This window comes from Lolium rigidum, chromosome 1 (genome assembly GCF_022539505.1).
Source record: "Lolium rigidum isolate FL_2022 chromosome 1, APGP_CSIRO_Lrig_0.1, whole genome shotgun sequence".
NCBI classification, from domain to species: Eukaryota; Viridiplantae; Streptophyta; class Magnoliopsida; order Poales; family Poaceae; genus Lolium; species Lolium rigidum.
The window spans coordinates 87,974,778-88,044,682 of NC_061508.1; the positions used below are offsets into that span (position 1 = coordinate 87,974,778).

General features: G+C 43.7%; 7 protein-coding genes across 9 annotated transcripts; 4 read left to right on the top strand and 3 right to left on the bottom strand.

Moving 5' to 3' along the window:
- Positions 1-6,951: 6,951 nt before the first annotated feature.
- On the bottom strand, positions 6,952-7,980 carry LOC124648686. The gene has a single exon (XM_047188405.1). The coding sequence runs from the start codon at positions 7,978-7,980 to the stop codon at positions 6,952-6,954; it is 1,029 nt and encodes a 342-aa protein (XP_047044361.1).
- An 11,639-nt stretch (positions 7,981-19,619) lies between these two features.
- Positions 19,620-22,625, top strand: LOC124677237. Its single transcript, XM_047213237.1, has one exon. It carries the CDS (start codon positions 19,620-19,622, stop codon positions 22,623-22,625), a length of 3,006 nt encoding a protein of 1,001 aa, XP_047069193.1.
- A 1,279-nt stretch (positions 22,626-23,904) lies between these two features.
- Positions 23,905-25,398, top strand: LOC124648696 (probable jasmonic acid carboxyl methyltransferase 1). Its single transcript, XM_047188416.1, has 4 exons — positions 23,905-24,018; positions 24,226-24,618; positions 24,693-24,959; positions 25,054-25,398. The coding sequence occupies exons 1-4, from the start codon at positions 23,944-23,946 to the stop codon at positions 25,396-25,398; spliced, it is 1,080 nt and encodes a 359-aa protein (XP_047044372.1). The 5' UTR covers positions 23,905-23,943.
- Positions 25,399-28,413: 3,015 nt separating this feature from the next.
- On the bottom strand, positions 28,414-29,495 carry LOC124648707 (protein N-lysine methyltransferase METTL21A-like). The gene is made up of 2 exons (XM_047188426.1): positions 28,844-29,495; positions 28,414-28,761 (listed from the first exon to the last, which is right to left on the bottom strand). Exons 1-2 carry the CDS (start codon positions 29,493-29,495, stop codon positions 28,595-28,597), a joined length of 819 nt encoding a protein of 272 aa, XP_047044382.1. The 3' UTR covers positions 28,414-28,594.
- A 1,800-nt stretch (positions 29,496-31,295) lies between these two features.
- LOC124648718 (kinesin-like protein KIN-10B) lies at positions 31,296-35,956 on the top strand. The gene is made up of 20 exons (XM_047188435.1): positions 31,296-31,499; positions 31,815-32,004; positions 32,090-32,289; positions 32,633-32,892; positions 32,968-33,066; positions 33,157-33,246; positions 33,329-33,362; positions 33,484-33,525; positions 33,608-33,655; positions 33,737-33,814; positions 33,891-33,932; positions 34,011-34,061; positions 34,152-34,232; positions 34,314-34,389; positions 34,468-34,748; positions 34,837-34,883; positions 34,961-34,982; positions 35,052-35,120; positions 35,223-35,264; positions 35,640-35,956. Exons 1-20 carry the CDS (start codon positions 31,326-31,328, stop codon positions 35,673-35,675), a joined length of 1,962 nt encoding a protein of 653 aa, XP_047044391.1. The 5' UTR covers positions 31,296-31,325; the 3' UTR covers positions 35,676-35,956.
- Positions 35,957-39,369: 3,413 nt separating this feature from the next.
- On the top strand, positions 39,370-44,701 carry LOC124690978 (chloride channel protein CLC-f-like). Of its 3 annotated transcripts, XM_047224308.1 has the most exons (9): positions 39,370-39,708; positions 40,913-41,315; positions 41,588-41,782; positions 42,713-43,167; positions 43,250-43,354; positions 43,450-43,677; positions 43,772-43,990; positions 44,091-44,323; positions 44,400-44,701. In XM_047224308.1, the coding sequence occupies exons 1-9, from the start codon at positions 39,385-39,387 to the stop codon at positions 44,458-44,460; spliced, it is 2,223 nt and encodes a 740-aa protein (XP_047080264.1). In that variant the 5' UTR covers positions 39,370-39,384; the 3' UTR covers positions 44,461-44,701. The 3 variants fall into 3 exon arrangements, with proteins under 3 accessions (XP_047080264.1, XP_047080385.1, XP_047080321.1); XM_047224429.1 differs by lacking the exons at positions 39,370-39,708; positions 40,913-41,315 and having other exon boundaries at positions 41,646-41,759; XM_047224365.1 differs by lacking the exons at positions 39,370-39,708; positions 40,913-41,315 and having other exon boundaries at positions 41,706-41,819.
- A 452-nt stretch (positions 44,702-45,153) lies between these two features.
- LOC124648729 (probable WRKY transcription factor 2) lies at positions 45,154-47,641 on the bottom strand. The gene is made up of 5 exons (XM_047188445.1): positions 47,248-47,641; positions 46,784-46,954; positions 46,082-46,629; positions 45,799-45,981; positions 45,154-45,676 (listed from the first exon to the last, which is right to left on the bottom strand). The coding sequence occupies exons 1-5, from the start codon at positions 47,623-47,625 to the stop codon at positions 45,154-45,156; spliced, it is 1,803 nt and encodes a 600-aa protein (XP_047044401.1). The 5' UTR covers positions 47,626-47,641.
- Positions 47,642-69,905: the final 22,264 nt, after the last annotated feature.

Sequence of the window (69,905 nt, forward strand, 5' to 3'; positions counted from 1 at the left end):
TATATTTGTGCTAGAGCTTTGATTTTGAAAACATGAAACAATTTTTTCAACGGTAGTAATAAAGCATATGCATCATGTAAATTATATCTTATAAGTTGCATGTCTCATGCATAGTGTACCAATAGTGCCCGCACCTTGTCCTAATTAGCTTGGGTTAACACTGATCATCATTGCATAACATATGTTTCAACCAAGTGTCACAAAGGGGTACCTCTATGCCGCCTGTACAAGGGTCTAAGGAGAAAGTTCGCATTGGATTTCTCGCTTTTGATCATTCTTCAACTTAGACACCCATACCGGGACAACATAGACAACAGATAATGGACTCCTCTTTTAATGCTTAAGCATTCAACAACAGGTTAATATTCTCATAAGAGATTGAGGTTTTATGTCCAAACTGAAACTTCCACCATGATTCATGGCTTTAGTTAGCGGCCCAATGTTCTTCTCTAACAATATGCATACTCAAACCATTTGATTGTGAAAACCGCCCTTACTTCAGACAAGACAAACATGCATAGCAACTCACATGATATTCAACAAAGAGTTGATGGCGTTCCCCAGTAAACATGGTTATCGCACAACAAGCAACTTAATAAGAGATAAAGTGCATAATTACATATTCAATACCACAATAGTTTTTAAGCTATTTGTCCCATGAGCTATATATTGCAAAGGTGAATGATGGAATTTTAAAGGTAGCACTCAAGCAATTTACTTTGGAATGGCGGGAAAATACCATGTAGTATAGGTAGGTATGGTGGACACAAATGGCATAGTGGTTGGCTCAAGTATTTTGGATGCATGAGAAGTATTCCCTCTCGATACAAGGTTTAGGCTAGCAAGGTTATTTGAAACAAACACAAGGATGAACGGTGCAGCAAAACTCACATAAAAGACATATTGAAAACATTATAAGACTCTACACCGTCTTCCTTGTTGTTCAAACTCAATACTAGAAATTATCTAGACTTTAGAGAGACCAATTATGCAAACCAAATTTTAGCATGCTCTATGTATTCTTCACTAATAGGTGCAAAGTATATGATGCAAGAGCTTAAACATGAGCACAACAATTGCCAAGTATCACATTACCCAAGACATTTATAGCAATTACTACATGTATCATTTTCCAATTCCAACCATATAACAATTTAACGAAGAGGAAACTTCGCCATGAATATTATGAGCTAAGAACACATGTGTTCATATGAACCAGCGGAGCGTGTCTCTCTCCCACACAAGCATGATGTAATCCAATTTATTCAAACAAAAACAAAAACAAAAGCACACAGACGCTCCAAGTAAAGCACATAAGATGTGATGGAATAAAAATATAGTTTCAGGGGAGGAACCTGATAATGTTGTCGATGAAGAAGGGGATGCCTTGGGCATCCCCAAGCTTAGATGCTTGAGTCTTCTTGATATATGCAGGGATGAACCACCGGGTGCATCCCCAAGCTTAGAGCTTTCACTATCCTTGATCGTAGTATATCATCCTCCTCTCTTGACCCTTGAAAACTTCCTCCACACCAAACTCGAAACAACTCATTAGAGGGTTAGTGGACAATAAAAATTAACATGTTCAGAGGTGACACAATCATTCTTAACACTTCTGGACATTGCATAAAGCTACTGGACATTAATGGATCAAAGAAATTCATCCAACATAGCAAAAGAGGCAATGCGAAATAAAAGGCAGAATCTGTCAAAACAGAACAGTCCGTAAAGATGGATTTTATTAGGCCACCAGACTTGCTCAAACGAAAATGCTCAAATTGAATGAAAGTTGCGTACATATCTGAGGATCACTCACGTAAATTTGCATAATTTTCTGAGTTACCTACAGAGAATTAGACCCAGATTCGTGACAGCAAAGAAATCTGTTTCTGCGCAGTAATCCAAATCTAGTACTTACTTTACTATCAAAGACTTAACTTGGCACAACAAAACACAAAACTAAGATAAGGAGAGGTTGCTACAGTAGTAAACAACTTCCAAGACACAAATGTAAAACAAAGTACTGTAGCAAAATAACACATGGGTTATCTCCCAAGAAGTTCTTTCTTTATAGCCATTAAGATGGGCTCAGCAGTTTCAATGATGCACTCGCAAGAAATAGTATTTGAAGCAAAAGAGAGCATCAAGAGGCAAATTCAAAACACATTTAAGTCTAACATGCTTCCTATGCATAGGAATCTTGTAAATAAACAAGTTCATGAAGAGCAAAGTAACAAGCATAGGAAGATAAAACAAGTGTAGCTTCAAAAATTTCAGCACATAGAGAGGCATTTTAGTAACATGAAAATTTCTACAACCATATTTTCCTCTCTCATAATAACTTTCAGTAGCAACATGAGCAAACTTAACAATATAACTATCACATAAAGCATTCTCATCATGAGTCTCATACATAAAATTATTACTCTCCACATAAGCATAATCAATTTTATTAGTTGTAGTGGGAGCAAATTCAACAAAGTAGCTATCATTATTATTCTCATCAAGTGTAGGAGGCATAGTATAATCACAACAAAATTCACTCTCCATAGTAGGTTGTACCAAAAGACCACTATTATAATCATCACAAATAGGAGGCAAAGTATCATCAAAGAAAATTTTCTCCTCAATGCTTGGGGGACTAAAAATATCATGAAAACCAGCTTCCCCAAGCTTAGAACTTTCTATATCATTATCAACATTGGTGTTCAAAGCGTTCATACTAATATTACTACCAGCATGCAAATAAGATTTCATAGGTTTTTTAATTTTCGCATCAAACAATCCATGTTTTAAATCAGGAAATAGAACAAGAAGCTCATTGTTGTCCATTATGCCAAACTAGTGTAAACAAGAAACAAAAAGATGCAATTGCAGGATCTAAAGGAAATAGCTTCGAGCACACACACGACGGCGCCGTGAAAAATACTTTACCCGGGACCGTAGTATGAGTGCCTTTTACCTTTCCTCCCCGGCAACGGCGCCGTAAAAGTGCTTGATGTCTACGGGAGCTTCTATTCTTGTAGACAGTGTTGGGCCTCCAAGAGCAGAGGTTTGTAGAACAGCAAGCAAGTTTCCCTTAAGTGGATACCCAAGGTTCATCGAACTCGGGGAGGAAGAGGTCAAAGATATCCCTCTCATGCAACCCCGCAACCACAAAGCAAGAAGTCTCTTGTGTCCCCAACACACCTAATAGGTGCACTAGTTCGGCGAAGAGATAGTGAAATACAGGTGGTATGAATAAGTATGAGCAAGTAGCAACGGTGCCGGAAAAGTGCTTGCCGGCGTGTAGTTGATGGTGGTAGTATTGCAGACAGTAGTAACACGATAGAAACAAGTAAACAAGCAGTAGTAACTCAGCAGTATTTAGGAACAAGGCCTAGGGATTAGACTTTCACTAGTGGACACTCTCAACATTGATCACATAACAGAATAGATAAATGCATACTCTACACTTTTGTTGGATGATGAACACATTGCGTAGGATTACACGAACCCTCAATGCCGGAGTTAACAAGCTCCACAATAATGCTCATGTTTTAGTAACCTTTAGTGTAAGATAGATCAACAGACTAAACCAAGTACTAGCATAGCATGCACACTCGTCACCTTCATGCATATGTAGGAGGAATAGATCACATCAATATTATCATAGCAATAGTTAACTTCATAATCTACAAGAGATCATAATCATAGCATAAACCAAGTACTAACACGGTGCACGCACTGTCACCTTTGCACACATGCAGGAGGAATAAAACTACTTTAATAACACATCACTAGAGTAGCACATAGATAAATTGTGATACAAACACATTGCAATCATAAAGAGATATAAATAAGCACCTCACTATGCCATTCAATAGTGAATAAGTATTCTGTGAAATCTATCCTAAGAGACCCACACGGTGCACACACTGTCACCTTTACACACGTGGGACGAGGAGTCTCCGGAGATCACATAAGTAAAACTCACTTGACTAGCATAATGACATCTAGATTACAAGCATCATCATATGAATCTCAATCATGTAATGCAGCTCATGAGATTATTGTATTGTAGCACATAGGAGAGAGATGAACCACATAGCTACCGGTACAGCCCCGAGCCTCGATGGAGAACTACTCCTCCTCATGGGAGCAGCAGCGGTGATGAAGATGGCGGTGGAGATGGCAGCGGTGTCGATGGAGAAGCCTTCCGGGGGCACTTCCCCGCTCCGGCAGGGTGCCGGAACAGAGATCCTGTCCCCCAGATCTTGGCTTCGCGATGGCGGCGGCTCTGGAAGGTTTTCGTGGGTTTCGTCAATTGTGCTAGGGTTTTCTGATCCAAGGGCTTCTTATAGGCGGAGAGGCGGCGCAGGAAGGTCGAAGGGGGGCCCACACCCTAGGGGGGCGCCCCCCCCCCTTGGCCGCGCCGGGGTATGGTTTGGTGGCCCTGCTCCCCTTCTCTGGCGGTTCTCGTGTGTTCTGGATGCTTCCGGGTAAAATAGGAACCTGGGCGTTGATTTCGTCCGATTCCGAGAATATTTCGTTACTAGGATTTCTGAAACCAAAAACAGCAGAAAACGAGAACCGGCACTTCGGCATCTTGTTAATAGGTTAGTTCCAGAAAATGCACGAATATGACATAAAGTGTGCATATAACATGTAGATAACATCAATAATGTGGCATGGAACACAAGAAATTATCGATACGTCGGAGACATATCAAACTCGCACTTCATTTCTTAATTCTTCATCATGTTGATGTCTTGAAGTAACTTGAGGGCTCACTTCATCTTCATCTTCAAGACATACTTGACACTTGATATCCTTCATCAATTTCTTCTTATTGCAACCTTGAAGCCAACAAATGGTTCAAGCATTGCCTATGGACAACACCTACAAATATAACTCAATGCAAACATTAGTCCATAGGGATTGTCATTAATTACCAAAACCATGCACTTTCAAAGTCGACGATGCGAATTTAAAAAACGGAAACTTGACAATCTACGGCTAAAAACGGGTGAATATAGACTAAATTTAATGATATTTATTATATTACGGGCGGAGTTCATACATAGAGGCCGAATTCGACTATATTTCGAATTCAGCCAGGGGAATTCAAACGCTAATTTTAAAACACGGCGCTCTACATGCCGAAATGGCGGTAGAACACCGTGTAGTCGCCGCCGTCGTCGTCGGAGCCGTCGTCGTTGGCCTTCGGCTGCGCGGCTCGGGCTGCTGCTGCCCGGCCGGCGTCTCCCGGCCCGGGGATGGCTTGTACCGGTCGTCGTCGGAGGACTCGAGGTCTACGACGGGGACAGCGACGCCGGATGGAGGTGTCGCGAGGACGGCGGTACCGCGCGACATCGTCGTTTGCGGTTGGAGCGGCGCGGGCGGCGAGTTGGCGTGCGGCGGCCGGGTCTAGCGGCCGCCGCCGCTGCTCCGCCTCTCGGCGCTCCCGGTCGCGCTCGGCCCAGTCAAGTGCGGCGTCGTCCGCGCGCTTCTCCTCCTCCATGTCATGCAGCGACCTGGCGATCGCCTCCGCCATCGCGGCGTCCTCCGCGCGCTTCGCCTCCTCCTCGGCGAGCTGACTTGCGGCGGCCTCTTTCTTCATCTTCTTCCGGCCGCTGCGCGGCGCGGAAGGCTGTTCGCGGATGACGAGGGCGCCGGCTGCTGCGCCCTCCGGTCGTCGGCGGAGACGCCGGCTCCTTCTTGACGCGCACCGGCGTCGAAGGCGACGTCGCCTCCTCCCTCTTCACCGGCGCCAAGGATGACCTCGACGCCGATCCGGAAGACGACGAGCGCGGCAGCCATGCGCCGTGGCTGCCAGACGTTTCCCCGACGGCGGCTCGCCGATGCCCTCGATGCCGATGGAGGGGGCATCGTGAGCACCGGGAAGTTGCCGCCCTCGATGTGCGCGAGGACGTTCGCCAGCGTCCTTTCCGGCGCGCTCCACCACCGTCGGCGGCCCGCGGCGTTGTTGCGCGGAGGCGGAGGCGGCGGGCCGTCGTAGGCCGCCAGCTCCCGCTCCCACCGCCGGAGGAAGTAGGAGTTCCACCGCGTGTTGTTGTCGGGGTGGTGGCGCGGGTCGGCGCGCTCCTCGTTGGTCATGGTCATCCTCGCCTCCTCGATGGCGACGTCGAGGGCGTGGCCCCGCGGCGGCGGCGGGATTGGTACGCCGCCAGCATTTAGCCGCCAGCCGCCTCCGGGAGGCCTCGTGTCCGGCGGGCAGGGGTACCCCGCCTGGTGGAGGAGGTGCCCCTCCCACGCGTGGAGCGACCGGCGGGGGAAGCCGTTGTTGGCTGCGTCGTCGTCGTCGTAGAAAGCCATCGGGAGAGTAGAGGGAGAGTGGAGGGAGAGTGGAGCACGGGGTACGCCTCGCGGCGAGCGGACCGGCGTATATAGGCGTGGCTGGCGCGGGGGATTAAATGCCGCGTGGAATGCGACGCGTCCGCGGCGAGCTGACCGGCGGCAGCCTTTAGTGCGCGCGGAAGACGATGCGTGCGCGGAAGACGACGACATTAACTCGCCGCGTGGCCGGCGAATGCGGACCGGCGGCGAGGCTTTTACAGCGCGCGGAAGACGATGCGATGATGACGACGATCGGTTTCTCTCGCCGACAAGTTGGGGCCACCAGACGCGCGGGAAGTTTGCTCGGTATTTCCCGCGCTTTCGTTTCGTCCGGAGTCCCCGAGCGCTCCCCGGAGGGCCATGGATGGCGTGGGATCGCTGGATGAATTTAGGCCCAAATCCGGACGAAAACGAGGAACCGGGAGCGCGACTGGGCCGAATTACGCCATCCGGATGGAAAAAAGACTCGCCGGGGGCCTCGTCGGGGACGAGTGGAGATGCTCTTAGCAATAGGAAAAACAATATAAACCGCTGCTATACAAGGTTCAGAAATCACAACACAAAGCACTCTGAAACGGCAAAGCCTACCAAAATCATCCTAAAACTGATTGCCTAATCCTGCACAGCCACCACCGGCGGCGCAACCCGATCACCTAGCTTCTCCAATCTCTCTGTTTCTCCCGCTTCGATGGATTCCAGCACCTCCCTCAGCACGCGCTCCTCGTCCACCGACAGCTCCTCCATGGCCTCCTCCAGCTGCGCCACCAGCTCCGGATCAAACACCGCGCGTCGCTCTCCATGTTCCTCGGACGCAGACGGCACCGCCGCTACTTTTCCGAACTTGGGCGTGGCGTAGGAGCCCGGCGAGAAGATCTGCCCGCCGCCGAGCAGCCAGTCCCTCAGGCTGCCAGACTTGCTGAAGTCGAAGCCCGCCGGCGCCGGCGCGCTCAGCTCCCCGAGCTGCCTCGCCCTCGCCCGCCTCTTCGCGCCGCGGGCCTCTCCTTGTCCGGGCGTCGCGCTGGTCGCCGTGGCCACTGCGTCTTGCTCCGAGGAGCTGCTCTCCGGGAGCGGCGGCGGCGGAACCGACACATCTGGTTCGAGAGCTAGTGCTGCTGAAGGCTCCGATTGCTCCGGCGAGCTTCTCTGCTGTGGCGTCGGCGGCCCCGATGCGTCTGGCTCGGGCACTAGTACTGTCCTTTGCTCCGGTTGCTCCGGCGAGCTGCACCGCGTCACCATGGCGTCGAACTCTTCCAAGGTGCGGAAGCTCCTCGCGCTCCCGGCGGCGCCATCCGACAAGCACCGAGGCGAAATTTTCGCGCCTTCCTTCCGGTTATCCCGCCGTTCGCGTTCTTCATCTTCTTCTTCGGCGGTGTTGTATTCTTCCTCCTCCAGCCCGGCTAGAAGATCAGACACGTTGATCGTCTCGATCTTGGCGGCGGTTGTGCTCTGGTCGGCGGCGTCGGCCTTGCTCCTCCTGGCGGCGGCGCTGGAGGTGCGGAGGAGGGCGAGGAACTGGTCGCCGCTGCTCTTGGAGTTGGACAGGATGATGTCCTCGACCAGGCCGCTCCTCTGGAACCCCTGGTTGGCCTTCTCCTGGAGGCTCCCCGACCTCGTCAGGATCTTGGAGGAGATGCACCCCATCGATCGATACCTTCCGCTCCAACCAGCCTGAACCACAACGAAACACATTATATATCCTTAATCCAAATGATCTGAAAGCTTATTCTTCTCTCAATTCCGACAACGTAACGATCTGATCGAGCCAGAAAGGGGAGTATAAACAAGAATTCAGAAGCTTCATTACCTGATGGAACGGCTCGTCAGAAAGAAGCTTCGCGGTGTCAGGAACAGATTAAGCACTACTCGCTCCTAATTAAGTAGCAGTAGTACCAGAGCAACACATGCAGAGCGGCGTGGCAAGATCCAATCACGGCCGACTGATTGTTACAGAATTAGAAATACTACAACCGAGATCGACGGAGGATTCCAAATCCAAATAGAAGCTGCCGGCTAGCTCTAGTGGGTTTTCGAGTCAACAAATGCTTGTTTAACTTAACGGATCAAGGATTGTGGTGGCTATGGAATGGACCTATCGGCGCCACGCCACCAACCCCTGTTTGAAACTTTGAACACCGGGCCGGATGTTGGTACTGCCGTGGCGACTCGCTGGCCTTGGGTTTGACGATTATTTGCAGAATTGACATGCAGGAGCCTTGTCTGAAGGTTCCTCCATGGTGGCATTGTTGGGGTTTCTGCTTCAATCGTGGGTGGTGTTCGACAGGCCAGTGCACACATGCATGGGGATGCCGCCAAGTCAGCAGTGGGCTGCGCGAGGAGGAGAAAAGTTGGGCGTGCCGCGAGAGAACGGGGAAAGGTCTCCCGCGTGGCGGGAGCGCCAACTGTGACCTGACATAAGCCGTTCGTTTGTCATTGGACGGTCCAGGATCCGATAGAGTTGTTGGTGGTTAAGCTGCGGGCCCAATAAAACACGGCGAGGCGGCCGGCCATATCCCATATGTAGACGTCGCGGCCGTCACTCAATAGTGACCCCAAGTTTGGTGGTCTTTCCTCTAAAAAAAAGTTTGGTGAGGAATTTGCTTTTTTTTTACGATCAACGCCCATATATTTATATTAAATAGTATATGGTAGAGATACGCGAGCTGATTTCAACTGTTACAAAATAAAGTCTAAAATAACGAGCAAATTTTGAAGGTCATCAAACTCTTGCATCTTCACTGATAAAATCTTGTACTTTTCTGAAAGCAACCGATGATAAACACCAAACCATAGACCTGTAAATACCAACGAAGGTTCTCCCGAAATTTTAATTTAAGACGCAATGCCAAGGCTACATGCACGTGTGTAGTCGTTAAAGTAATCAAGCAACATCGACAAGAGTACCAACATCAATATGCTAGGGAAAAATAACCGAACATCTTGATCGACGTCGTTGGAGAGTCGAGAATACGAATCATCATTGCCGAGGATGTAACAGCCGGGACAAATATTGCAAGGACAATTTTCCTCGCGGCAACCTTGATGAAAGAACGAAAATTGATCCAGCGAAGTAAGATCTGAATGCCTATACCTAGAGAATTGTAATCTTCCAACACAATCATTGACGCCGGGAAGAAAATCTCGTCATCGAACGAATAGATGAAGATCACTTATTGTAAACAATGTCATTTCCATGGAGGCGGAGATTAAGAAGAAGATTGGCTATCAAACTCTAATCTAATCGACGAAAACACTACTTTTATTGAACTTTAATTATCTTCTTTGGAACATTTGTGCTATTGTACTTAACTTTAATTATCTTCTTAGCTTCAGCTCATTACTCAATTAGATTACACAATCTATAAACCAGTGTATGATGATTTGGTTTGTTTTCTTGTGATATTTGCAACCACGTTTTATGTCCGTTGTGAATTTGTGATAGTTATGACTTGTCATAGGTTAGCCATACTATATCACGTGTTTCTGAATTTCCGTAATTATGATGAATTTTTTTGAAGATGGGCGTAAATACTCAACACCTTTATGACTTGACAACTAAACAACTTTCTTGGAGTGAGATGATTATATCCTCTGCCTACTGTATATCAAACGCTAGGTTCGTGAACAATATTTACTTGTTAGGAACGTAAATGTCGGTAGCAAGATATGTGCTGTGTTTTCGTCAATCCCGCTATCAAGCCAAGACGTAAGTGTGGGAGTTTGTTGGTGCACATGTGTGACGGCGTCTACTTGTACTTGATACTTTTAAATAAAAAACAGAAAGAGTGTCATTAATTGATTACTGATGGAAATGTAATGTGACGCCCAGAACTTGCATTTTATGCCTCCATTAAACTACATAAGGACTAGGTTTGCTTTCATATTCTGCAACTACTTCTCACTGAAGTGTCATGTTTTGGAAGGCTCCGCCGGCAAATTTCATTGGGCGATTCATGCCTAGAGATTGCTAGATCGGGTGAGATTTGGTCGAGCGCACCCGTCTTTTACTCAGGCCATTTGGTGTCATAGGGAGCGCTGCGAAATTCTGCTGGCTATTACTATCATGGGGCACTCTTTCTCGCTGCATCATGAAGTCATTTGGCGGAGAAGGTCAATGAAGATAGGATCTGAGGACTAGCAATGACGGTTCCAGTTTTTGTGCCAACGAGAAATTTGCAAAATTTTTTGTGACTTGGAGCAGCAGCATCGTAAGTGAGGGCGTTATCATAGGATAAGTTCAAAGCCTTACCTTTTAGGATGAAAATCCAAGGTCTGGTCTAAATTGGTTATGTCACAATGATATTGTTGAAGGATTGTTTTGCGAACGAGAACTTCCTCTAGGATGAAAACCTGAGATCTTGATCAGACGTCAACAGCGTTTGTGCATTGTTTTCTTCTTGGAGGCGTCGCTTTGGAGAAGTTGGACTTCTGGTGCGGTCTTGGTGGTGGTAGTACTGCTGCTACAACATAGATCAGGGTAGCAGGACTTTTTTATTGTAATTATTTTATTATTATGTGCATCTGTAATGCCGGTAGAGCATCGCATTGGTGCAGAAAATGGGTATATTTTGTATGTCGACGATATTAGTATACTTTCTTTATCAAAACAAATATGCATGTTTGGCAGGGATCAGGCGACCATCCTCTACTTTCCCTAGGTTTCTCTCGCCCACTTGTAGCAAAATTCTATTTTGTGTAATGCCAATTTTCTATTATTTGCTGTGAAATCAAACTACTTTTTTTGAAAAAAAAAATATGATGTAGATTGCACAACAACTCACACGGCGCCATACAACTCACATGGTTTGTCTGGATCCTGCCGTGCCACCATTCGCTACGTTCCACATGATTTGCTCGTCGATGAATGTACTACTTCAAAGAATAAGACGCATACGTATTTGAAGACGAATTTTGACCATAAAAATTAAGCAATAAAATCGAGATTATATTATATGTTATTAGTATAATTAGATTCGTATTAAAAATCACTTTCTAATGATGCTTGTTTTGTACAAACAACTTTTATATATTTAAAGTGAATCTTAGTCAAATAAAAAACACGAAAAACGATAGCGCCTTATTCTTTAAAACAGAGGGAGTATCTGGTAAAATCCTCCAGCTCGACGAAATGCCCTGGTTTAGGCCAAATTAACTCAAAACTTTCCAAATGAGAGATGACAGTTGAGCACGCGATTATTGGAGCGCGTAAACATTATCCAAACATCTATTGCATAAAGTAGTAGTGAGCAACGAACCGCTAGTTAGCTAACCACGTACATGTGGACACCTAAAGGTATCATATCCGAGAAAACAATCTCCTCAAACGGAGCGGTCTTTTTTGGCACATTCCGAGAAAGATTGAGTTGTTCTAGATCGATGTTGTCTCCTTTGTAGTTTGCCGCGCTCACCATATCGATCTTGCCTCTCAGCCTGCAGGTGAGACAGCTCGCGCCTCGCACGAAGCCTGCTTACACCTTTATCTGTATAATAACCACCGATTTTCGGTTCGAAAGGTAAAAAAAGGAACCGTTTAGATTCCACACCGGACCCCATTTTCAAAAAAAAAAAAAATCAGGCCGCTCCGATTCGCCGCGCAATCCCAAAGTTTCCGGGTCGGAGGGGCTCTGCAAGCACGGCCTCCATCCATTTCCCCCCTTGGCGTGAAGGAACTTTCAGCGCGTCCCTTTCCTCTTCCTCCCGCCAACCGCCACTGCAGCCATCGTGTGCCGCCGCAGATCCCGGCCTCCCCCGGCCTTCCCCTCCGATTCCTACCGGCAGGAGCACGCACGCGGGCCCGCCGCATTCGCTCCGACCGCCGGTGCGCGTGAATCGGCCACCAATCGGCCGAAATCGACGCTACCGCGCACGCCTCACCGCCGGCCGGTAAGTCTTCTTCCCAAGCTCCTCGCAGCCGCGGATCTGCCGCCGTAGCTCTAATGATTCGTCGTTGTTGTTGCGCCTTGCAGATGGACCCGTGCACGCAGTTTTTGTTGGAGGATTCGTCCTCCTCCGACGACTCCGACTTGGAGGAGCTGCTCGACAACGAGTTGGAGCAGACGACGGTGATACTCGCGGCGGCGGCGGTCACGGACGTGCGCCCGAAGAAGCGGAAGGGCTCGACCATGGGGCAGCTGTGCATCCCACGGAACCGCGCCCTCGGCTACACCTTGTTCATGCGCTATTATTTCGCCGAGGTACCGATATATCCGCCCCATCTTTTTCGCCGCAGGTACCGAATGCGGCGATCTTTGTTCAACAAGATCATCGCAATGTGTGAGGACAACACGCGCTACTTCAAGTGCAAAAGAAATGCCGCCGGGCTCATGGGATTTAGCGCGCACCGAAAAATATCCGTCGTCATGCGCATCTTTGCATACGGCATTCCGGCGTACTATGCCGATGAGTATCTTCGCATAGTCGAGGATACGTCGTTGGAGTCTGTCCGACGTTTTTGCAAGGCTATGGTGCGTGTGTACGGGCCGATATATCTTTCGAGCTCCCAATGACGAAGATACCGCAAGATTAATGGCGGAGAACAAAAAACGGGGGTGGTCGGGCATGCTAGGGAGCATAGATTGTATGCATTGGACATGGAAAAATTGTCCAAAAGCTTGTCAAGGCTTGTATTGTGGCCGGAGCGGCGACCCAACAATTGTTCTTGAGGCCGTTGCATCGTAGGATCTTTGGATTTGGCACAATTTTTTGGTTTGCTCAGTTCACTCAATGATATCAATGTCTTGCATCGGTCCCATCTTCTTGCCCGGCTTGCTAAAGGTGATGCCCCGGCTTGCAACTACACCGTCAATGGGAGGGAGTACATAATGGGGTACTACCTTGCTGACGGTATATACCCGGATTGGACCACATTTGTGAAAACCATCCGGGAGCTAGGGAACAGAGCTGAAGCTAAGAATGCAAAAGCACAAGAGGCAACTCGAAAAGATATAGAACGAGCTTTGGGTGTTTTGCAAGCTATATTTGCAATAGTCTGAGGACCAGCCCAATTTTGGGATATGGACATACTCAAGGACATCATGACCACCTGTGTCATTCTGCAAAATATGATCATCGAGGATGAGAAGGGTTTGAACTTATCATTTTTCTTTGATAATGTTGGCACCCGGGTCAAACCTGCAAGAAATCCAGATACTGTGCAAGCTTTTCTTGAAACAAACCGTTTGATTGAGAATGACAAAGATGCAACACAGCTCTAGGAAGATATCGTTCGCCACCATTGGCAAAGGCACGACAACTAGGATTTATTTGTGTTTCAACCATTTGTTATTTGTTCCATTTGTTGTTGTACCATCTGATTCATGTTATTCCAAAACATTTGCTCCAATTTGTATTATTTGTAATGTATGATAGTAAAAATTTGTGTAATAACTTGGATTATTGTTGTATTTGTCGTATCAATTTGTGTAATAATTTGGATTGTGCTTGTTGTGGGTATACTTCATGGGTGTACCATCGACAGTGCCTAGATCCGGCAAGGCCGGGTGGCCCATAGATGGCAATGGTGGCATATGGCCCATCGGACGGCCCAGTTGCTGTAGATCAAGATGGAAGAAGTCCAGCCCAGAAACAAGGAGCCGGATCCACCGACCAACTCTAGAAGTTGGATCCGGCCTGGCCCATCAGGGATAGCCGGATCCGGTACGACGTATAGGGGAAGGTGGACTTGACGTACACGGCAAGATAGCATACCGTAGTTAGGCAACTTGTATTCCGGCTAGGACTCATCGTGATCCTGGCGCCTTTATAAGCTGGATCCCGGGAGCCCTAGAGGCACAACTACAACTCATTGTAACAACGCGAAAGCGCCAAGATAATACCAGAAAAGCAGCAGTAGGCCCTGTCCTCGAGCAGGTGTTCCGAAGCTGGGTAAATCGCGTACCACCGTCCCGAGGACTCTCCGCCCAATGGCCCGCACATCTTCTTCCCTCCATGAGGATCCCTCTTCTGGAGTACCGTCGAATAGGCAACGACAGTACTATTTTGCAAAACCCTTCTATCAGGTTTTGGTTGCGGGCCGAAAAACAGCCGCGCAGTAAGACGCGCCAAATGCAGCCCACATAATAGCATATTCCCGAACAAATTTCAAAGTCGAGCAAATTTTAAAGTTAAGCAAATTTCAAATTCGAACAAATTTCAAAGTAAGCAAATTTTTAATCTGAGCAAATTTCAAATCTGAGCAATTTTAAATCTGGGCAATTTTTAAATCTAAGCAAATTTCGAATGTGGGCAAATTTGAAATCTAAGCAATTTTCGAACATGAGAAAATTTCAATTCTAAGCAAATTTCAAATCTAAAGAAATTTCGAATTTGGAAAATTTTGAAACAACCGAACTAATGGGCCAGGCCCGTTAACGGTTTCCCCTTAGCGATGGTTATAAACCATCACTAACAGGTGATGGTTAGCTGCTTCCCCTGCATCGCCAATCCTATTTCCCGCCCATTAGCAGGGCGGATTACCCCCGCACGTATGCGGTCGAAAATGGGCCGCGGCCCATTTTGTCTTATTTTTTCTTTTCCTTCTGTTCTTTTTCTGATTTCGGTACGGTTTTTCTTTTTAATTGGTTTTTCTGGTTCTGTTTGGTTTTCACTTTTTCTGTTTTTTTTATTTTTATGTTTTGAGTATTTTTCAAATTCGAGCAAATTGTAAATTTGAGCATTTTTTAAATTCGAGCATTTTTAAAATGCGAACAAATTTTAAATTCGAGCAAATTTCAAATACGAAAAAAATTTAATTTTGTGCAAATTTTCAAATTTGTATATTTTTGTAATTCGAACTTTTTTGGACGTGATTTTTTTCAAAATATTGTTTAAATTTAAAATTTGTTTAACTTAAATTTGCTCAAAATTAAAATTCATTCATAGCCGAAAACTGGATGAAAAATAGTAGATGCCGGAGTTCGAACTCGGGTCTCCTTACACTTAGACCAAGCTCAGAGCCAGCGAGCTAGTTCTCAATTAGTGTGAAAGAATATTCTTGTTGTTATGAACACGCGGACAAATTAATGGGCCGGCTCATGCAGGTTTTCCTTCAGGCGATGCCTGGTAGCTCCCGCTAATGAGTGGGGTATAGGGAAACCCCCTCCATCTTTAGTTGCCTGCCTGCCTCCACTTGAGTAGCTCCTTTGTGAACTCTTGGCCCATTCAAGACTTTCTCATCAGTTTGTTGTAAGATCAAGGCCCATAATAAGCTAACGGTCTGACCCATTACTTGCCCTGACGGCCCGATCGTACGCAAGTGAAGAACGCAACCAACCCTGCTCGCCGGACGCCGCTCGGTCTTGGATTTGGCCGACAGATGGGAAATGGATCACATCCGCGTCTGCAGCTGTGATCATTCCAACGCTGCTGCAAGAGTCAAGAGGTTCAGATACTCCATCGAGATGAGATCATCCGCCTGGCATATATGATCCCCCACACTATGCTTTTTCACATGGGATTTGCCTTGGTTTGATGAGAATACACGGTATGATTTGGCAAGGTTTTAACTGGTACGCCAAAAACTTGTATTCTTCTTTTTTTTCCCAATTATCTTGGTTAAAAAATGTTTTTCACTACTAACATGTTTCAGGGATGACCGTCAATGGTAACCTGCTACTGTTTTGCATCATCTTGGACTGCATCTCAGTTGGCTCCAGAAAGTGTCCATAGCCAAGGACATGCTTAATTGTGGTGTGTTTGGTTTTCTGGTTACTATTTGATCTCTCGGAGCCGCATAAAGAAAGTGACGGTTAAATGGAGTTGGAACCAAATCAACTGTCTACACTTCTGAAGCGTATATTGGCCTACCTCAACTACTCCCTCCATTTTATTATTCTTATTGTGGTTTTAGTTCAATTTCAAACTAAAACCACGACAAAGGGAGAATTAATTATGTGTGCCATGTCTCCTTGGAAGGTAAGGTGACCTTCTTGCTATTAGCTCGAATTGCTTTGCTTTATAAGACAGTGTCTAGGTATGTTGGTACTAAATTGCATTTGGTGGCCTAGCTAGTTCTCACTAGATAGCAGACAGGTAGTCAGTCACCTGTGATGGATTGATGGATTGAACCTTTTAGGGATGCAACAAAGGAGTTGCTCTTAATCGTGATGGGACACACCCACGGAATTTTTCTGAAATATCCCATTATTTATTTGGAAGGTAAGCATATGTTAGAAGTACTTTGAACTGTGGAACAATATGTGATCGTGGGCATTGCGCTGCGAATTTTTGGAACATAGGTATCGTAAATCTGATTAAACCTACTCTTGTAGTAACTTAAATAATTATCCGACCACTAAGTTATAAACATTTTAGGAGGGACGACTTTACTTTAGATTGTTCATTTGAAACTTGTGATTTTTTCCTAAGCTACATACTTTTGAATTTGGGTACTGTATGAAAATTGGCACAAACGTACATATATGCATCCTCTACCTAGAAATATTTTGTTCAATTCTTTTGGAGATAGGAAATGCCGATTGTTGGGCTGACCCTTTATCAGGTTCCGTTGAACCTAGGTTCCAGTGCATATGTTCGGGCATTGCGCCAATTACACAAGTCCTTTATCGTGTATAATATTTGTGTATATATACTCCCTCCATTCTAAATTAAGTGACTCGATTTTTTCTATATACGAAGGTACTACCTTCATACCGGTTTATTATGGTCTTACTTTTTTAAAAAAAGGAATCATTAATTTAATCAACAAAATATGAGGTATATGCCATAAAATTATACCAATGGATTCATATTTAAAAAAAGTTTGCAATGGTATTTTTTGTGCTTTATATTATATTTTTTTGATCAAATTAGTAGTTAAAGTTTTTTCTTGAAATACATAATACCCTAATAAACCTGTATGGATGGAGTATCTATAACTAAAATACATCTGCATATAGATAAGTTGAGTCACTTACTTATAGATGGAGTAGTTAATGGGATCACCTGACTACTGATTGCAGTGATGTGCATCGCATATGTCTCATACAGTCATGCTCAATTATACACAAGATGCATGTTGTATTCTCTTGGACTGAACTAATAATTGATCCCCGTCCATATATACTTTCTTCGTGCATAACGGACACATGGTCTGCACCCATACCGTTGCCTTATGCAGAAGTAGAAAATGTACATGCCGTGTAGCATCAGCCCATAATCAGACCAAATCGCTTTAAGATTGGAGCTCATGGTCACCGGTAATGCTCACTGTGTTTTACAGGAACAAAAACTATATAAAGTACTTCCTCCAATTCTTGTACTAAATCAGGGACACTTATTGTAAATTCTGCTAAAAGTGAAAATTAATCATCAAAAGGTCAAATTCTCGCAATCTTGTCCCGACCATAAAACTTAGGAGGTGGGAGAGTTATTCTGGTTCAAGAACTGGAAAACAAACTTATATGTTTTCAAACTGAGATATGTAAGATGTGGCGCTCCATTTTTTACAGTTCTTTGGATTGGAACACACGCTTGATGATATGTGCCGTTCATCATTTACTAGAGCTCAGAGAGTACTCTTAATTTTAAACTTACGAGATCTGGTAGCTCATTTATACTGCTGCGAGTACAGAAACGCTTTTCTTAATTGCATCTAGTTTAGAGTGGGAGCTTCTTGCTGGCAGCAATATCACCTGTACCGATCACTGAATTTTGTTTGGGAAGGACGGAGAAGTGATTCATATGATAAATTAACAACCCTTCCGTTCTTTGTCTGAAATCTTGAGTACAGTAAAAATGTAGTTAGATGAAGAACAATCTGTCAGCTGTAAAAATCCCAAGCCGAAGGAGGCCCTAGAAAACAGAAGCCCAAGATGCCATCATCACGTCGGTCAACATGTGAGTTATCTCCACCTTGAAAAGGAGCCGGGGAGAATCAAATCATCAATGGCTCCACCACCACCACCACCAGCACGGCCTGCCACATCTGCTATCCAACATGTGTTGGAGAGAGAGAAACAGTATTGTTCACTTGTGTGCGTGGAGAGAAAAGATTTCTGCTTTATATTTGTTTGCTGGTGAGTGAGAGGGCAGCATATGCATTTGATTTGAATGCAGCTGCAGTTGGACTGGTCTTGCTCTATTTCTTGGGGTCCAGTTTTCTATGCCACAACAAGCTGAGAGGCCATGCCATGCCTGCTCCCCCAGCTGCACTATTTCATGTCGTCTTGTGCTCTATCCACTGCAAGATCTCCCCAACCAAGTACTCTAGGGTTTCTACCATAGGCATTGCACTTGATTGGATTAGTGTAGCAGTTTAGCACCATAGTTAACTTGTAGGTAAGCTTGGGGCACTGTAAAATAGCCTATGAGGGGGCACCACCCAGAGCACATAAAACAAGGGATTAGCGGTCAGATGCCACTGTTCAAATTGCCCAACCAAACCAAACCAAACTATAATCTATGCACCAGCCCTCTTTCTAAGCACAGTTCCAGATGAGAATCACACATGCTTTGCTGCTGTACATGGTCAAAACTCTTTGCCAGTACCATCACCCGATGGAGACCAGATGGCAGTGATCCTGAAATTGGACGGACAGGATGATATGATGCTCTGGGCATTGCTGCATTTGGGCTATACTGTTGGTGTGTGGCTGATTTTATTTTACCATTGGAAATGGTGCTGGTCTTGTGTGGCACTAGCTTCACTGGCAGTGTACTAGTAGTAGGCAGTAGTAGTAGCTACACATTTACCTGCACCTTTTGATGCCACATCTGGTTCCCAATATTTTTAGGGGTTGGTGGTCATCTCAAGAGAGGACCTTGAACTGAACCTGTACTTTCTTGGCATCAATGGGCCTCCTCCCTTTTATTTCCTTCCATACCTAGGACAAAGATCACACATCCATTCAATGGTGTTTGAGCCGGAAAGCTAGGACATTTTTCAAATCCGGCTCCAGCTCCTCCACCCATTTCTGGTTCTTGAAGCTTCAGCAGCTGGTTCTGAACTCTCAAGAAAGGGGCATTGTCATTGGATTCTTGAAGGATACCTTATTATATCAGTAAGTTTTTTTTTTGCTTGACCTGCTTGTTCAAACTTCCATTTCCTTTACACGTTTTTGGGCTGAATCAAGTGCAGAATCTTGCAGATTGCTGCAGGTTGTTGGAACAGTTCCTTGTGTATTGCTTTTCTATTTTCTGAATGAGATGTGACTACATGCTTTCTCCTTTTGATTCTAGTAATATGAATGCGTTCTTATTATCCCCCTTTTGCTGAATCTTTGGTAGGGACATGAGGAGCACCAGATCATGCCAGCAAACTTGCCGAGCTTTGTGATTTGGTAGCCATGGAGGAGGAACAGAAAGAAGCTCCGAGCTTTCTTGATGTGCCCAAGGATATCCCCATTGCCACCACGTCCCTCACCATCAGGACCAATAATGCCGGATTCGGCAGCAGCTCCGACCGGTCCAACCCCATTGACTCGCCGGCCATCTCCTTCACGCCGCACCTCTACTCGCCGTCGCCGCCCTCATCCGCGTTCGTGTCGGCGCTGCAGTCCCCGTACATCTCGCCTCGAGTCCTCGACCCGCCGCCGCCGCCACAGCGGCAGCCGTATCAAGAAAGCAAGGCCTCGAGCGTCACCACCACGACGGCGCAGTCGCCGGCGTCTTGCTCCAACGCCGGGTCCCAGTCGGAGGACACGGACGCGCCGAGCGCGTCCCGCACGCCGCCGTCGGAGCGGTACGATTCTAGCGGCATCGACCCGGCCAAGATTTCGGACGGCGGCGGCGGCTGTGGCGGCGCGCCGCCGCGCGTGTCCTTCTCGTTCCCCGTGCCGCGGGTGTCCTTCACCCGGGGCTCCGTGGCCTCGCCGTCGTCCAACGCCAAGCTCCGGAGCTGCGACGTGTACATTGGCTACCACAACAACGGCAACCTCGGCAGGTTCTGCAAATGGCTCAAGGCGGAGCTCGAGCTGCAGGGCATTGCTTCGTTCGTCGCCGACCGGGCGAAGTACTCCGACACACAGATTCATGAGATTGCCGACCGGATTATTTGCTCCGTGGCGTTCGGCGTCGTGGTGGTCACCATGTCAAGCTTCCTCAACCCGTACAGCCTCGAGGAGATCAGGTTCTTTGCTCAGAAGAAGAACCTGATCCCTATACTCTTCGACACCGAGCCAGCGGAGATTGCCGGGCTGTTTGATGGTAAGTTGGAGGATAAGGAAGGGAAGGAAGCATTTGAAGGGCTAATGCGGTGCCACGAGTTCAAGCTCGAGGCGAATGAGAGCAACTGGAGAAGCTGTGTGTCCAGGACAGTCACTTTGCTGCAGTCTAAGCTTGGCCGGAAGAACATTGCTGAGAAGGAGAGTGAGGGGTCTGGAGGCATACCTTTCCCACGCAACCGGCATTTTGTTGGAAGGGAGAAAGAGCTGAGTGAAATCGAGGGGCTTTTCTTTGGATCCACCGTAGATATCCAAGAAGTGGATTGCGCAAGGGGTTCCACTGTAAATGAAAGATCCAGTGGCGTGTCTGATGGCGGCTTTGCCGACGAGGAGAGTGACACAGTGAGGACATCTAACGCCAAGTACATCAGTTTGGAAATGCGCAAATGCAAGGAGCCGACACTGGAGGCCTGGATTGATCCAGTGATTGAGCTGTCATCGGTGAAAGGTCGAAATCTTCAGAAGCAGAGATCAAAGCACAGGAGAACAAGGTTCCGGTGCAACAGCAAGGGCTACGGCGGTACTAGCGTGGTCTGCATAAATGGCTCTTCAGGTATCGGCAAAACTGAACTGGCATTGGAGTTTGCTTACCGGTATTCACAGAGGTACAAGATGGTGCTGTGGATTGGAGGGGAAGCTCGGTATTTGAGGCAGAACATACTCAATTTATCCATGAATCTGGGATTGGATATTAGTGCTGAGGCAGAGAAGGAGAGGGGTAGGATCAGGAGCTTTGAGGAGCAGGAGTTTGATGCATTCCAGAGGGTAAAGCGGGAGCTGTTCCGGGATGTGCCCTACTTGCTTGTCATTGACAACCTCGAGAACGAGAGGGACTGGTGGGAAGGTAAGGACCTTCATGACTTCATCCCTCGGAACACTGGTGCGACGAATGTCATTGTCACCACGCGATTACCACGTGTGATGAATCTTGAGCCGATGCAGCTGCCACAGCTCTCATACATTGATGCGATGATCTTGATGAAGGGTAATCTTAAGAATGACTATCCACCTGACGAAACTGAAGTCCTCAGGAAGTTGGACGAGAGGCTGGGTAGGCTGAGCTTTGGTCTGTGGGTCGTTGGTTCACTGCTTTCTGAGCTCATGATTGCTCCTTCCACTCTGTTTGAGGCTGTTGAAAGAATATCGTTGAACGAAAATTTGTTTCCACATGATGCCAACGACGACGGCTTCTGCCGTAACAATTCCTTCCTAATTAAGGTCCTGGTATTTTCTTTCGCCTTGATGGACCGTGCGAAAGGAGGACACCTGACCTCGAAGATGATCATTGCTGGTTCTTGGTTAGCTCCTGCTCCTGTGTCGTCTACACTATTGGCTGCGACTGCGAGCAAGCTACCAGTGAAAGGCAGCATTCACCTGTTTGGCGAATCCCTCAAAACTGCATTTCTATGTGGTACACATTGCTTTCTAGCTCCTAATGGCCGAAAAGCCGAGGTGGAGTCGGCACTCTTACTTGTTAAGCTCGGGTTGGCAAGAAAGGCAAATCGTCATCCTGGTTGCTGGATCCAGTTCCACCCGATCACACAGCTCTTTGGGAAGATCAGGGGAGGCTTGGCGCCGACCACTGCGGCTGTGAATGGGGTAATGAGGGCTGGGAACCCCTCGGTGTATTCAGACCACTTGTGGGCTAGTGCATTCCTTGTGTTTGGCTTCAAGTCTGAGCCACCTGTTGTTCAACTTAAGGCGGTTGACATGGTCCTCTTCATACGGAAGACTGCCCTGCCCCTGGCAATTGAGTCCTTCATGACGTTCTCACGGTGTAGCTCAGCTTTAGAGCTGCTCAAGGTTTGCACCAACATCCTTGAGGAGGTGGAGAAGTCCTATACGTCACGGATGCAGGACTGGAACCGCGGTTCGTTATCCTGGAGGAAGAAGCTACAACCGAACCACCGTGTGGACGAGTTCATCTGGCAGGAGGTGACCCTGCTCAAGGCAACATTGCTTGAGACAAGAGCGAAGCTTCTGCTCCGAGGCGGGCTGTTTGACACTGGAGAAGAGCTGTGCAGGACATGCATTAGCATCAGGACGGTGATGCTTGGACATGGCGACGCTCAGACAGTGGCTGCTCAGGAGACATTGGCAAAGCTGGTTAGATACAGGAGTAAGATATGAGATGATATACAAATTCCTTATGAGCTTTTGGTCAGATCCAGGGTTTCCTGAAGTTCTTAATGCCTCAATATTTCTGAACCTGTGATGCCAGGCACAGTTTTGTTAGTGATCAGTACCATAGCCAAAGCTTCTTGATGCCACGTGTAACCGAGTTGTTATGTACAGTACAGTTCAGTTGCTATTTCATAAAGCTTTTATTATGTTCTCACTGTTGAGCTTCCTAGTTTATGAAGCTTGATGGCTTGAAGCTGTTGGAAAGTCCTTTTTATGCTTTCCAAGACTAACCGCATTCACGAGCCAATCTATGTATTCCTGTTAGATGTTCTGTACATAGTTATGTGTGATCTTTACTTTGCAAGAACACTGTCTAGTTTAGCTGAGCTATGAACAACCTTGTTGCTTTATGCAACAATGTGGTCTTGCTGCCCAGCTTTTTTTAGACAAGATCTGTCAGGGAAAGAAGGCAATGTCTGATAAGCAGTTTCAAGATCTTTTTTCAAGTGTGGCACTCTACCCAACAATTCTTTTGATGTACAGAAAGTTGTACTCCCTCCGATCCAAATTAATTGTCTCAGATTTAGGCAAAATGTTGCCTAAATCTGTTTCGGTTCATTGAACCTGCGACAACTAATTTGGATCAGATGTAGTAGCATTTGCTGCTGTTTTCTTTGCTTAAATGTTCTTTTAAGCAAAGAGGAGCATTACAGAAGCCCTGCGGCTATGCTGGTCGTATCCCTCGAAGTGTTACAGTGATCAGGTACCTCAAGGTACACAGTACACCGCATTTACTGAGATTGAACTATTGCTTTCCTTGGGCGAAAATGTGTGCCCACTTCATTTTGTACACTACATACATTTTGTTGTGTTCTGTTCTGTGAAGTATCAGTCATATCGATTTGCAAAATGCTGTTGCCTACAAATTTGCTCACCTAGCTAAGCCTAAAAAAGGTAATACCACTAAAAAAAACTTGTGTTCCATCCTGCTCTAAAATGTCTTGCTTGGTTGCTATTTTATTTCCAGAGGATCCATATTGAATAATCTAACCAGATAAATGTAATAGGTCTGCTAGTCCAAAATTTTAAAAATTTCCCTAGTAGTGACATCTTGTTAGAGTATTATACTTTGACCTTTCAGCCATCCTATTTCAGCCATCCTATTGGCTGTCCCCATTGACCTTATAGCCCCTGTCAGCCAGAAGACCAAGACATCCCAGGCTCCCAGCTGAGCATACAAAAATGGTTTCAACCATCCAGTACGTTATCAGCATTGTTCCTGCAGATCCAAGATCTTGAGTTTAGCCCTGCTCCAAGCAAAGCCATGGCCTCCAAACAGATGGTGCATATGAATCAAGGACAAGGGAACACAAGCTATGCTCGCAACTCCAGTTATCAGGTTTCTTCTCAACTCTTGGTTAATTCGCTTAAGTTGTTCATGTGACCTTCTTTGTCAATTGGAACCTAAAACTATTTCATCGAGAACTTATTCACAATATAGCTTACATTACGGAGAATTAAAAGAACTGACAGAGTTCATTAAGAAGCACACCATTTCGCCAAACTATTAGACTAGATTTTTTGAAGAAGTCCGACTTGATTTCAGAATGCTGAGCAGAACAAGATGAAGCCGATGATAGAAGCGGCCATCAATGACATATGTAGCAGGAATAACACCTCATTGCCCGGAAAGATCCTGATCGCAGATTTGGGCTGCTCCTCTGGCCCAAACGCCCTAGCACTGGTATCAGCTGCCGTCGAGGCCATTCACAACCACTGCCTTCAGTTCCAGCAGATACCACCGGAAGTATGTGTGCTCCTCAACGACCTACCTAACAACGACTTCAACACAGTTGTGAAGAGCCTGGTCATGCTCCGTCATAGCAACAAGCCTGTTGTCGTGACAGGTGTCGCACCAGGGTCGTTTTATGAACGTCTCTTCACTAGCGACTCCATACATCTTGTTTGCTCGTCCAACAGCTTGCATTGGCTCTCAAAGGTGCGAGTTTGGTACTGCTCAACGTCGATCCATTATATTTCTCGTCGACTCTACGCAAAACTTGACCTTTACAGGCCCCTGAAGATCTAACCAGGAACCAGATTCCGGCGTATGACATCGATGAGCATGCTAGGCGTGATAGGCTCCCTGTGGTCCTTGAGGCTTATGCAAAACAGTTCAGAAAAGATTTCACACTTTTCCTAGAGCTGAGAGCCAAAGAATTGGTCCAAGGAGGCCGAATGGTTGTCTCTCTGATAGGCAGGCGTTCTGATGTAATCGCCACCAGATTCTCTTACCTTTCTGAAATTGTAGCTCAGATTCTAAGTGTCATGGTTTCAGAGGTACTTTTCATTACTTTCTTCTAGCATAGCGTTTTATCTTTTGCAATCAAACATGCGAGCATGTGACCTCCGGAACTTATGGTTTGATTGACAGGGTGATATCGACAAAGCAAAATTCGATTCTTTCTATGTGCCTGTATATTCACCTTCCAGCGAAGAGTTGAGGGATATCATTCAAGGAGAGGGCTCCTTTTCTATCACAGAGATGCGGGTGCACGACCCTACAACCGATATGAATAGTGCTCTCAGCACCCCAAGCAGGTTTGTGAATCTTCTGAGAGCTTTATTTGAGCCAATAGTAGTCCAACATTTTGGAGATGTCATGGATGAATTCGTGAGGACTGCGGAGCGCCGCTGGAGCCTTGAGGGCAGCTTGCAGGAGGAGCTTTCCAGAAGCCCTGCGGCTATGTTGGTTGTATCCCTCGCAGTGTTACGGTGATCAGGTACCTGAAGGTACACTACATTTGGTGAGATTGAACTGTTGCTTTCTTAGGCAAAAAAATGTGTACCCACTTCATTTTGTATAGTAAATTCTGTTGTGTTCTGTTGTGAAGTATCATTCATATTGACTCGCAAAATACTGTTACCTACGAACTTCCTCAGCTAGCTAAGCCTACGGACGTCATTGAGATGTATGCCATACACAAATTCAGCCAGAGCTATGTGGTATGTATCTGTTTTGGTAATATCTGCAATGAGACTGAAACAGCGAATTGGCAATACTAGTACTGCTCATCGCGTCTTAAAAAATGTACTGCTCACCATACTATTCATAACAGTTATGTGAAACTCCGCAACTTATTGTACTCCGTATTTACTTAGTTGAGTTCTGATCACATGGAAAGATAGAGAAATTCACAGAATCTGGACTTAGCCCAGGTCCGGTTTGCAAGTTCTAATATACTACACTTCCATACCTGATATGGAACAGTTTTGTAAGTGTTCAGTGCATTAGCCAAGGGAGGTTTGTCAGCAATGGTAACGTCTTATCAGCAGTTTCGAGATCTTTTTAAGTGTGACATTCTACCCAACAATTCTTTTTCTGTAAAGCAGTGTTTTGACCAAAGGAAGTGGTAGCATCTGCTGCTGTTTTCTTCGTATAAAGGGGTCCTTCATGCTTGCACTGTAGTTTTTCTGTGATTCCTAGTCTGTGAGCTTGGTTGCTTCTTTGCTGAAAGTCCAGCGCATTTTGTGTGCTCCTATCCTCTGAAATATTTAATGCTAAGGGCAACTACAGCGGGGCGATCCGAGAACATATCTAGTGCTACAATGTACCGATTCCCAGGAGATCTGGATTTTTCATTCTCATTTAATGGCCAGGATCGAACATAGCTGGAGATGAAGTCCCTGACCCTGTGCGTCTCCATCTGTTACAAGAACTACTTCTTGAAGGTGTCTGTGTGTCCACTCGAATTACCCCAAAATGGAAAGCCAGCTCCCCTGAGGCAAGTTTGAACATGCCCATGGGCGGGAGCGGATAGGCGTTGCACCCTAATGGGAGGGTAATCGAGCTCCGTGCTAGGCAGCGAGGCGTTGCGTGGCCGTTGCCGTTGCATCACGCTCTCAGACCTGTGAGCAGTGAGAGGGAGAGAGACTTCTGATTTTCTGAACGATGGATCTTGTGCCACAATTGAATGAACAGGTCTGACCTGCATATGTGCAATGGCAAGACTTCTCTTGTTATTTTCCATCTTGTCCGTTAAATGGAATAAACGGTCCAGATCTCCTGGGAATCGGTACCACCAAAGTGCATTGTAGCACTAGATATATTCTTGGGGCGACCCATTTTGTCGAGTAACACTACACATACGGATAACTTCTACGGAAGTTGCTTACGGATTCAGGTCGTGGCACTGCATGTAAGGTGTAAGGTAGAAAACGAGAATGTGGTCCGATTTTTCAGGGAGGAACAAAATCTCAGCTAACCAATTCAGGGCACATCAGTCCATAAATCTAGTGCCCCCCCCCCCCCCCCCAAACGTTCCGTTTGTGTGCTCTCGGAGAGAAGGCAAGCCCAACGTGGCGACCTAAACGAACAGGTGTTTGTTTGGTGTCTTTCTTTGGGCTGGATTTGTGTCCAAACGGACACGCCGTGGACGGTTGCATCGTCCTCCCCTGGCCCACCCATCAATGGCTCCCAGGCCAGCACACCTGCCTTCACCCTAACTTCGACATCTCCCTCCTCTGCCCTTCCTCACCACTGTCATCCCCCCACCCCTGTTGCTATCGGAGGAGTCCGGACCTTAATCAGGCATTGTTTCTACCTCTTGCCGGTGCTAGAGGAGGAGGACATGCAACCTTTCTTGGTCAACCCGGATAGTTGCCTCCCGACAAAATGTCTTATATTCGGATACATAATACTCCAATTGGACGCCAAACTACAGGAGTACAGACATCTTGTGCTAACTAGGTGTCTTCCCCATCCCACCCCTCTCTCTCCACCCCTCCTCTTCTGCCTGTTGACCGAGGAAGACCGGGCCGAACCCGACCCTTCTCCTGCGGCTCTTCCGGCCGGAGATGGGGAGGGGGACGCGTCGAAGTAGATACTAGGTGTAGATTTAAGTTTCTCAGCAAGCTGTCGTGGTTTTGGAGTCGAGTACCAGCTCTTCTGGGCGAGATCTAGTGCGAGCGGTGCGGCAAAGTGCTCCGGCGGTCGGAGACGGTGACGCTTCGTTCCCTCCCAAATATCTCCATCAATAAGCCCATGGTTTGTTCCTTTCCTCTGCTCTGCACAACCACTCCTCTTGTTCTTGTCCTGTCGGCCGACCGAGGTGGTGAGGGGTGGGGAAGAATTGGTTTTGGGTGGTTGTGATTCAGAGGGGAACAAGGGCCTCTACCCCCTGGTGATTCGGTGCAACACCGATGGGTGGCCGATGAGTGGACGCGTCAAGCCCCCGAGGTGGGGGTGGACCTCGTCTGCTCCTCCTGCCAAGGCCCGCGGAAATAAGCACCTTTGGTCGCAGAGCTGCGTCATCCGCGTCCTCGACATCAACCTGGCCGGCCGTGGCGGCGAGGAGGAAGATGAAGACGGCGACGATGGTGTTGGCTTCTGCAGCCAATATATCTGGGATTTCCGAAACCTGGAAGCAACATCGGCAAGCTTCTCCTTGACGGCTCAGTGTGTTAAAGCCGGTGAGCTCCGGCATCCTTTTAACCTCCATCGGAGGCCTTCTTCTTGGTCAGCGGCCGCGCCCACGTCGGCACTGAAGCAAGTGGTTTTGTCCCCGCGGCGGTGCTCGGTGGCGGTGCAGCTAACCTCTAGCTCGGCAAAGGATATAGGGAGGGACCCGATTGCTTTTCAGATCTTTCAAAGAGGTCTTCTCCACATAAACTAGGGACCTATGTACCTTTTTCTTGATTTTATGAGGTCTTCTGTAATATTGTACACCTCCACTGTTTGTGTTTTAATATAATCTTCCAAGTCCTTGGGGGACCTCCTTGTTCAAAAAGGTAGCTACCAAGAACAACAATTTTGCTGGGTTACTGCATTACATTCACCACCACAAACGTTGCCCCGTCCATCTCTTCCAGCACTGCCAGAAACCATAGTGGTTTCACAAATCACAATATCGTTGTTAATCTGTTCCAAGAAGCAGATTAGCGGTAGTACTACTGTATTTCGTTCTGAAATGGAGTCAGATACAGTTAAGATCGGATGACTCGGGTGACAGTGGTTTCTTCTTGACGAGGATGAAGATGGCGACGCGGTTGGTGCGGAAGTCGGGGTGCCACTGCTCCTGCTCGATGCACCCGATCACGAACTCCTCCATGGCCGCCTCCAGGAAGCACTCCAGCACCACGTCTGTTGGAAGCATGGACCTCCAGGTTACTTACTTGCTGGGAGAAGCCAAATCAGAACATACATGGACGGAGGGATTGCTCACCATTGCGGAGCTCTCCGGCGAGCAGGACGGTGGTGTTGTGGCCGGCGAGCAGGCTGAGGGTGGCGAGCAGGTCGTCGACCGCCTCCTCGCTGTACACCACGTCGGAGCCGAGCAGCAGCTCCGGGTGCATCAGGTCGGGGTCGGGGTCGTCGTCCTCGCCCCACACCAGCTCGGCCACCCGGGCGTCCCCGTCGCCGGGGCCGAGGTTCTCCTCCAGGTTCTTCCGGAGCAGCCTGAGGCGGTCGGGGAGGTCGGTGGCGACCACGCGCGCGCCCAGCAGCGCCGCCACCACGCCCACGAGCCCGCACCCGGCGCCGAGCTCCACGGCGCGCGCCCCTCGCGCCGCCAGGAGGCCGCGGTCCGCGGCGTGCTCCAGGAACTTGGCCAGCACCACGCCGCTGTCCCAGACCACGGCGCCCGTCACCCCGGAGGCGCCCTTGAAGTTGGACGGGGACTGGTGCAGCGTCAGGCGGCGCCCGCAGGCGTCGATGGCGAGCGCGCCCGCGCCGTGCCGGACGAATGCGTTGGGGCGGTGGGACGCCGGGTTGCCGAGGGACCAGAGCAGCATCGTCTCCCCCGCAGCGGTTTCCACCGGTCGGGCCGGCCCGCCGTACGCGCCCATCACCACCGCCGACTCCGGCTCCTCGTCCATCGTCGTTCGGCGGCGGCGGCCGAAGGAGGAACACGAGTCTGATGATTGCCGTGGTATCTCTAGTGGGCCGGGCCGGGCCGGGCCGGATTTGAACGGTCGGCGGCCCACCGACAATCTGAACACGCTCCATCTTCCCCGAGACGATACCCTCAGCTCCGGTGTTTCCTATTCACCGCTCAATGCGGCCACTATCTTTTTTTTTTTGAGAGAACAGCAAAAGGTTTTATTGCAAAATGTTCATGGGGATACAAACATGATCCGGAGATCAATTAACCAAACATGGCAACCTAAATCAAGAGTTGTGACTAATCTAGCTATTCTATGTGTCTCACCATTCGCTTCCCGCCGTTCATGACTAGACGGTCTCTTGAAACTGTGCTCTCCTCCACTATGTGGGGCGCCGCACAGGGCGGGATTCCTCGGGCCGGCCCATTAGGGGCGAGGACGATTCAACGTTTCTTTACATCTCTCTCCCAATTTTCTTTGGTTTAGGCTGGTTCTCCCAAATTTTGAGGCGGTTTAAATTTTATTTTTGTTCAAATTTTGAATTTATTCAGATTTAAAATTTGTTCAGATTTCGAATTTGTTCAGATTTCAATTTTTTCAAATTTCGAAATTGTTCAGATTTCAATTTTGTTCAAATTCCGAATTTGTTTGGTTCAAAAAAATGTTCTGATTTTGATTTTTTCCTAATTTCCTAATTTTGAATTTATGTTAAAATTTTGTTCGGATTCTGAAATTGATAAATTTTCAAATTTGTTCATACCTTAAACATGTTCAAATTTCGAATTTGTTCGTTTTTAAAACTGTTTAGATTTCGATTTTGTTTGGGTTTTTTTAAAACTGAATTTCTTTGGTTTTAAAACTGTTCACAGATTTCGAATTTGTTCGGAAGAAACCGGAATAAAAAAAAAGGTAAGAACTGTTCGGATTTTCGTGTATTGGGCCGGCCCACGTCGTTTCCGGTTCAGGCGGCGGCAGTTGGACGAGCCGCTTAAAGCGGCGCATAGGAGCTCCCCTCCGCTCCCCAGCTATAACAATTTCGAATCTTTCTCTCCTCGCAACGGCACTTCTCTACAGAATTCATTCTCCATCGATTCCACCATCCCGTTCGAATCCGAGCTCTCTCGCGCTATCTCTTCGAAGGCGTACGCGTGGTGGATCGTGAGGAAATTTGATGGAGGCGGCGGCGGGAGCCGTCGGAGGCGGCGTCAGGGTGGTAGCCAAGATCTGCCCCCCTGCTGCTGCTGATCCTGCTGCTCCCACATCAACGACAGCGGCGGCGGCTGCGAATTCGTTCCAGGTCGCTGCTACGCGTGGCGGCGGCCACCCTCGCGCCTCCGACGCCGCCGCGCTCCTCTCCTTCACCGCCGCCGCAACTACTTCCTCTTCCTCTTCTTCTTCGCAAGGGTAATCTATCGAATTCTTTATTCCGTTATCCCGCCTCAGACAAAATTAGCCATCCCAGATAAACGCTTCAAGTTCAAGAATTGATCTTGACTCCGTTGCAGGAGAGGCCCCAACGCGCGCAAGGAGGAGCACAGGCTCGACTGGTGCTACCTCCAAGACGAGACCAACCATCACGTATTCCTCAACGAGATCAGCCCCATCATCCATCGTCTGCTCGATGGTGCCACCGGCAGCAGCTGCCGCAATGCCTGCGTCCTCGCGTGCGGCGCCGCCACCGCCAAGGATCGCCTGTTCGCTGTAAGTAACACCCCCATCATTCTTGCGTTTCATTTAGTAATATCTCGGGCACACGAATGGACAGGCATCTCACTCTGCTAACGCACATTTCAGGGGTCACAGGATCAGCCGGGCTTGGTCACCATGGCGATGGAGCAAATCCTCCAATTCTCCAAAACCATTGGCGGCGCTGTCCTCGTCTCGTCTTACCACGTGCTGCAGGATACCCACGTCTTTGATCTGTTGGAGCCCAAGGACCAAGAGGTTACTGTGCTGGAAGACTCCCAGGGAAAGACTCATCTCAAGGGGCTCTCCAAGGTAGTACATTACTCTTACTGCTCTGTTCTAACAAAATCAGCTTCTCTTTTTTATAATAACAGAGAATAGAAAATTAGACATAGAATAGCTTTATCGATGCCTGATACTCCGGTCAACAATTGTTTTAGCACATCCCGAGCATCAACATATATAGACATAGAAAGTAACCTCCTTTTATTTCACACGCAATACCAAAATAGACTTAGAAAAGCTTTATTGATACCTGAGTCACACTACATTCCCATGCAATTGACCTGTCGCATTACAACCCAGTGGTGATTAAATTATATTAAGGTATTTTGTTTTTCTTTGCAGGTTCCTGTGAAATCGATAGAGGATTTCGCACAGTTGAGCTGTTTCAGCAGCAATCAGAATAAACAACCCACTAAAGCTCCTACCCTGTTACACACTAGGGGACACCAGGGGCTGATTATGCACATCTCTAGCTTTGATCGGGAAGGCAAAGAATGTGATGTAGCTAAGATGAACTTTCTCAACTTGACAGGTTTGTTCTTCTCATGCGTGCACCTCAGGCATTGGCTCGCTCACATATTCTTTGATAATGCCTTATGTTTTGGTTCTTGCATTAGGCTATGTAGATCCCAAGCAGAAGGGTAATGGTGGAGTGGCTGCTCTATCGAACAGTAACAAGACAATGTATGCCTTGATGAATGTAGTGAAAGCGCTGAATAGCAACCAGAGCTTTGTACCCTATAGGCAGAGCAAAATTACTCGTATTTTGCAAGATTCTTTATGCAAGACAAGTGGGGCTGTGCTGATCGCCTGTTTGGTAAGTTACTTAGCATCTCGTATGACTTTATTTTGCTATGAGATGCACCAAAAATAAATAAATGGTGTTTTAATATTGCAAAGACCATGTGTCAACTTAGTCCTGAATGCAAGTTGTAGATATTTGTAAGAACTCCTTTTATTGAGAAGACAGATGATTATGATCAATTCTTAGTTGCTAGCTGTAAACAGAAGATGTTGTACAACATATGTTCAGCTACCATTACGTGTGGCTATTTTCTATGTTCTCCTTTATGTTATGCCATCCTACCTGTTGGAATTAATACATGGCAACTGTAACTACCCAATTTTAATCTGCTTTTATCTCTTCATGGTCGATGCAGGATGAAATTTCCTGCCAAGATGCAGTTTCTACTCTTAGCTTGGCTGCTCGCTCGAGTCAAGTGGCCAATCAACAAAACAGCAGATCCATGAGTGTTACATGTTCCAAAAAGAAAAATGTTAACTTATCTGCAAATCCCAAAAACTCATCAAGGCCATTCCTTACTTCTATACTCCAACCAAACCCTGTACTAAAGCATGACCGGCCGCAATGGAATAACAGCGCGGCAAAAACATGTCGAACACCCATTGCCAATAAGAGGTTGCATTCTAATCTGGGTAATAACAGATTTGAGGTAGGCACTTGTGTTAATAACGTTTTTTTATTCCTTACAAGGTCTCAGCCAATCATGCATTCAGCAAAAAAATCTGAAAGTGTGCTCCCTACTCAAATCAAAATGAAGCATAAGGATGCTAAACCCACAATGAGTGGAAGGTACCACTTCTTAAACCCGCAAAAGGCTGGTAATTTATTTGAGATTGGCTCTTGACTAAAATTGTGTGATTTTTATTTATGTCATGAAAGGTCTCAACCAATTGTGCGTTCAACGAAAAATCCGCTCTCTACTTCTATTAAAATGAAGCAAAAAGATGAAAATTCTAAACTGAGTGGAAGGTACGACACTATTCATTAACTCCAGAAAAATTCTTATGCACCCTCTATTATTACGCAAATAACTTGTGTTTTTGTTGTACAGTACCTTGTTATGTCCGAGCACCAATTCATCAAAGGTAAATACCTAAGCATATTAGTTGATTGTTTGTTGCAATGTTCCACGCAGGTAATATGCATGTGTTAAAGTTGCTATTATCATTTTTCTAACCAATAAATTCCGCTCTATGAACTTTCTAGGAAGATACGATGGTCGTTGCACCAGTTGCAGTAAAATTTGAGGTTGGTATGCAGATGCACTTGTGTGTGATTGGTTATTTGTAACTTACTTTATTTATACTGTTTCCACTGCATCATTCTGCAGGACCAATCATCACGAGGCATTGAAATTCATGCTCCATCAACAGATGAGGTACTTTGGTTCTTTTTGGTAGTCACTAGATATATGATGACCTTATGAAAATAATGCTGATATGTTTGGCACAATATGCAGGGATTTGATAAAAGTGATGTTTTAGATATTGTATCATCTGAAATACAAAAGGTGGTCTCAAGTAGTATGGAGGAAGAGGTAAATGGCTGGAGAGTCATTATTCATAAGGTCAGCATATTTCTAACTAATCAATTCCACTCTATGAACTTTGTAGGAAGATGCGATAGTCGTTGCACCAGTTGCAGTAAAAGTCGAGGTTAGTATATGGATGCACTTGTCTGTGATTAGTTGTTAGTTACTTTATTTATACTGTTTCCACTGTATCATTCTGCAGGAGGTACAATCATCAAGAGGCATTGAAATCCAGGCTCCATCAACAGACGAGGTATTTTGGTTTCTTTTCGGTAGTGTAGCGTCACTAGATATATGTTGACCTTGTGAATAATGATTGTGATATGTTCGATGCAATATGCAGAGATTTGATAAAGCAAGCAATACTTTAGATGATGTATCATTTAAAACACAAAAGGTGGTCTCAAGTAGTATGGAGGAAGAGGTACATGGCCCGGAGAGCTTTTTTTTTAATAGTTATGTATTATGTATCATAAACAAATATCTTCCTTGTCTTTTTATTCAGGACTATTCGTTATCAGGTTTGCATGCAGCAAGTTCATGTACAGACTTGGGTGAGAGCTGTTATTCTAATGTACCTGGTAAAACACAATTCTTTGTAATTTTTTTTGGCAAGTTTCTAGATGTCCTGTTAGTTGACAATAGAACATGACCTCCAGATGTCCTTGTCGAGAAGACTCTGGTCAATGTTAATAAACAATCTCCAAAGCTTAGTGACCGCCTGAGAGAGATATCAAACTCATTGAAGGTTCTTAGCGCCCGTCCATTGAGCATAACAACACAAAAAGTAGGCATGGAAACGCCACAAAAAGTAGGCATGGAATATGTCCAACCGATCAACAGAGATGTACCTGAACCAAAAACTCCTGTGAGGCACTTGAAATATGAGCAAGGAGAAGTTGCAAGTAACTCATTTAAGGCTCGCAGCACCGGGATCAAGGTTACTTGTTTATCACTTGCTTTGCACATCCTTAGCATACATACATGTTCATTGAGTTTTCTTGATGAACTCTATTTTTTTCACACAGAAATCCCTAGTTCAAGAGTGCTTGACTTTTCTGAACAGTGCTACTAAGTGAGTACAATCCAGACTTATCAACTATTTGAGTCTGTTGCTGCTTATCTAATTCATGTTTGTATATACATTTGCAGGGAGGAATTAAAAAGCTTAAAGGTGTGCTCAGGATCTTTATAATTGCACATCAGATTAATTTTCTCTTACTAACTGTCTGTGAATGTCTAGGGCATTGGAGAAAAAAGAGCAAATTACATAATTGAGTTTCGTGAGAACTCACCGGAGCTATTTAAAGAGGTAGGCGTTATACCTTGATAGAAAGTTTTGACAAGAATTAATTAGTAACTATTATCAATAATATGACCAACTTAAGCCGCTCCTGTAATTTTGCTTTCACAGATAGATGATCTCACAGATATCCTTGGAATGAATAAAAAAGAGGTATTGGAAAATCACGATTTACATTATTTTTTTCTGTAATGATATATGATCTATGTTGCCCCAGTTTTACTACTCCCTCCGATGCATAATAAGTGTCGTGGTTTTATTTCAAATTTAACTAAAAAATGAACTAAAGCAACGACACTTATTATAGATCGGATTAGTACTTCGACAAATGAGTACTTTGTGAGATTTTTCATCACATCGTCATTGTCTCATTGAAGAAGTTACATGTATATCTGTCATATAATGTATGTATTTTATTTGGTATTTTTAGCTAGACACAATGGTACAACAATTTCAGATGTATTTAGCTGACAACTTCATAGAAAAAAGTGATTTTACTGATTGGTAATATGTCATTGTTTTCACCAGATAAAAAGGATGATGTCAGGGATCATTGACTCCTAGATCGATGATAACATGTAGTGGAGTGGAGGGCTACTTTCTTCTAAATACGAAGTCAAGGGAATGACAGGTATATGAGCAGCGGCTGTTCTTGAGACTGCCACTGCCAGTCATACAGCTACAGAGCTTCTTTTTTCCTCTCCGTCTGAAGTGCAGATCTGTATATTTTGCTTTGGTTTCTTGTGTTGAGCGTGAGAGAATAAAGCTACTGAAGTGTGTTGTTGCAATATATATTTTCCTGTATAATCCGATCATTGTATCGTGCTTGCTTGGTCTCTGTATTCTGATTTGACGGTCCAAATCTCGCCATTTGAATTTGGTCGTTTCCGCCTTGATTTCCTATAAAATCCCTGAATGCGGTATATAAAGATTAGAGGAAAAACTCTAAACACCTGATCTCGTGGACAAAGCAAAATAACCGCCGCGTAGTGGAATGCTAGATTGCTTTCTTTTTTACCCTTGGCGATTGAAGATGTAAATCAATCGTCTGTCACGCTGGATTATTATCCAGAGCCGTCTGAACGGGGTAATGAGGGCTGGACGTTGAGACGTCCATGGAACATACACAAACTGTGAACATGAAAGTAGACGCAAGATGTAGAGGCTTTTTTTAACATGCAATCCACTTTATTTAACTAGAGAGTTCAAAATTACATCAAAGCATATAGGAGATTCTATACTAAGAGCTTCCTTCGAGCACACTTGTGCTGCAAAATTTTAAATAGAGAAGTTTGAAAGCCTGGAAAGTTTGACTAATAGCCTTGAGCTCATTCAGAATGTGGACACCAATCTGTTGAAATATTGGGCCCACTTTTAGTGGCCCAAATTAGATTTCAGTTTTTCCTATAAATCTCAAAGCCCACATAGTGGCAGCCTTGTGAGTTTGAGCTCAAGTTGGTGGCAGCTCACTAGGGAGTGGCAAGAGGTGGGAAGTTTAGTCCCACATGGAAAGTTGGGAGGAAGTTAGACCACCTTATAAGGTGGGTTGTTCCACCACTAGTAAGTGAGTGAGAATAGGAGTGCTACACTCGACTCGTCACGACGCGCGCCGCGCTCGTGGTGAGTGGATTGAGCCTCGAGCCGAGATTTTCCTTACTTTTTGCAGCTCAGGAAAACGAACAGAGTCCTAGACGGACGCGTCGCAGTTAGTCGGTTCGGGTCGCTCCCGGATCGTGGGCTATCTGTAACCGACTCGAAACGTTCGTGCGACGTGGGCGTGGCCCACGTTGCCTAGGGTTTCCCGAGCCTATATAATCTCTTGCCCGGCTACCGCAGAATATATCTAATACACGAGTGCGCCGCCATCGTAGCCTACTCCATCCCGCGAGCCGACGTGCATCGGCGAACGGGAGAGCAGGTCTCCGGAACCGCTCGTCCTTGCGATCCTGTACGGGAGAGGGCGAATTAGGTTTTTGGGAAGCGCTCCGCGCGATCGCTCAAGCTCTTCATCACGGGTCGCCTTCCGTCCAAGTCGGGCGGTGCTGCCTACCGTCGTCTTCAACGCCATCTACTTCGACCCGTCGTCCCCGTCGTCAACAACGTTGTCATCAACAACGTTACTGCCGTGACATCATCTACTACACCTCCACAGCCACCACCACCAGATCGGTACGTGCGACATATCTCGATCTGTTTAGTGATGGGTGCTTTACTGTTTGTGCTGCTGCTACTCATGTTGATTAATGCATCTAGTATGTTCGAGTTTCACATGTTAGTAGTTGTTATCATCATGTTTTATATTCTGGAATTAATCATGAAAATTGTGCCTAATTATCCAACACAATCCACTCTGTTTGCAAGATAGCCTGGGATAGTCAACGTCTCGAAGCAGCCACTTGGGAGCTTTGCGAGGCCATGCATGAACCAAGTTGCAACACAGACCATCATTTTGGGCTTGGAATGCATGCAATGCTTGTGAGACTTGAAGCCAACACCGCTCACCGTCTGCCCCATGATGCCATCATATGCGCGGGTGAACTTGTTACATTATTGTACTATAGTGCCTGGACGCCCGGTCGGTGTTGCAATGAGTTTATACTTCAATCACTTTTGTTGTATGGATGATAGTTTTTGTACTCATGGAAACGAGCATGAATACTTTTCCAATTTGCCGCCCACTTTTGCCCCACTCCACATATTGGGTCTTGTCCAGTGGTGAGCCACACATCACATATGGGCTCGTCCTCTTGGCGTGGTGTGTTGCTTTCGAGTTCATTACTCAAGCTCGTCTTCAAAGCCCTCTCTGTCACCGTGCTCACCACCTTACACACCAGTTTGCTCACCATCATGCTCATGACATTGCCTAAATCCTTGCATACCATGCACAACACCTTCCATAGCTTGCCGATGACTTTTGTTTATCTTTATTGATCATTTTTTGCATGAGCTCATCGTTGTAGTATGCCGAGTTCGGTGACGTTATACCGGCAATCCACAGTGCACCGAAAAGGTTCCGTCCATCAAGTGTGCCACGCGCAATGGGAACCCGCACCATCCCCGACGAGTCACCTGGCGGCATCGGTGGCAGCTTCCTTCTCCCCTTCGCCCTTGGGTAGCGATTTTGGCGCTTCACCCTAGGGCTCCGACTCCTTTTTCGGCAACACCGAGAGGGCGAGCATGTACGCAAGGCATTGATAGCTCGGGGAGAGGAGAAAGATTCCATGGTGGTCGGCGACACACATGATTGGGGAAGGGTTTGGCGCATGGTTGAGGAAGAAATTTTCCTCGACAAATTATAATGTTTTTTTTTTAAACGGAAGGCTCGAAATGAGTCCGGCTTTGAATTAATGAAGCCATCAACCGGCTAGGAGAGTATTATAACCAACCGCTCGGGTTACCAACTACATATGAACACACATAGCAACACCACAAATTATAATGTGTTTGGATAAAGGTTTTGTTTGGGAATAAAATTGTTGCTGGATAAAGGTTTTCTTTGTGCTTAGCAAGATATTAGAAGTATTGAAATTAAAGTTTAAGTTGTTGAATTTGAAGACTGAAATGCCGAAGAACAAGGATTTAGTCCGTCGCGGCAGTGTCGGTGTAAAATATAATTTGTTGTACGTGGACGTTTTTCGTGATCATGTAAAATTTTGGTAGTGTGATGTACCACTTTTTGGTGACGTGAATACATCATCTGCAAGAGGAGGCCAATCATGGAGTAGATGCGATCGGCTGCCTAATTCTGAACGTTTAACATTTGACAGAAAACTTCATCGGCAACACACTCGTGGCGTGGTCACCCCAAGTTGCGCAAACCGGCCGGCTCCGCCACTACGCTTCTCCACTTCAAGTGTTGACGTGCCAAACTCCTGAGCCATGACTAGGAAAAGCCTACTAACAGCGTGCCACTGGAACGTTTATATTTACGAAGTCATTTCAAAATTGTATACAGTTTGGTTAACAAGGCAAATCGCGTTCTTCAATTTTTTCTACTCCTATGTTACTGTACTTCATTTTTGCAAATATAGACGTGCACGAGGGGTAACCTGAAAAACGAACACGCGCACTTCCCTTTCCTTCCTCCTAACCCAACCTCCGCTCACCCCACACACCCGTCTCCCCGCCTCGCCATCGCCAACCAACCGCCGACGAGATCACCGCCGCAAACCCCCCCCAGATCCGCCTCCACCCGACGGCCCCAAGCTTCGCACCCGCACTCTCCATGCGATCGCGCTAAGCTCGATCGCGCTCCTGCCCCAGCTCGCGCGCCATGGCCGACAGCGACCTGGAGCCGCTGCGCTCCGGCGCCGCGGCGCTGCCGTCCTCCTCCGACCCCGGATCGCCCTACACCCCTCGAGGGAACCGCGTGCGCGAGCTGCTGCGGAATCTGGACCGCCGTCTCTCGAGCCGGGGCCGCCACGGCCACGCGGACGGCGGCGCCGCGTCCCCTACGGCCGGGGAGACGGGCACGCCCAGGAGGGAGGAGGAGAGCGACGAGCTCGGGGACGGCGCGCCGCCCGAGTGGGCGCTGCTGCTCGTCGGGTGCCTCCTCGGCCTCGCTACCGGCATCTGCGTCGCCGCGTTCAACCGCGGGGTAAGTGAGAGATCTGCGTCGAGAAAGAAACGTTTTTTTTTTTTAGTTCTATATTCTGTTACCCAAGATCGTATTCTACCGAGATCTCTAGGTTTGCCAAGTATGAAATTTACTCTGATCTTCTTAATGTGACTGTCTCCGGCAATCTGTTGCGACGATATAGGTTGTTGGTGGTGGGTTTCCAGTGAACACTTCGGGTTTTGACTGTGAATATGCATTGGCATGCATTGTATGTTTGAAGCGACACATACATTTGGTGGAAACTTAATAGTTGATAGTTTGATCTCCATGTGAATTCCGTGTGATGTCCAGACCATTATGTTGGACATGTTAGCGTATTCTTCTTCATGTGAAATATGATGATACGTACTATGGGTTTAGCTGATATGATCACAGTCTCTGCTTAGTGCATGACCTGCGATGCTATGGGGCGAGCAGGGGCAAAAGGAGCCATGTCCAATAGTTTAGTCTGAATGATAGTTTGCCGGTTTGGTATGATTTTGTGCTTTTGGTGCCTTCTTACTGCTCATTTTGGAGAACTCTTTGTGTTTGTCTGTACGCTCTTTTTATGATGTGGCTTGATGAAAAGGCTACCTGAGTTGTTCTGGATTGATCAGGTTGTCGAGGCCTATTTGAGTTTTACTAAACCGCGTAGAAACCAGAAAACTGTCTCCTTCTGATGAATTTGGGTGTTCTGCCAGTGCATCTCATAATGTCTGTAGTTAAATTAATCGTCAAAGTGACTAGCCTTTCGTGTTCTTTTCAACTGCTATGTGATCGCAGAGCTTATGCTCTGTTTTAGTCTGATATTTTTCAAAAGCATTTGCATTGGATAGCTTTTGAGTAGGGGTGTGGTATATTGGGCGAATTCTGGTGTTATTTCAGGTCCCCAATAGACTGATAGGCCATCTCCATTTTAAGATACACTGATACACTCAGTGTGACTATAGTCACTTGCTTGCTTTCTCACTGTTTCTGTCGAGCCAGGTGGAGGTATTAATAATTAGTTTTCACTGCAGGGTGGGCTCCAAACCCCCTGTCTAGGTGTATATTTTTGTGTTTGTATCTGTTTCAAATCTATCAAGCCTTAAAACTAAAGGAAATGCATTGCTTTGGAAGAACAGTCATTAAGTAGGAACTATTCAATCAGATTAGCTGTTTATTTTTTTGAATTGAACCAAAGGAAAATGTCTGCCCTTTTCAGGTGCATGTCATACATGAATGGGCATGGGCTGGAACTCCCACCGAGGGCGCTGCTTGGCTTCGCCTTCAGAGGCTTGCTGACACTTGGCATAGGATATTATTAATACCAGTGACTGGTGGAGTTGTTGTTGGTATGATGCATGGATTGCTGGAGATATTTGAACAGATAAAGCAATCATTATCATCTCAAAGGGAAGGTATTGATTTCATGGGTGCAATCTTTCCAACAATCAAGGCCATCCAAGCTGCAATTACTTTAGGGACAGGATGTTCATTGGGACCTGAAGGGCCAAGTGTTGATATTGGTAAATCTTGTGCAATTGGCTGTGCTGAAATGATGGAGAACAACAGGGAACGAAGGATTGCTCTCATTGCAGCAGGATCAGCTGCTGGAATTGCTTCAGGTATAACTAAGTAACTATATCTGTTCAAATTCTTCTCATGCATCTGATGGAATTGAAGTGCACGAGAAAGCCTGCTAAGATGCTGGTTGAAGTTAAAAAAGAAACTAAGATGCTATAATTTTGAAGCAAGTGGAACCACAAATCATATTTGGGAACATTGTAAATCTTTGCTGTTGTGAAGAACTGAATCATTACTTTGCTGTTAACCATCCTCACACCGCTGATTCTCTTGTCCTATATTTCCCCTGATGCTTGTGTTACTATGTGTTTAGGTTTCAATGCTGCAGTTGCTGGATGTTTTTTTGCTATTGAAACAGTATTGAGGCCCCTTCGAGCAGAGAACTCACCACCGTTTACCACTGCTATGATTATCTTGGCATCGGTTATATCATCAACCGTGTCCAATGTTTTGCTAGGGGAGAAGGCAGCTTTTATTGTCCCGACGTATGAAATAAAATCTGCTGCTGGTATTTTATCTTATTCCGAATTTGGTATTACAGAAAGGTAGCTTTTGCTTTGTCAGTAGATATGCATATGCTCTTATACTTATTATAGTAGGAACGCAGAGTGATCTGGTTTTCGTCTAGCACCCACTTTCTATTTTGTATTATTTCTTTGGAGATAATATCAGTTTATTTGGTCTGTGCACCGTGCATATATGCAATGGTTTTGCTAGTTTAAGTAACTTTGATAGGGGTTATTATCTATGGTCAATCCTCTTTTCCAATTTGTATGTCACTAGCCCCTTTTGTTTGCAAATATGACATTTTATGTTTCGAACATCGACAGAGTACCTTTGCAACTTGGAAACATGTAAAATTGGAAAATACTAACATGTGGGACTCGGGCGCACCTACTAGTAACATGTTCTTTGGTCTGACCAATCTCCCAGTTTATGATATTCTCCAGCATTTTATTTTCTCCAGTATCCCATCTATTATTCTGTTCACCCCTTTTGAAATGGAGGAACGTAAATAAAGCTATCCTGGATTAGGTATTAACTGAGATTTCATACCTTTTGAAAAGGCCCAAAACTGGGCATGGTTTATGTTCTGAATTATAAGGAGCATGTATTTACGTTGTACTTGTTTGTGTAGAGTGTAAAAAAAGCAGTAGTTGCAGCACTTTTTTGTTCTCAGTCTTCCATCTGTACAATTATCATGAAATGTGACACTTCCGTGTTTTAGTTGCTGATTTCTCTAATCCCTGCCATTAGCAGTGCCATTCTTTGTAAAAATCACACTCACTTTTAGCGCTTCCTGTTGCTGTGATATTTCTTGTCTTGCCATTAGACATTATATAACTTGTAACTCTGATGTTTTTTCTAAGTTTTACCTGTTGTGATGTTTAGATTTCAGTCAGCTAAGTATGAAACTGACGAAAGTTATATTCTGCAGAGCTACCACTCTACCTTATTCTAGGCATGCTTTGTGGTGTAGTTAGTGTGGTATTCAGGCAATTGGTCGTTTGGTTTACAAAGACTTTTGACTTGATAAGGAAAAAATTCGGTCTCCCTGCTGTGGTATGTCCAGCTTTAGGTGGTCTTGGAGCTGGTCTAATAGCTCTAAGATACCCTGGAATACTATACTGGGGTTTCACCAACGTTGATGAGATTTTACATACGGGAAAAAGTGCTTCAGCCCCTGGGATTTGGTTGTTAGCTCAGTTGGCTGCTGCAAAAGTTGTTGCGACTGCACTTTGCAAGGGTTCTGGTCTTGTTGGTGGCCTTTATGCCCCAAGCTTGATGATTGGTGCTGCTGTTGGTGCTGTTTTTGGAGGCTCAGCGGCACAATTGATAAACTCTATTATTCCGGGTAACACTGCGGTTGCACACCCTCAAGCTTACGCGCTGGTAAGTTTCATTTTTTTTAATTAGGCTAGTAGGTTAAAGTTTGATAGCACCAAAAATATGCTGACTTTTTTATTCTATTCAGGTTGGAATGGCTGCTACACTAGCCTCCGTTTGTTCGGTTCCATTGACATCTGTACTGCTACTCTTTGAACTGACAAAAGATTACAGAATTCTACTTCCTCTAATGGTAATGTTTCACCTGAGGCACTTGTTATTTTGCTGTAAAAGCATGCAACTTAATATCCGATGTAGCTTAAGTTCACATTTGTTTTCCATTAACAGGGAGCTGTCGGATTAGCAATATGGGTCCCATCTGTTTTAAGTCACTCCAGCAACAAAGAGATATTTGAGGCTACATCTCCTCGGCATGGTTATTCTTCACTATTACCTCCTGCTGATAGGAACGAGACAGATGGAAGACGACAAGATGTAGATGATGTCGAACTCGCAATTCTTGAAGATGATTACTATGGTAGTAACAGTGAAGAAATGCTTCTCGATGAGCTGAAGGTTTAATAACTCAATTTCATTTTTTTGCTTTATGTGAATAAATTTGCAGAACTTTGCTGGGCATTTTGTAGTTTTCTAATAACAACTCTTCCAGGTATCACGAGCAATGACGAAGCATTTTATTAAGGTTACACCTACAGTCACCATCAAGGAGGCAGCATTGCTTATGCATGATAAGCAGCAAGGTTGTGTTCTCGTTTTAGACAATGAAGATTTTCTTGAAGGAATTGTTACAGTTGGTGACATTCGTCGTAAAGGATTTGAATCAAGTGAAGATGCTAACAGTACTGGAGGAAATTCACCTGTTTTGGATGTATGTAAATTCAGAAATTTATAGTCTACAACTGAACTTACCATATGATTACCATTTTCTAAGTCAGCATTACACATATTAACTCGGAGAACCTTTTCAGGTAAATTCTTCTCTTATTACATCATGTCTCACACGAGGGTTTCAGTACCACGGCAATGAAAGAGGGCTGGTGACCTGCTTTCCGGATACAGATCTGAGCACAGCTAAGGTGCTCATGGAAGTCAAAGGTATCAAGCAACTTCCAGTGGTCAAACGGGGGGCTGGTCGTAGGAATGATGGCAGGCGTAAGGTCCTTGGTCTTCTTCATTACGAGTCAATAGGACGGTGCTTGAGGTAACAGTTTTAGGAGTTGTAACTGGCTCAGAGCTCACTGTAAATGCTATTGGTCTGAACTGTTATGCTTGTGCAGGGAGGAGCTTGAGCGGTGGAAGGCACTATATCAGAGAGAATTTCCAGCAGCCAGCAGCTAATTGGCACTGAGCAGGGGGCACTGGACATGCAGAGCTCAAGTTTTGGCTGTACTTAGTGACGAAAATACCAAATACATTAAGTGGCATTTCAGCAGAACTAGTGACTTAGCGTTGTTAACTTGAACACCTCACTTAAACGAGTCCCCTCGTCAAATGTAAAGTCTTCCTTGGGTTTGCCAGGATACACATTTTGTATCAATTACAGATATTATAAGACATGATGATTCTGGGTTCATGATCATTTACCCAGAACAGGTATGGTTGACCATTTGCATGAAGTCTGGTTATGGTTGAAACTGTCAATGCTTTTTGTCATGTCTTTTGTTGTGGTAGTGTTTCTTGGGAACATTGCATTTGTGGCAGTAGAGTTGGTAGCGTACTGCAAAACTGTACGTTGGTTAAAACTGCAACAACATTGACAGAAGAATCTACAGTTTTCTAGGATCCTGGATGGAATAAGTTGATGGACATAGGATCCTGACTGTTTGAACATCAAATCTATGCTCTAATTAAGCTATTTACCTGATCTTTTCTACGGAGTACCTAAAACCAACTGAGTTCTATGTATTCCTTAAAAAAATAATTGTTTCCCTGAAACAAAAAAAAGATAGCCACATGGAAGAGCATGAGAATAAAACCAAATTTGTTTCACATACATGGGGCCTTTTCTTTCATGTCTCATCTTCCTGCTGTTTACAGTTGATCCTGAGACAACCTGCCCATCAACTGTTGGTAAGCTACCGGGCCATTTGCATTTGTTGCTGGCAAGACAGGCCGTGCTGCCGGATTCACGTTCGCCTCCCCTGTCTGCAGCACAGGCCTTGTGTAGCCCTGCATTGCCGGTGGATGACCAGCCATCTGCACCGGCACCAAAATCCCCAGAGCCGGTACCGGAACCGCCATGCCATTTGGAAGTAATCTGAAGGAGAAGCCAGCTGCTTGAGCCAACTGACCAGGTGACCCAAAAGCAGCAGCAGCAGCGCCGCCGAACGGGGCGAGGCTGACTGGTGCCGGTTCTGGCCTCCGGTGAATGCCATTATTAGGCTGCAGCATGGCTGGTGGCACAACACCAGGCCCGGAGATTGAGTGCCTGGCTGCTGGAACTTCATGGGTGTGCTTGCCCTCGTATGTCGTGATCACAGACTTCGGATCGTTCGACGATCTTTCAACGTGCTTACGCACCGTACAGCCTGGGTGGGTACATTTGTAGTAGCTCCTGCACACATTTGGATGGGTGTTTCTTCTTCATGTTTAAGTACTATCCTACTAGAAGGTAAACATCTACATTGTTGCCTACTGAAGGAATGAAATATAAATCGCAAGGACACTAGAACTGACCTTGGATTTGGATTTCCTTTGACAACTTTCTGCCCATACTTACGCCAACGGTACCCATCGTCAAGGATATCGACATCACTTGCGGTCTGCACAATGACGCGAGCCTCTCGAACAGCTGTCCACGTCAGAGCTGCTATGTCTATAGTATTGATAGCAGTGGCTGGAGTGGCAGAATCCATCTTTCTGAGATAAAATTCAAAAGAACAGATGATGATCGAACAGGAACATTTGGTTTATCAGACTGCAGCAGGCTTGTCTTAAATACTCGGTGGATTGGTCTAACCTTCTTTTGGATTTGGTCACATCTTCATCCCCATCTTTTGGATTTTGGGTTTGGTCGACATCCTCACTTGAGGGTGTTGGCGAGATATGGATAGTTTCTTGGGCCTCTGTAATGGATGTGTCTACAGGTTCTTCTGTGTTAAGAGAAACAGATAGCTTTGTCCCAAGAACTTCACCATGCGAATCCTGGAAGTGCTCATCTGGGACATTCTCTGGGCCACCTGGCCGGCTGTCGGGAGGCGGTAAAGGGTGATTGTGAGAACCTTTGTAGACTATCTCCGTTATATCACCATCTTGACAGCGCTCCACCTTTTTCTTGACAGGGCAATTTTGGTGAGTGCATTTGTAGTAGCTCGTTGGATGGTCACTGTTCTTCACTTGCCTCTTTCCATATTTCCTCCAATTATATCCATCCTCAACATGGGTAATTATTGGCGCTGAAGAATAGTCTTCGTTTCTGTTTGCCTCTCCAACTTCTAATTCCTTCTCAGGAATACGGTGATCCCTGTCGCTTGCTGATGGATCATTTTGATTAATAACACTGGAACCCTATACAGTGCGAATTTCGTCAGCTCAATGCATAACTGAACAAGAACTTGATTTGCATGACAGACTTGCAAGAACAGGAAAATCAGATGTGCCGAATATAGTGGCAGCAAACAGGGGATAAGTCATAAGACAGTTAGCTTAGAAGATCAATTACCTTGTCCAGAATTGAAGAACAAGGTGGTTTAGACCTCACAATGTGCTTAAAGGAGAAAGTATGATCGTCACGTGATAGGTCTTGAGCTTTCTTATGGACTGACGGTGTTGTTGGTCTAGCATTAGTACGCATCAGAAATGGCAATTTGCCAGTGGTAGGAGAAGGTTGTGCCTGTAAAAATCATGACCACTTACAGAAGTTTCAGACAGTAAACACTACAAGAAGATAAAGAATTATATCCAAAAACAACAATACTAGACAATTTGGCTGCTAAGTAAGGAACTGAAAATTGCAAAATGTAATTCAAAGCCTATCCTACCCAGAAGAAATGTGATCATGTAATGACAAACGTATTTTCTGTAGGTGATCATTACACATAAATTGATATTGACTGAGGCAGGATAGTAACATACAATGGCGTTGGGTAGAAACACCGGCGACTCAAGAAGTTCCCTTGGGCTCACGCCGGCTGGAATCATGATAGGAGAGCGAATTGATGCGGAATAACCGACACGGGAAGTGTCGATCTTGAGGTCACAGAAACCATTCTTTTCTGCAAGATTGTCATTATTTGGGCTTGATTCCTGAATAGAACCAAGCAGGTTTGGTTCAAAATGTAGAGGGGCCCTTTCAACTTGAGAAGATTCTCCCTGGCTCAAATCAACAAAAGCATTGCTTCTCTCGATTCCATCCTGGGGTTTGTCGCTGCCACCGTCACCGAAAACATCGGAGAAAGCGTCAGAGCTGAGATCATCGTTGAAGAGGCTCAACATTAGTGTCCTTGGGCTGGGTGTGGGAAGCATCCAATCCTCCATTACTGCTCCACGTCTGTTGCTGGTCATTGCGCTAACAACTGTAGAGTCTTAGGCTGAACAGGGAAAGAAAAATGCACCGTTTCATTTGAGGCAATGCATATTTATGGTAATAAAATCAAGAATAGAAGGAGCAGTTCACGTAGCAACTGCATCATCACAAATTCAAAATCTATGATAAGAAAGATCCCAGGTATTTAAGTACTACATACATATTCGGCTCGGTTAAAACACATCACTTGAGCTTATGAAATGAGCAAGCCAGAACATTGAACTACTGTGCTTGGTTCGACTAGAACCCTAAATTGTGAAACTGATCATATTGAATTCCAAGTTCCAAAGACCGTTTAAAATGAACCCTAGACTGGCTTTGAATTGTGGTTCTGTATTTGAGACATTCAAAAAGGTAAATAAAATACGGTTGTAGGTAACACTAACCCACAAAAGAAATGTTCAGAAAGTACGGCTAGTTATGTCAAGTTAAATAAATTCAGAGAAATTTAGTTCTCAGTTTAGTTTTTTTCTTGAGAATACACACTGGAAGGTGAAGGGATACCGAAGGGCATACACAAGTACACAACGCTGAAGAATGGATGTTCAGGCTGCAAACGGGAGGTGGCAACTCCTCTACAAAGCTAGAACTACTCACCTACCTGCAAGTCTGCAACCAGAGTGGCAATGACTCTGGGAAGGCAAAAGTATCAGTACGAAAAAACTAGCTAAGAGTCACATATCATGCTCCTCCTTAATCTTCACCTTGATTGTCTCTGCCGCCTCATTTGAGTTCTTTCTTATGGAACACAAAAGATCATACTGGTCGATGATTTGGATCAAAGTTTTATAAAAGAAGTTAAAAGCAAATCATGAATACCATTGGATTCTACAGACCGGGAACCTGCAAATATTCAACCATAAATACGGAAAGCTTTTTCTGTTATAAAAGATCAATTTGCCTCTTGCAGACGACACAAATTTTCGTATTCATCTCTTGGTACAAAATTCAAGTTGGACCAAAAGCACAGTAGTTCAGGGTTCAAAATGGACTTATTTGTTTTACCACAAAGCCCGCAATAGCTCGATCACACTGAGCAATCATAGAGAACGAATTAATAATTCCAAATGAGCACGCACCTTAAGTGGCTTGATCCCTTCTCCTCTTCTAACAGCAAAACCAAGAATATGAACAGAGCCAAGAAAAAATCTGGCAGAGAATAGCGGGAATGGACAGGATCCTTGTGCGGCAGAACAAAGAGGAATCTGTTTGTTATAACTCCTTAAATCAGCAGACTTACTGCTATGTGGGTTCCTCTATCTGCGTGTTCTTGACTGTTTTTTTTTTCCTTCTCCCAGAGCGGAGAGATAGGGGGCGGCGGAGAGAAGGGTGTAGAAGTTGGCTGGGGGAGGATAGGGGGGCGGTGATGGGCTCGAAATTTCGTGCGCCGAGCCGCGGAGTTGCTGGCCGTGTCGTCTTCGCCGCTCAATTTGCCCCATCTCTTCTGGAAACCCAACAGGTGCTATGTACAACGGTTTTTCCCGCGGATTATTGATCTTTTCAGTTTTTATGGGCTTGCCTGCCCTTGCACCTCCAATTAAAACACTTTTGGGATTTTCATGTAAATCCGTCTATTTTAAATAGCCGGCTATAGCGGCTATAGCCCCGCTACGTCTTTTCCGTATGATACGCGGCTAGCCTTTTATTATTAAAGTAAAACCTGCGTATGCCTGGTGTCACACGTCTAAAAAATTACATAAATGATACCACTCCACCACTTCCTTTTCCTAAAAAACTCCACGCCTCGTTCTACCTAAAAACGTGCTACTTAACAAACTCACCCACAACTACCGTGGAGTTTGTTAGGATGATAAACAAGTACATGTTCCTCCAACGATCAACCCGCATCGCGATGCCATCTCGCCGGCAAGAGGAACGGAATCACCCCATGCCGATCCGTGGTCAACTTTGGTATGTCACTCTCCCAAAGTGTCTGATCTGATCCCCTCGTATGAGCGATTCTCCGCGCCATTCCGTCGCCCGGATCTCTACCGACCTGCGTCGTCTCCTTCATCCCGCGGGAGGAACGGAACCACCTTTCGCCGATCCCCTCGACCCCGAGATCTGGGTCGTCCCACAGCCATGCCCTCTGTAATATCCCAGGATCTGGGGTTACAAAATAGAGGAAACAGATGTGTGCATTGCATTCATGCATAGAAAATCCGGGGAATTTTCGCGCTTTAAAGTAAAACAGTCCACGATGAATCGAAGTTTCACTTAACCTTGATGGAATTGAAGTAGATCATCAAGTCCAGTGATATAAACCTCAATGTGACCTTTTCTAAAACCTTGTTTTGGATAGATATGATTTGATCTAAGGGGTTAGATCAAATGAAATTAAAACCAACACAAGAATATATTAAATAAGGATCAACTACTTGATCTTATTAAAGATCATAATATGGTATTCCTTGCTATCACATATGAACATCTATTCAATTGGAAATCAAGTAACAATAAAATGGAAAAACTATTCTTAACTTATCTTTTCCATGTCTTAAACAAGTAAATAGTCCTACCATGAACCTCATGGTATTTCTTGAACTAAACTCTTGAACTTAACACCAACAAAAGCTTATCATTAAACCCTAGAGATGGGAGAGGTATATAACCATTAAAGAGATAAGAAGCACACTCTAAATTATTAACACTTAAAAGTTAAGCAACTACCTTGAGATACAATTGAATTCACTTTAAAACTAAATACCAAATATAGCAAAACACAAGGACCTAAGTGCATAAAAGCCACACCTTCTGATTTCAATCATAACTTATTAAATATGTGGAATATCACAAAACTAAATTCGTTTACATTACGAATTATAGTTCAAACTATTTGAATAAAATAAACTATGAGTATTTTGAAACTCATATGATCATGCCTTGGTGAAATCAAACATCACCATTCAAAATTGGGGTATAATCCTTATCTTTGACTTTTTGATCCCAATAATAATATAAATACAATCACATATGATATATGATATAGTGACTCAACCACAAGCATAAAATCATTCACAAGATATTTAGTAACAAAAGCCACTTGGCTATCCAAAAATAAATCACATGAGAGGATAATCTCAATGCCACATAGGATGAAAATATCTACATAGCTTGAATCCTAAGCTATGCCACCTCATGCTTAAAGGATTTCTATGGATGAGAGCATGACAACCAAGCACCTTACTCATCAAATTAAAGCAAGAGTCATCCACCCATGTGTCTTGTTACTAGAGCATATGCCCAAGCCTATAAAAGGAGCCTCACACTTCATCCATTTCATCATCTTGCACCTTGATGCAAGAAGACCAACACATTGAGCCACTCCATAAAATAGTTAGGATCAAGATGAAGCAGCTAGGAGGTGGAGGCATGCCACAAGATGCGGGTTTATCAGATTTCCTGAAGAACAAGCTACGAAACTAGCAAGGTAGAATTCTTAGGCAAACCACATATTTAGTTAATCACATCATCATTCCTTGAGTAGAACCATAGATTATAATCCAAGACCTTGTGAAGTGAGAGGGGTAATTGGAATAACCATATCTAAATACTTTTAGTGATACTTAAGGAAGCCCATACCATGCATGATCATCACCATTGGGTAATGATCATATACTCTAAAAATTGGGAGTACAAGCCATTGAGAACAAATTGCTCATGATAGTGCCATGACCATACTTTGGAGAAATAGAAGAATAAGCCATAAGTTAAATCCTATATGATAAGTAAATATCATTCACCACATGAAATGATAGAAAAATCATGAGTAAGCAAACCTAGGTTATATCTCAATCCTAACTTGTGAATCACTTGGTGATCATAAGTAGAATCTTATCTACATTTCACTTATTCCTCAATTAAAGAAAACAAGAAAACCTTTAGAGTTAAACTCTATACCTTATATGGTGAGAAACCATTCATCCATATAACCAAAGTTAACTATAAAAAGAATCTATGCCTATATCACAACCTAACTTGTGAATTAATTGATGATCACAAGTAAAACCCTAAACTACATCTCAGTCTTAGTTTGTGCATCACTTAGGTGATCACAGTTAAAACCTATAGCATATTTGATAATTAAACCATGTGAGGTGATCAACCAATTATCTTTATAACAAAGACCAAACCATGAGGAGAGTAATATCTATTCTAAGTATTTTAGGGAGTTATTAAAATAGAGTATTAGTGTTAACCTTGAAATAGGATTATAGTGAATCTTACAAGACCTTAATAAAGTAGTGCTCACATAAAATTATGTGCAAGTGGACAACACTCCCAAATAAGAAACCAAGACCTCAGAACAATCTTTAAAGTGCTTTGGGAAGCAATTCTCTACTTTAAATAATTCAAAAAAGAGATATATTGCAGGGAAGAGAAGGAATTTCAAAGAAACACACAAACTCATGGCTAAATTGAATTTTAAATAGAACTCACAAGGATACAAATAGAATCATGCAATGATCATTAGTGTTAAGTCCTAATTAAAAATAAGTATAAACATCTGAAAGCATAATTGAATTCAAAACAGAATTATAAAACCAGAATTCAAAACAACAAATAAAACAAAAAAATAAGTAAAAGAGATAAAGGAAATGGGGCTTACCTGGACCTTACCTGGCCACGCAGCCCAGCAGCAGCCTGCCAAGCAGCCCAACACCACGGCCTGGCCCAGCCCAACTTACCCCTTCGCCTAAAAAGATCTGGGAGGAGCTCGTCCTCATCCCCTTCCTCGCGCATGGAGGCCAGCGCGATGCCGTGGCCGCCTTCTCCCTCTCGCTGGCGACCTCCCAGGGCTCGACATCGTGACGAGGCACACCCTGGCGCCATATAAAAGCTCAAGGACGAACCTGTGGCGACCCGGCATACCACTGCATGGTGTAGTATGCAAGTCTGATATAACACCAATGAAACACCGTTCCACTAGTATTATATCGCTCAGAGTGGTACAACAGAAACATACGCGGGTCCAAGGCATGGCTATAGAATTACAATATTGACTCTGTTACATAAGATCATCACAGCCTCCTACTTTACAATGAGGTAAAACTGCAAATAACTCCAGAAGAACGACTCGTAGACTAGTCTTATCACGAACTCTATTTGTAGAGTATTTATCTAGCTACAGAGGCTATGAATAGATTCTAGTTAAATAGGAGCTAAGTTTAGGAAGCTAGTTCCTTTGTATTGCTAATCTAGGTTTCTCCTTGTTGGATGTGGTATCTGCCTCTTCTGACAGGTTCCTGTCCCTTGAAGTAGTCGTTGACTCCTCGGCCTTCGAGTTGCACTGTAGATCCTCCTTCGATGCCTCCATATCTAAGCAGGGGATTTAAGAGTGGGATGAGTACGAGCGTACTCAACAAGTTCATTATAGGAAAGAGGTGTTTAATGCACTAGCTACGGCATTAGACCGGAAAGTCTAATACCAATGCAGATTTTCATAACCATTTCTTCAAGAGGTTGCTTTTATTCGGAAGAACTATGTCCGTCGGCCTTCACCGGTTTACTAGAACTTCATGGAGCTCCTTTCCGGCAGAGTTCGCGAGTTCCATATCCCGGAACGAGGAGTGACAGGTCACGGTTCTTTACACTCTGCAGAGGTGTGTTGCTTTACCCATAAGAGATCTTAACCTTGGTGCCAACCAAGCTGCGAGGCTTGTCCACACTTCCTATGGTGTGAGGCCCGGTATAAGGTCTAGCCAATCATGTTCCTCCGCTACCTCAAACACCCACCCTTTGTTGCATACCCCGACCACGGGTCCTCGTCGGTCCTCTTATACCACTTAAGGATGGACCCCGACCACGACAACGGTTTGGGACTCGTTAACCAAACTCCTTCGCCGGAAGCCGCAACCCATCATAGACCGCAATACCGTGGGGACTTAAGGCTTCCCAGCCCACCGCTTGCACTTCGAGCGACAAGTGTCTACGGACTATGCCGTGGGGACTTAAGGCTTCCCCAGCCTACGGCTTGCCCCGACGGATACAAGTGTCTACGGTAAAGCGCATCCGTTGATGAACGAGAGGTGGAAACACTTTTGACTACTCCGTCCCACTCCGGATCTTATGGTTAACACGGATATTACGACACAAGAATCACTGGCGACATTTGTTGTTTAATCCTAGATGGATATAAGCCCGTGCAATGGAACCTCCACCATATCCACACAATCCATGGTTCCATTGCCCACCACATAGTCATATTCATAGTTATGAAAGTAGTGGTTTTAATTTTTGTGCAATAGTGATAACCATAATACTTTGCAAGTAATTTGATAAAAATACTCAAATGACATGAGCAAGCGATGAACTTGCCTTTCTTGATCGCAAGATTATGCGGACAAGGTCTTCGATACGCAATAACTCCAAATTCTGAAATAGCATCATCGTCCGGTAGGGACGATGTTTAAAAGATTGGCAAGGATGCAATAATGCATAAGTATGAGATGCAATCGTTCTCGGAGTGACCTAACCCCGATGATTTAGGATCGGTGAGTTGTAATGATTAGTTTAGGGTGTGTTGCACTTTTAGAGTGATTCACAAACAAGGTTCTTATTCGGGGTTGTGTTGTTTTGGAATTATAAGCGGGTGGCAAAATGAATAGTAACAATCATACACAACCAGGAATAGTAGATGTATAATAAGTAAAGAGCAGTTGTCAATTTTAAGTCCTATAATATATGGTTGATGATTACTTATTATATAATTCAAAAGAATAACTTTTGAAGAACATGTTCTTAAATAAAGAACAAGTATGATAATTAGGTTGAGAGGGTTCTATGGTTTCAGTTAGTTTCTGGAGTAAGTATGTGATGTATCACAACATAGTTGGATTCATCGATAACTAGAACTTGTAGGGTTGAGTTAAGCCTAAGCATCTTGAGCAATTTATTATAAATAGTTGCTATCAAGGCTGGTATACCTTATCTGGTTATAACTGGTTATTGGCTATAGGTCCTATTAGGTAGGATTGATGATGATTCCTTATTTTCTTCAAAAGAATAACTTTTGAAGAACATACTTCTTAAATATTAAGAAGTATTGCAATTAGGGTTAAGGTGGTCTAGGTTTTACTGTTGGTTCTATTAGTAAGGAATAATTGGCTTCTTGAATAAGATGGTTGATTGTATCCATCAGTAGTAGGGTTTAGTGGAATATGGTTAGGCAATGCTCAAGAATTGGCATAGTTGCTCTCGAGGTTCATCACATTGGTGTGATGCTAAATAGGAATGAATAAGGATGATAGTTTTGGTAATAGGATCGAGGGTTTACACTTGGTTAACCCCACTTGATTATCTAGGTCTGATGAAGATGAACACATGGGCTACTAATTAGTATTGATAGGGTTCCCATATTTTATGTGGATTTGAACTAGTATTTAGTTGCTAGATATGAATCTATGATTACTAATGAAGTAACATGATCACATGTTACTTAGGGTTTTAGGTTTGGAAACAATTTTAGGGTTCATATGAAGTAATGGATTTGGGGTTCCTAATTGAATTAGGGTTTTGGGTTTCACATGAAATGATGAATTCCTGTTTTTCTACCATATGGAACTAGGGTTTACTATTCACCATGTAGTTCTATGATTAATAACTTCATTTTGAATTTGAAGTTATTAATAACTTCAAAATATAAATAATATTGAATTTGGCATTTTTTTTAAATAATTAATAATTAGGGTGGTTATTAATCGGGGTTTAAATCTCTACGATAATGCTTTAACAAAATAACAAATAAAGAAAATTAGTTTTAATGTTTTCTTTATTTATTTACTGGTCTTTATTTACTTTTGGAAATTTTTACTAATTATTGAATTTTAATTGATTTTAGAATTAAAATTAAAGGCTTAAATAACAAGTATTAAATAATTGAATTTTTATTAAAAATAAAAATTCCATTTTATATTTTTATTGGATAGAGTTTTCTTTTCTAAGAATTTTAATATCTTATTTACATTTTTCTGACTTAAATTAGATTTTCTAGATTTATTTGAAATTGCAGCAATTTTCTGGATTTAAATTTAAACAGGAAATGACTTAATGTACCGGTTGGGTTCTACCTGTGTGACTGACTGGTGGACCAGGGATCCACGTCGGCTGCCACGCGAGCGAAGGCCGGTCAAAATTTGACCGAGTGTTTGACCACGCCGACGTTTAGCCGCCGGCGGCTAGCTCAGGAACGGCGCCGCCGATTTAGGAGCACCCGGAAGCGAAACTCGTACCTACGGACTCCCTCGACACGGCTGGACAACATAGTGGTGTTGGATTTTCGAATGGGTCACCGGAGCGTCGCCGGCAAACATGCCCGCGGCGGAGCAACTCCGGCGGGATCTCGAATCGTAGGCTACGGTTGATGAAATTGCACAAATAAGGGGTCTGCGGGAGCGCACACTCACCCCGAGGTTGATAGGCTACTCGACGAAGGCGGGGGTAGTCGGGTTCGCCGAAGTCGTAGGCTGCCGGTGTCGGAGAAGACGGTGGCGTCGGCGTCGATCTCGGGCACCTCGAGCTGGATTCCTTCGGTGAGCCGAGCTTGTCGAGGGTGGCCGTCACGGCTGGTGTGCTTAGATTGGCTCGTGGAGGCCTCGTTCGCCGGCGGTGAGTAAGGTCGGCGGGGCCAGGTTTCTGCATGGATGGAATTGGAGAGGGAAGAGGAAGAAACGGAGCAATTTCGTCGTCCAGGGTACTTATAGGGTTCGGGAATGCGCCTCGTCACGAATTCGGAGCAAGGAGAGGCTGCCAGCGCGAGGGAGAAGGCGATCACGGCGTCGTGCTGCTCTCCAGCTCACGGGGAGGATGAGGATGAACTCCTCCTCGTTGATTTTTTTTACGAAGGGGTATGGTGGGCTGGTCTGGGCCGTGCTGAGTCGAGAAGTTTGGGCTTACGGTGGACTGGGTTCGTTGGGTCATTGCGTCACGGTAAGTCCGGGTAAGCCTTTCTCTCTTTTTCTTTTCTGTTTTTATTTTCTATTTTCCATTTTGTTAATTTAAGTACTTGTTTTGAATTCAAATTTCAATTCATATCTGTTTTGCGAGATGTTTATCAATTTGGCTTTTATGATATCTATTACAAGGAGTATTGTATTGCTGCATTGTTTTGTTTAATAAATATTAAGTATATGTGAGCATTGTCACAATTTTCAATTAGACAAGTATTTAGGTATTTATTTTAATGTCCCTTTTGATTTGGATTTCCACTCCCTTTTGGAATGGTTAGAACTCGATAATTTATACTCCAAGAGTTTTACAAGGTATCATTAAGACTTGATTTCATATTTGAGAATTTAGTCCCATGCATATGAGTTTATGTGAGTACTGGTTTGTTAAGATCATGTAGGTTTAATTATAGCCCTATTTCAAGGTTAGCACTATTATTGTATTTTACTAGTACTTGTAAATATAGATACTACTCTCATCATAGTTTGGTTTATTTATAAGGATAAGTGGTTGATCTAAGTGGTTAATCACCACTTATGGGTTTAATTATAGGATTTAGCACTAGGTTCATCTTATGCTTCATATTTAAGCATAGGATTTAATTAGGGTGCAATATTAGGGTTCTACTAATATTTACTTATTGACACATGAGTTGAATCTGAATTGTTGCCTAGGTTTTAATTGTGATCACCTAAGTGATACACAAACTAAGATTGAGATGTAGCTTAGGACTTTACTTGTGATCATCAAATAATTCACAATTTAGTTGGAAATATAAGTCTAGGTTTGCTTACTAGGGATCACCCTATGATTTTAGGTGATGGTATGTGCTTATTAAATTAAGGTTTAAGCTTGTCCTTACATATCTTAAGAGCATGATCATGAATTAGATATGATCCAATTATTCTTAATGTCTTCTACTTCAAGTTCTTAGGTTTTATGATCATTACCCCATGGTGATGATCATGCATGGTATGGGCTTCCTTAAGTATCACTAAAAATATTTAGATATGGTTATTCCAATTACCCCTCTCACTTCACAAGGTCTTGGATTATAATCTATGGTTCTACTCAAGGAATGATGATGTGATTAACTAAATATGTGGTTTGCCTAAGAATTCTACCTTGCTAGCTTACGTAGCTTGTTCTTCGGGAAATCTGATAAACCTGCATCTTGTGGCATGCCTCCACCTCCTAGCTGCTTCATCTTGATCCTAACTATTTTATGGAGTGGCTCAATGTGTTGGTCTTCTTGCATCAAGGTGCAAGATGGTGAAATGGATGAAGTGTGATGCTCCTTTTATAGGCTTGGGCATGCTCTAGTAACATGACACATGGGTGGATGACTCTTGCTTTAATTTGATGAGTAAGGTGCTTGGTTGTCATGCTCTCATCCATAGCAATCCTTTAAGCATGAGGTGGCATAGCTTAGGATTCAAGCTATGTAGATATTTTCATCCTATGTGGCATTGAGATTATCCTCTCATGTGATTTATTTTTGGATAGCCAAGTGGCTTTTGTTACTAAATATCTTGTGAATGATTTTATGCTTGTGGTTGAGTCACTATATCATATGTGATGGTATTTATATCATTATTGGGATCAAAATGTCAAAGATAAGGATTACACCCCAATTTTGAATGATGTTGTTTGATTTCATCAAGGCATGATCATATGAGTTTCATAGTACTCATAGTTTATTTTATTCAAATAGTTTGAACCATAATTCGTAATGTAAACGAATTTAGTTTTGTAATATTCCACATATTTAATAAGTTATGATTAAAATAAGAATGAGTGACTTTTATGCACTTAGGTCCTTGTGTTTTACCATATTTGGTAATTAGTTTTAAAGTGAATTCAATTATACCTCAAGGTAGTTGCTTAACTTTTAAATGTTAATACTTTAGAGTGTGCTTCTTATCTCTTTAATGGTTATATACCTCTCCCATCTCTATGGTTTAATGATAAGCTTTTTGTTGGTGTTAAGTTCAAGAGTTTAGTTCAAGAAATACCATGAGGTTCATGGTAGGAATATTTATTTGTTAAAGACATGGAAAAGATAAGTCAAGAGTAATTCTCTCCATTTCTTATTGTTAGTTGATTTCCAATTGAATAGATGTTCTTATGTTATGGCAAGGAATATCATGTTGTGATCTTTAATAAGATCAGGTAGTTTATCATTGAGTAAAGTGTTGTTGTGTTGATTATTAGTTCCATTTGATCTAACCCCTTAGATCAAATTATCTCTACCCAGATCAATGTTTTAGCAAAGTCACATTGAGGTTTATAGCGCTTGACTTGATGAGCTACTTCCATTCCACCAAGGTCAAGTGAAACTTCAGTTACTGTGACTGTTTTACTTTAAAGCGCGAAAATTCCCCAGATTTTCTATGCATGAATGCAATGCACACATCTGTTTCCTCTATTTTTGTAACCCCATTACCTGGGATATTACAGTCTCTACCCCTTAAACTAAACTTCGTCCTCGAAGTTTGATATCTTTCACGTTTCGGAGTGTGGATCTGACTTGTGCAGACTACTTCTGTTCTCGAATTCCATGGTGATCTTACTGGATATAATTGAATACATCCCTTGTCCAGATTCTTCCTGGAATCCATTAGTGTTTGACATCAAACAACTATTACTTCCTTTACTTCCATAATTTCCTCCAATATTATAAGCTTGTTTCCTTTCTCATTGAATATTCAATGATTGGGACTTCTTCTTGTCTAGACAGTCTTAATTGAGGACTAATCGGATAACATTCTCCTATTTGATAAAATAGGTCTTTGTTTTCCCTTACCACCAAAACTGCAATAATGGTATTAAGTAAGGTACTTAACATGGAAATGATCATGTTGGTTTATTCCTCTTAAGAATGGATTAGACTCATTTAGTCCATCCAATCATGGTTTATAGTTGATACCTATAACTGTTTTGGGGTATTTAGGTTCCATGAAAGGAATCTTTCATGTAGTCTCTGATTCTGGTATGGTCAAATCGCTTCAGTCTTTGACCTCCTTGAGCTATATTTGGTCTCTGATATTTCCTTCATCCAACTTCTTTATCTTTGACTTACTTGAGCTTAAGTACTTCTGAGTAGATATTACTCACTTGCTCAAGTTATAGTCCACTTCTTACGTCCTCGAGGTATGAACCTCGGCTTCTGGTCTGACCTCCTTCTGAAAGTATTGTTCCTTATGAAAATAAGATCGAACTTCCTCTCAGTTCAGACCTTCTTCTTCTATTATGCTCAAAATATTGAGTTATTGTACATCCAACTCAATCTTTACTCTACCCCTTAGAGTTTTCTTATGGTCTTCAACTCCTTTTCTTCAAACTATTGGACTTATGATTAGAATATTGGTATAGGTCTTGTTTATAATTTATATTCCTCTAAGGTTTTGCGAAGAAACTTTGTGGTGTATCCACTCAATTGTGGACATCCAATGTGAATCCTTTGACTAAATGTTTATAGATCTAGCTATTTGGCTGACAAGATTTTTATTTGTTCACAAACTTTTGTTACATCTAATTAAATCGTGGACTATTTGTAATACCAACTGATACCAGTTGTGGTTATTATACCAACTGCGGCTATTTGATATCTAAAAAATGAATTCTATTATAGGTTCTGATCAACTGGACGAGACATCTTCTACTTTATCTCGCAGTATTGATATTATACCAATTGTGGTCTTCTGATATTGACTATGGTCTTCTTATGTCTGCTATGGTTGCATAGGTCATCTTCCTTCATTCAGGGTTTATTTTGCAAGAAAACCACTAGCTGACACTATGATTATAGTATCCTAAGTGATTTCCCATGCATTCCCTTTTACGTGTTGACTATGGATCTCGCTTGAGCTTCACCATAATCATCATATTTCTCACCTTCATGCTCCTCATGTACTAAAGTACTCCATCGTTGAGGTAAAGCATGAATGTTGATTGGCACTTCCTTCGAGTATTGTGGTTGCTTCCCACAACTTTGTTTCCTTTATCTGATGAACCTTCATCTTGTCTTCAAAATATACATAATTCGTCACTTCCTCACACGAATACCATTACCCTCTAGATCTATAGCATCAAGTAAGGACTTGATATTGCAACATGCATTTGCTTATCGAAGTCAAACTTCATGTATGGATCTAGTCAAACAATGAAAATCCAATAAAATCCAAGAAGATTCAGCTTTGTGCATATAATACACACCATCTTAAGCCTGAATATAATAGTTGAGTAAAACATCTCTAAACATCAGGCTCTGATGTGTAGTATAGAACACCACATAACATAGGTTTATATCGTGATACTTAACATGATTATATGGGATTCTACTATTTGTCTCAACATTTACCTTAATTGCACATTTGCAATGAGATAAACTTGAAACAAAGTGGTTTGGGATGGTTAAGGTTAACCTAATTTTCTTTGGAAGTACTACTTAACTTCCATTTTGTTGAAGACTATCCCACATGATATGTCTAGGTTCTAACTTTGGTACTCTAAACACATAACTATGGAAATATAGCTCCTATACTTCCAAGTGTTTCTACTATAAACCAATGGTCGTGATGTGCTTGGCACACTTCCCATGGTTTTGGAACACAACTCTTGCACTATTGTTTAGCACTTGGCTTCTTATTGTACTCCTCCAAAATACTTATGAGGTTCTATTTCTTCACATAGTGATTCTCAGGTGAATCTTATATGATTAACAACTCTACCATGTAAATAGACACATTTTATTTCTATCTCTCTTCCTTACCTCCCATGACTGACTCATCATGGTCTATACTACCTCATATAACTCATAATTATCACTTACTATCAATTGTTTCATATGTCTAGATAATTTTACTTACTCATTGCTTAACTTGGTCTACATCTTCTATTAGGATATCTTAATTATCTTTATCACTTAATATTACTCCTATAACATGTTTGGATAATTCTTACTTGACCAAAACATATGTTGGTACACATCTTCCAATAGGATAGCTTCCTTATGGTTGTATCCTTTCTTTGGACTACCATGTATTGTATACCAACTGTGATCTACTCATCTATGGTTTGAAGGACTTAAAGTATGCTACATGTTTGGAATTTTCTAACTAACTTCACTTTGGAAGGATAGGTAAGAAATGTTGACTCAAGTGTGTCAGGATTATTCTCAAGTGAATATCCATCTCAAGTCATAAGAAGAATTGGTTTAACTAACACAACTTCCTATAGACACTACCAATCCTATAGGTCTCCTTTAAAGGGTTTTAATCCTAGGGTCAAAGCATTTGCTACGATACCAAGCGTGGCGACCCGGCATACCACCGCATGGTGTAGTATGCAAGTCCGATATAACACCAATGAAACACCGTTCCACTAGTATTATATCGCTCGAGTGGTACAACGAAACATACGCGGGTCCAAGGCATGTCTATAGAATTACAATATTGACTCCGTTACATAAGATCATCACAGACCTCCTACTTTACAATGAGGTAAAGCGCAAATAACTCCAGAAGAACGACTCGTAGACTAGTCTTATCACGAACTCTATTTGTAGAGTATTTATCTAGCTACAGAGGCTATGAATAGATTCTAGTTAAATAGGAGCTAAGTTTAGGAAGCTAGTTCCTTTGTATTGCTAATCTAGGTTTCTCCTTGTTGGATGTGGTATCTGCCTCTTCGACGGGTTCCTGTCCCTTGAAGTAGTCGTTGACTCCTCGGCCTTCGAGTTGCACTCGTAGATCCTCCTTCGATGCCTCCATATCTAAGCAGGGGATTTAAGAGTGGGATGAGTACGAGCGTACTCAACAAGTTCATTATAGGAAAGAGGTGTTTAATGCACTAGCTAAAGCATTAGACCAGAAAGTCTAATACCAATGCAGATTTTCATAACCATTTCTTCAAGAGGTTGCTTTTATTCAGAAGAACTATGTCCGTCAGCCTTCACCGGTTTACTAGAACTTCATGGAGCTCCTTTCCGGCAGCGTTCGCAGTTCCATATCCCGGAACGAGGAGTGACAGTCACGGTTCTTTACACTCTGCAGAGGTGTGTTGCTTTACCCATAAGAGATCTTAACCTTGGTGCCAACCAAGCTGCGGGCGTGTCCACACTTCCTATGGTGTGAGGCCCGGTATAAGGTCTAGCCAATCATGTTCCTCCGCTACCTCGAACACCCACCCTTTGTTGCATACCCCGACCCTGGGTCCTCGTCGGTCCTCTTATACCACTTAAGGATGGACCCCGACCACGACAACAGTTTGGGACTCGTTAACCAAACTCCTTCGCCGGAAGCTGCAACCCATCATAGACCGCAATACCGTGGGGACTTAAGGCTTCCCCAGCCCACCGCTTGCACTTCGAGCGACAAGTGTCTACGGACTATGCCGTGGGGACTTAAGGCTTCCCCAGCCTACGACTTGCCCCGACAGATACAAGTGTCTACGGTAAAGCGCATCCGTTGATGAACGAGAGGTGGAAACACTTTTGACTACTCCGTCCCACTCCGGATCTTATGGTTAACACGGATATTACGGCACAAGAATCACTGGCGACATTTATTGTTTAATCCTAGATGGATATAAGCCCGTGCAATGGAACCTCCACCATATCCACACAATCCATGGTTCCATTGCCCACCACATAGTCATATTCATAGTTATGAAAGTAGTGGTTTTAATTTTTGTGCAATAGTGATAACCATAATACTTTGCAAGTAATTTGATAAAAATACTCAAATGACATGAGCAAGCGATGAACTTGCCTTTCTTGATCGCAAGATTATGCAGACAAGGTCTTCGATACGCAATAACTCCAAATTCTGAAATAGCATCATCGTCCGGTAAGGACGATGTTTAAAAGATTGGCAAGGATGCAATAATGCATAAGTATGAGATGCAATCGTTCTCAGAGTGACCTAACCCCGATGATTTAGGATCAGTGAGTTGTAATGATTAGTTTAGGGTGTGTTGCACTTTTAGAGTGATTCACAAACAAGGTTCTTATTCAGGGTTGTGTTGTTTTGGAATTATAAGCAGGTGGCAAAATGAATAGTAACAATCATACACAACCAGGAATAGTAGATGTATAATAAGTAAAGAGCAGTTGTCAATTTTAAGTCCTATAATATATGGTTGATGATTACTTATTATATAATTCAAAAGAATAACTTTTGAAGAACATGTTCTTAAATAAAGAACAAGTATGATAATTAGGTTGAGAGGGTTCTATGGTTTCAGTTAGTTTCTGGAGTAAGTATGTGATGGATCACAACATAGTTGGATTCATCGATAACTAGAACTTGTAGGGTTGAGTTAAGCCTAAGCATCTTGAGCAATTTATTATAAATAGTTGCTATCAAGGCTGGTATACCTTGCTGGTTATAACTGGTTATTGGCTATAGGTCCTATTAGGTAGGATTGATGATGATTCCTTATTTTCTTCAAAAGAATAACTTTTGAAGAACATACTTCTTAAATATTAAGAAGTATTGCAATTAGGGTTAAGGTGGTCTAGGTTTTACTGTTGGTTCTATTAGTAAGGAATAATTGGCTTCTTGAATAAGATGGTTGATTGTATCCATCAGTAGTAGGGTTTAGTGGAATATGGTTAGGCAATGCTCAAGAATTGGCATAGTTGCTCCTGAGGTTCATCACATTGGTGTGATGCTAAATAGGAATGAATAAGGATGATAGTTTTGGTAATAGGATCGAGGGTTTACACTTGGTTAACCCCACTTGATTATCTAGGTCTGATGAAGATGAACACATGGGCTACTAATTAGTATTGATAGGGTTCCCATATTTTATGTGGATTTGAACTAGTATTTAGTTGCTAGATATGAATCTATGATTACTAATGAAGTAACATGATCACATGTTACTTAGGGTTTTAGGTTTGGAAACAATTTTAGGGTTCATATGAAGTAATGGATTTGGGGTTCCTAATTGAATTAGGGTTTTGGGTTTCACATGAAATGATGAATTCCTGTTTTTCTACCATATGGAACTAGGGTTTACTATTCACCATGTAGTTCTATGATTAATAACTTCATTTTGAATTTGAAGTTATTAATAACTTCAAAATATAAATAATATTGAATTTGGCATTTTTTTTAAATAATTAATAATTAGGGTGGTTATTAATCAGGGTTTAAATCTCTCTGATAATGCTTTAACAAAATAACAAATAAAGAAAATTAGTTTTAATGTTTTCTTTATTTATTTACTGGTCTTTATTTACTTTTGGAAATTTTTACTAATTATTGAATTTTAATTGATTTTAGAATTAAAATTAAAGGCTTAAATAACAAGTATTAAATAATTGAATTTTTATTAAAAATAAAAATTCCATTTTATATTTTTATTGGATAGAGTTTTCTTTTCTAAGAATTTTAATATCTTATTTACATTTTTCTGACTTAAATTGGATTTTCTAGATTTATTTGAAATTGCAGCAATTTTACGGATTTAAATTTAAACAGGAAATGACTTAATGTACCGGTTGGGTTCTACCGTGTGATCGATCGGTGGACCAGGGATCCATGTCAGCTGCCACGCGAGCGAAGACTGGTCAAAATTTGACCAGTGTTTGACCACGCCGACGTTTAGCCGCCGGCGGCCAACTGGGAACGGCGCCGCCGATTTAGGGCACCCCCGGAAGCGAAACTCGTACCTACGGACTCCCCTCGACACGCTGGACAACATAGTGGTGTTGGATTTTCGAATGGGTCACCGGAGCGTCGCCGGCAAACATGCCCGCGGCGGAGCAACTCCGGCGGGATCTCGAATCGTAGGCTACGGTTGATGAAATGGCACAAATAAGGGGTCTCTGGGAGCGCACACTCACCCTGAGGTTGATAGGCTACTCGACGAAGGCAGGGGTAGTCGGGTTCGCCGGAATTCGTAGCTGCCGGTGTCGGAGAAGACGGTGGCGTCGGCGTCGATCTCGGGCACCTCAGCTGGATTCCTTCCGTGAGCTGAGCTTGTCGAGGGTGGCCGTCACGCTGGTGTGCTTAGATTGGCTCGTGGAGGCCTCGTTCGCCGGCGGTGAGTAAGACTGGCGGGGCCAGGTTTCTGCATGGATGGAATTGGAGAGGAAAGAGGAAGAAACGGAGCAATTTCGTCGTCCAGGGTACTTATAGGGTTCGGGAATGCGCCTAGTCACGAATTCGGAGCAAGGAGAGGCTGCCAGCGCGAGGGAGAAGGCGATCACGGCGTCGTGCTGCTCTCCAGCTCACGGGGAGGATGAGGATGAACTCCTCCTCGTTGATTTTTTTACGAAGGGGTATGGTGGGCTGGTCTGGGCCGTGCTGAGCTGAGAAGTTTGGGCTTCTGGTGGACTGGGTTGCTGGGCTGTTGCGTCTGGTAAGTCCAGGTAAGCCTTTCTCTCTTTTTCTTTTCTGTTTTTATTTTCTATTTTCCATTTTGTTAATTTAAGTACTGTTTTGAATTCAAATTTGAATTCATATCTGTTTTGCAGATGTTTATCAATTTGGCTTTTATGATATCTATTACAAGGAGTATTGTATTGCTGCATTGTTTTGTTTAATAAATATTAAGTATATGTGAGCATTGTCACAATTTTCAATTAGACAAGTATTTAGGTATTTATTTTAATGTCCCTTTTGATTTGGATTTCCACTCCCTTTTGGAATGGTTAGAACTGATAATTTATACTCCAAGAGTTTTACAAGGTATCATTAAGACTTGATTTCATATTTGAGAATTTAGTCCCATGCATATGAGTTTATGTGAGTACTGGTTTGTTAAGATCATGTAGGTTTAATTATAGCCATATTTCAAGGTTAGCACTATTATTGTATTTTACTAGTACTTTGAAATATAGATACTACTCTCATCATAGTTTGGTTTATTTATAAGGATAAGTGGTTGATCTAAGTGGTTAATCACCACTTATGGGTTTAATTATAGGATTTAGCACTAGGTTCATCTTATGCTTCATATTTAAGCATATGATTTAATTAGGGTGCAATATTAGGGTTCTACTAATATTTACTTATTGACACATGAGTTGAATCTGAATTGTTGCCTAGGTTTTAATTGTGATCACCTAAGTGATACACAAACTAAGATTGAGATGTAGCTTAGGACTTTACTTGTGATCATCAAATAATTCACAATTTAGTTGGAAATATAAGTCTAGGTTTCCTTACTAGGGATCACCCTATGATTTTAGGTGATGGTATGTGCTTATTAAATTAAGGTTTAAGCTTGTCCTTACATATCTTAAGAGCATGATCATGAATTAGATATGATCCAATTATTCTTAATGTCTTCTACTTCAAGTTCTTAGGTTTTATGATCATTACCCCATGGTGATGATCATGCATGGTATGGGCTTCCTTAAGTATCACTAAAAATATTTAGATATGGTTATTCCAATTACCCCTCTCACTTCACAAGGTCTTGGATTATAATCTATGGTTCTACTCAAGGAATGATGATGTGATTAACTAAATATGTGGTTTGCCTAAGAATTCTACCTTGCTAGCTTCGTAGCTTGTTCTTCAGGAAATCTGATAAACCTGCATCTTGTGGCATGCCTCCACCTCCTAGTCTGCTTCATCTTGATCCTAACTATTTTATGGAGTGGCTCAATGTGTTGGTCTTCTTGCATCAAGGTGCAAGATGGTGAAATGGATGAAGTGTGATGCTCCTTTTATAGGCTTGGGCATGCTCTAGTAACATGACACATGGGTGGATGACTCTTGCTTTAATTTGATGAGTAAGGTGCTTGGTTGTCATGCTCTCATCCATAGCAATCCTTTAAGCATGAGGTGGCATAGCTTAGGATTCAAGCTATGTAGATATTTTCATCCTATGTGGCATTGAGATTATCCTCTCATGTGATTTATTTTTGGATAGCCAAGTGGCTTTTGTTACTAAATATCTTGTGAATGATTTTATGCTTGTGGTTGAGTCACTATATCATATGTGATGGTATTTATATCATTATTGGGATCAAAATGTCAAAGATAAGGATTACACCCCAATTTTGAATGATGTTGTTTGATTTCATCAAGGCATGATCATATGAGTTTCATAGTACTCATAGTTTATTTTATTCAAATAGTTTGAACTATAATTCGTAATGTAAACGAATTTAGTTTTGTAATATTCCACATATTTAATAAGTTATGATTAAAATAAGAATGAGTGACTTTTATGCACTTAGGTCCTTGTGTTTTACCATATTTGGTAATTAGTTTTAAAGTGAATTCAATTATACCTCAAGGTAGTTGCTTAACTTTTAAATGTTAATACTTTAGAGTGTGCTTCTTATCTCTTTAATGGTTATATACCTCTCCCATCTCTATGGTTTAATGATAAGCTTTTTGTTGGTGTTAAGTTCAAGAGTTTAGTTCAAGAAATACCATGAGGTTCATGGTAGGAATATTTATTTGTTAAAGACATGGAAAAGATAAGTCAAGAGTAATTCTCTCCATTTCTTATTGTTAGTTGATTTCCAATTGAATAGATGTTCTTATGTTATGGCAAGGAATATCATGTTGTGATCTTTAATAAGATCAGGTAGTTGATCATTGAGTAAAGTGTTGTTGTGTTGATTATTAGTTCCATTTGATCTAACCCCTTAGATCAAATTATCTCTACCCAGATCAATGTTTTAGCAAAGTCACATTGAGGTTTATAGCGCTTGACTTGATGAGCTACTTCCATTCCACCAAGGTCAAGTGAAACTTCGATTCATCGTGATTGTTTTACTTTAAAGCGCGAAAATTCCCCAGATTTTCTATGCATGAATGCAATGCACACATCTGTTTCCTCTATTTTTGTAACCCCATTACCTGGGATATTACAGAACCCTAGCTCACTTTCTTCTTCCTCTGCTCGATTTTCCCCTTCCTACCAAAACCCTAGCACGCACAGACCCGATCATCGCCGCCGTTCAGAGCATCCCCGGACCTCGCCGTGGATACCATCGTGATCGCCGTCCTCGACTTGCTCTGTATGCAAGAGGAATCGACCCCGATCATCCCGTAGCACCGCCGTCGACCTCGTCTTCTCCGACGATGGGAGCTGGCGATTCCGGCGAATAAGCCATCCCTTTGCCTCGCTGTCACGCGCGTCGTGGCCCTGGTAAGCTTCTGCGCCCCATAGCATGCCTAGCTCGTTCGATCGCGTCCTGTAGTGCCGCCGAGTCGATCAACCGTGTCCGCCGCCGCAGTACCTCGCCGGCGAGCACGCTTCGGTGACCATTAGGGAGCGGCGCCACCACTATTAGGTTCGTCTAGTCGTCCTCTTTCGATTGAGCACACGCACGCGCCCGCGGGAACTCTCCATCGCCGGCGCCGTCCACGACTGGCCGCCGGTGAGGCACAAGGTTGCCACGTCGGCACCACGTGGCAGCCAACGTGGCCCTGCCCCCACCTGTCTGTGTCTGTGGGTAACACAGGGGCGGTGTGACAAGGGATTAACTTATCAATGCCTACGAGTTGTAGACTAGGGTTTAGTTGGAAGTAGAGGGCAAGTAGATCTCGAAGGTTTCAGCCAAAAATTACTCGACGATTATGAAAACTAGGGTTTGTATGACGATGAATCGATGCTTTCTTTGTCCCTCGACTCCCCCTTATATAGGAGGTGGAGCCGAGGGATTCGTATTGTACAAGTTACAGAGTCCGAGAGGGTTTCCAACTCATCCCGCAAGATTACAAACATCATCTCCTAATACAACTCTAGCTTTCCTTAATATCAACTTGGGCTTCCGATCCTTCTTATTCTTCGAGTCGTGGGCCTTCAGTAAACCCCGGGTACTATCTTCGGCAGGCCCATTGGGGATGCCTATGTCAGTAGCCCCCGAGATTTTGCTTGAATCGTAGAGTCAAGGAAAATCTCCACTGTTTATATTTACTCGACAACTTTAAACTTCTCTATATTTCTTCATATGAATTTCTATATTGTACAGGGATAATGGTAGTTGGGGCTAGTTCATCTGACGGATCGGGTACTAGTTAACTGCTCTAGTGGCAATCCGCAAAAACCTACTTCAAGATCACGTCCCCGGACATGATCTCGGGATACTGGTGTAAACTTCGACGGGTGCCGCTTAAGGTCTTACGATTCTGTCGAGTCCCAGTCATATTTATCGGGTACCTAACGCGTCCGTTAGGATTTTTCTTCGTATCTGTTGATACGGATAAAAGTAGCAAACCGACGTCAGAGACGGGGCACGCCACTCAGAACGGATCTGGGGTCTTACCTTCACAAAGTTTTGCGGCATTCAGAAATTGTTCGCAACTTTGGCGTTCTGAGAATATATTGT

What these genes read in the sequence shown, in the direction of transcription:
- LOC124648718 (XM_047188435.1), top strand. Translation starts at nt 31,326, where the DNA reads ATGGCGATGGAGCAAATCCTCCAATTCTCCAAAACCATTGGCGGCGCT. An exon ending in CTGTGCTGATCGCCTGTTTG is followed by an intron (nt 32,290 to 32,632) that starts GTAAGTTACTTA and finishes TGGTCGATGCAG; the next exon opens with GATGAAATTTCCTGCCAAGA. An exon ending in CAAGTAGTATGGAGGAAGAG is followed by an intron (nt 33,815 to 33,890) that starts GTAAATGGCTGG and finishes TGAACTTTGTAG; the next exon opens with GAAGATGCGATAGTCGTTGC.
- LOC124648686 (XM_047188405.1), bottom strand. Translation starts at nt 7,980, where the DNA reads ATGGGGTGCATCTCCTCCAAGATCCTGACGAGGTCGGGGAGCCTCCAG.
- LOC124677237 (XM_047213237.1), top strand. Translation starts at nt 19,620, where the DNA reads ATGGAGGAGGAACAGAAAGAAGCTCCGAGCTTTCTTGATGTGCCCAAG.
- LOC124648696 (XM_047188416.1), top strand. Translation starts at nt 23,944, where the DNA reads ATGGCCTCCAAACAGATGGTGCATATGAATCAAGGACAAGGGAACACA. An exon ending in CTCGCAACTCCAGTTATCAG is followed by an intron (nt 24,019 to 24,225) that starts GTTTCTTCTCAA and finishes ACTTGATTTCAG; the next exon opens with AATGCTGAGCAGAACAAGAT. An exon ending in TAAGTGTCATGGTTTCAGAG is followed by an intron (nt 24,960 to 25,053) that starts GTACTTTTCATT and finishes TTTGATTGACAG; the next exon opens with GGTGATATCGACAAAGCAAA.
- LOC124648729 (XM_047188445.1), bottom strand. Translation starts at nt 47,625, where the DNA reads ATGACCAGCAACAGACGTGGAGCAGTAATGGAGGATTGGATGCTTCCC. An exon ending in CTATCATGATTCCAGCCGGC is followed by an intron (nt 46,955 to 47,247) that starts GTGAGCCCAAGG and finishes TGATTTTTACAG; the next exon opens with GCACAACCTTCTCCTACCAC. An exon ending in AAAGGAAATCCAAATCCAAG is followed by an intron (nt 45,677 to 45,798) that starts GTCAGTTCTAGT and finishes AAATGTGTGCAG; the next exon opens with GAGCTACTACAAATGTACCC.
- LOC124690978 (XM_047224308.1), top strand. Translation starts at nt 39,385, where the DNA reads ATGGCCGACAGCGACCTGGAGCCGCTGCGCTCCGGCGCCGCGGCGCTG. An exon ending in TGAAATAAAATCTGCTGCTG is followed by an intron (nt 41,783 to 42,712) that starts GTATTTTATCTT and finishes TATATTCTGCAG; the next exon opens with AGCTACCACTCTACCTTATT. An exon ending in GAATTCTACTTCCTCTAATG is followed by an intron (nt 43,355 to 43,449) that starts GTAATGTTTCAC and finishes TTCCATTAACAG; the next exon opens with GGAGCTGTCGGATTAGCAAT.
- LOC124648707 (XM_047188426.1), bottom strand. Translation starts at nt 29,495, where the DNA reads ATGGACGAGGAGCCGGAGTCGGCGGTGGTGATGGGCGCGTACGGCGGG. An exon ending in CGCCGGAGAGCTCCGCAATG is followed by an intron (nt 28,762 to 28,843) that starts GTGAGCAATCCC and finishes TGCTTCCAACAG; the next exon opens with ACGTGGTGCTGGAGTGCTTC.